Source organism: Saccostrea echinata, unplaced genomic scaffold, assembly GCF_033153115.1.
Source record: "Saccostrea echinata isolate AGI-Se365-2 ecotype Australia unplaced genomic scaffold, CSIRO_AGI_Sech_v1 ptg000054l, whole genome shotgun sequence".
Lineage (NCBI taxonomy): Eukaryota > Metazoa > Mollusca > Bivalvia > Ostreida > Ostreidae > Saccostrea > Saccostrea echinata.
Window position 1 is genome coordinate 63683918 of NW_026889803.1, and position 72089 is coordinate 63756006.

General features: G+C 33.7%; 2 protein-coding genes across 2 annotated transcripts; one reads left to right on the top strand and one right to left on the bottom strand.

The window, feature by feature from the left end:
- Positions 1-12951: 12951 nt before the first annotated feature.
- Positions 12952-22472, bottom strand: LOC133171961 (uncharacterized). The gene is made up of 8 exons (XM_061306758.1): positions 22421-22472; positions 19970-20554; positions 19655-19825; positions 18106-19428; positions 17725-17922; positions 16908-16980; positions 16391-16593; positions 12952-14944 (listed from the first exon to the last, which is right to left on the bottom strand). Exons 2-8 carry the CDS (start codon positions 20544-20546, stop codon positions 13251-13253), a joined length of 4239 nt encoding a protein of 1412 aa, XP_061162742.1. The 5' UTR covers positions 20547-20554; positions 22421-22472; the 3' UTR covers positions 12952-13250.
- Positions 22473-22787: 315 nt separating this feature from the next.
- On the top strand, positions 22788-44593 carry LOC133205281 (RNA cytosine-C(5)-methyltransferase NSUN2-like). Its single transcript, XM_061341054.1, has 21 exons — positions 22788-22904; positions 24168-24221; positions 24351-24445; positions 25007-25108; positions 25230-25335; positions 25433-25504; positions 25871-25955; positions 26080-26213; positions 30576-30706; positions 30920-31050; positions 32608-32681; positions 33287-33411; positions 37279-37385; positions 37494-37644; positions 38865-38963; positions 39580-39715; positions 39927-40007; positions 40884-41022; positions 41276-41315; positions 41815-41942; positions 43904-44593. The coding sequence occupies exons 1-21, from the start codon at positions 22842-22844 to the stop codon at positions 44149-44151; spliced, it is 2301 nt and encodes a 766-aa protein (XP_061197038.1). The 5' UTR covers positions 22788-22841; the 3' UTR covers positions 44152-44593.
- The last annotated feature ends 27496 nt before the right edge of the window (positions 44594-72089 follow it).

A 72089-nucleotide genomic window follows, 5' to 3' on the forward strand; every position in this document is an offset into this window, starting at 1 on the left:
TTTTTTTTTTAATGAATTTTTTTCTTTCCTTTTTTTTTGTCACGTTCTCTGACATTAATCAGTCAAATTTAAGTTTTGGTGTAAAAAGTTCCCAGCTGTCTAAATCTCGAAGAAAACCATCGTCGTATGACAATCAAGCTATCCATTCCTTCTTCTGATCGCGCCAATCATTTAGAATGATGATATCCCGTCCAAGACTTCCAATCGAGGGATTGTCAGGAGCCACAATTATCCACTCTCGTATTATTCACCCCAGCTATGATAATTCTTTTTTTCCTTATGATTGAAGTACAGCAATGTAGTTTGGCTATCATTTCGTCAATGGTTAATCGCAATGATTATTGCAATTTAAGTGATTATTTAGCGAGTTTGTCTGTTCCGCCATCAAGATCCGAGAATTCAACGTCATCAAAATGAAATAGACCTGTTTATCACGCGCACAAGATTATAAGTTTCAATAAAGGGTTTTGGAACTTGTCCATTAATATCCAGGAATGTCGATACTCTGTAAGTGTAAGATATGTTTCCCGAGAAATAGAAAAATACTGATCAGGGGGGTCAAATAAAGAAGATATGTTACGCTGAGGGGACCTAATTCTGCAATGCTATACAGTTAAATTTAAGATTTTAAGATTTGCTTACCTTTATTAACTTAGATAGAAATAGAAACTATCCGTTTAATTTAGCATTTTAAATTTCTAAACTAAAAACAAATAAACCGAGGATTTTTTTAAGTTGTTGTTTATATTTTTGCTTTGTTAACTTCTGCAAGGAGAACCATAATTACATTTCAGATGATCACATATGCCTTGTATATAGCACAATCTCGGCAAGTTTGTAATTCTCAAATCTCATCAAAATATAACTTTTTTTAAACCCGATCGCTAATGACTACATAAAACCTTGTTGCTTGGTTCTTGTAAATGCTTCTGCCAATAGCTCAAAAGGTCGATACTTTACCCGATTTTAATGGTGCTAAGCGGATGAGTCATTGACCCCTTGAATGGGACATCAGTCCATCGCAAGTAAACCCCCAGCGTAAGCCATTGGTGTCCTCCCGGATGGATTGCAATATTGCATATGTTTCCCTATGGGAGAAGTTCTGCTATATAGCATAGATTCCGCAAAACAGACCTTCTTACATTTACGTTATCAATACTAATTTAATGGACAAAGCAACGATTTCTTCTTTTTAAAATCACTTTCATAATGCATCATATTGAGTAACTGAATGTCAGTTGTCAATTAAAGACGCTGTGCAGATTTATTAAAACAATTCTGTGTTACGTAAACGTAGCGCTTTTTGTGCCTTATTTTCTTAAAATGACTTAGCAAATTCCATGTTACAAATAAAGTGACTGATTAAAGACACAAAGAATTGTGGAAATAACAGACGTAGATATGATTGAATTGAAACTTAAGGATGGATTCTTCTCATATTAATTGTATTTAGAGATTAATGACATTTTCACAGAACTTAGTAATGGTAAAATTAGATTAAATTTGATAATCTTTTTTAGGTTAAGGTCAGGTCAAGGTTATATTTTTCCTTGACATTCAGAATAAAAAATTACTAATGCCAATCATGTGATGCCTACTTCCAATTTTTAAAGATTATTTTTTTTCTTTTTGCAGATAAAGATGCTGCTGCATACGGTCTATCAGATTCAGAAGAGAGAAAAACACCTTTTTACTGATTTATCTGACAAATATGTTCTAAGATTAGAAGCTATCAAAAGCTGATAAGATTGTAGTTTGTTTGGAAAATCATATTTAATAGTTCTAGCAAGCCTCTCTCTTTACGCCTCACCAAAATACTTACAGCAATGAAGGAAAAACTTCAGGAGTACTGTACAACAACATATTCGAAAAATGTTGTTAATCGATAATGTGGATACTTAAAAACTTCTAAAGACTTTTAGAAAATTTTAAATCACACAATTTTACCAACATCAACAACATAAAAAATTTCGACTTTTCAACACTCTTTACAAACTTTCCCCACGATAAATCAAAGTCTAGTGTTTTTGACATCATAGTCAGCTGCTTTTTCAATAAAAATGGAACTCGTAAAATTACATACCTTGTCATTGGTAATCTTCAAAATTATTTTGTTAAAAAACATTCTATTGTAAAAAAAAAAAATACACACAAGTACTCCGAAGTTGATACTAAAAGGATGCTAGAGATTCTGATTACATTACCTATGTAGTTTTTAGAGATCAAATCTTCCAACAATCTGTTGGAATTCCCATGGGTGCTAATTGCGCCCCGTTATAAATAAACCTATTTTGTATCCATATGGAGAAGAATTAATTTTAAAGAACTCTATATGAAAAGAAGTCTTGTGGCCTTCTATTCGACATTTAGATATATTTTGACAACAACACAACATGTTGACAGCCGGGCTTGAACAGACGATCTTTGGGTTATTAGCCAAACACCAATGACCACTGAACCACGTGCTTTACCCTGAAGATGTTAATTAAGTTAAACCCTAGATAAGTAGGAAGTGAAAACTGCAGTACCATGGAGGGCTTATTGTATATCCTGTAATATTTTGAAAATCAGTAGGATTTTAGTTGAATTCTCCATTTTTTTTTTTTTTTTTTTTACTGAAACAGAGACATGTGTAGACAGGTGGCTGATGATTTTGTGCGCTGTTCTCTGTATATATATATATATATATATATATATATTTTTTTTTTTTTTTTTTTTTTTTTTTTTTTTTTTTAAAGTATTTCTGAAATTTGGATATAATCATGAAAAAGCATTTTAACATATTCGAGTGATTTGGTATAAATAAATTACCAAATCGGTCATATTGTGTAAAAACAGGTTCATTTCCAAGATGCAATCGATATTAAAAATTGTTTACAACTATTTCAACGATCCTTTCTTGTTCTCTATTCCTTTTAAGTGTGAACTCGTTCATGATTTCATTTATGTAAATACATATATTTTATGTTTGTGTGTGTTTTCCCCTTGTTCTTTGTTGTTGTTTCTTTTTTATGTTCGCTTGCCCCTTTTTTGGCATTTATTTCTTAGCCGACCCACAAAATTCAGCCCTATTCAAAATTTTAATTCCTCCTTTCATTTATATATTTTTTATACCCCTGCTCCGGAGGAGAGGGGGGGTATACTGTTTTACACTTGTGTGTCTGTCTAGCTGTGTGTCCGTGTGTCTGTCTGTAGCAAATTTTCGTCGCAGTTTTCACAGATCATCACAGATGATTGAAATTTTAACACATTCTTTGTTTAGGCATGCCGTATGGTGGGATTCGTTTTTTGTACTAATCTGATGTTATCTTCCTGTTTATCCGTGCGTCTGTCCGTACCATACATAACAAATTTTGGTCGCAATTTTCTCAGCATCTATTCGAGCATCGCAGATGTGAGAGTTTAGCACACTCTCGTTTAGGCATGTCATATGGCGGAATTTATTTTTGTAGGAATCTGATGTCAACTTCCTGTTTTAAATGAACTTGTGTATTTACATCAGAGTGGGGTATTAGTGAGCATTGGATCACAGACTTCTTGCTTAAAATTATTTTACGTCCATGTTTATTGGGTCAATTTCATGAAAAGAAATCACGTTTGAGTATAAATTGAGGTCATTCATGCCCTTTAGAGACATAAGTTGAGACTTAACAAACTAAAATACGAACAGTGCTTGACATCTTAAAGGGAAATAGAAAATTTGACATTTACAGGCCGCTTTGTTATGACGATTGTTTTAGTAAATTACAGGAATGATAAAATGATATGAAGATGTATATGATTTTTATTTAAAAAAAAATCCTACCTACTCACTGTTAAGAGGGATTCATTTGTATCTCAATTATTTTTTATGCAGAACAAAACATTACTTTTTTGCAGTCTATTTTTAGTGACAACGTATGACTAGAAAAACAAAAAAAAAATATATTTTCTTTATCTACTTTTCACATGCTTTAAGACAGTATGAAATACATGTGGTAAATATCAAACAGGAAAATTGATTTGTGGGTGCTAGAAAAGGGCAAACAAGCATTTTTTTTATTTTTGGTCTGAAATAAGTAAAATCAAAACAAATGATTTTTTTTATTAAAGTATGTACATGTTTATATGTCCATTTATTCAGCTTTTGTTCAGATACTTATATAGAATACAACAATATATGATAAACAAGTGTACTGCAAAGAGCAGCATCCCCCTTTAAGCACCACTTCATACCTAGATAGCATTTTTTTGATAAATAAATTGATATGGTGTTTGCAGCAGCATCCATGCCATCGCTTTCTTTGACCTTGACAAAGCTTGCTGTCTAGCGTCTCTTGATATGATATAGGACTGAGTTCTCTCATATTTCATACTCACCTTAACCTTCAAAAATTGACCATAAAATCGAAATATTTTTCTCTTATTGCCACAGGTCGAGCACAAGTCTGAAAGATGAAATGATATTCTTTAAATTTTGTCTAGACAGCATTGATCATCCTTTTCATTGGCCTTTTTAGTCGTTGCGTTTAACATCTCTTTAGGGCCTGCGAGAATGAGAGGTTAAAATCCTTAAATTGTGTCCACAACATTAGTTAGATTTTGCATGCACAAACACAGGTAAGGTCTAGTTTCTACAATCCCTCGAAACTTTATTGCAGAGGGGTTTTTTTTGGACAAAAAAAGGCTGTCTCCCTCTTTCCCAATTATGGCCCTTGCCATCACTATGTGTCTTTAATAACATGTTGATGTAATGGTCAAAAACTTATTTACACAATATATTTTAATAGAAGCTTCAAAGTATATAGTAATTCGTTAACAATATTTGTATCATAATTTCAACATTTCATTGTATAGGGACCCTGACACTTGAGTCGATACTTGAACACAACTTTGGGTCATCAGCATCAACTTACTGACCTATATATGCATTCAAAGCAATGGTTTGAAAGCTATGGCCTCGACACAATTTTCTCATCTAATTTTCCACCGACCTTAACCTTTGAGATATGACCTTGAGCCAAGGTCCTAACACATCTTTAGGTCATAGGCAACAAAGTTTAAGGACTTTGAGTCAAGGTCTTGACACACCTTTACGTCATAGGTAACAACATACTCCAGTTTTTAAAATCCTTTCAATCACACGTAGGGATTGTCTTTTTAAGTCACTTAATGTTCGAGGTGCCTATCAAATAAGCAAAAAACTAGCGCCATCTTGTATCCTGTATGACTGAGGGGAATAATTAAAGTTTACGTTAAACAAAAATATAGCCATTAATTAATTCAGCGTAAAATAAACTTTGCATACTTGTAATGGAAACTGCAAAGAATACTTGGTGAGAAAATGTGTTTTCATATTATACAAGTGCAATGAGTGACAAGAAAATAAATGAGAGAAACTACTTCAGGAGAAAATGAATCATTTTAATGTAGTGGCTGGGGATTAACATTGGTCATATCAGATTATACCTAAAACATTCCTTTAAAAGATGAAGACGATGAACGTCAAAAAAGCTCGTCCAATCTGGAATTGGCACCATTAATAATTCTTCTGATGCCTTAGGAGACATTTTTCATAAGACGTTTGTCGTCTGCTGGCAAAATCCGATATGGAGTGTCCCAGGCGTCCTCAGTATTATTTTCACGAGATGAAATAATTCATCATGCTTTTATCCCTATCATGTTTCAAAGATGATGGCCAGATTCAGAATGTGAATAAAGTAAAGAACTTTTTAAGCATTTATGGAACTATCTTCTTAGAGTGTTGCGAATCATTTCGCGCCAGGAAATAGGAGTCTGGGAAATGTCACGTGATCAACAATGGAATATAGAAAGATGGTTGGATTTGAATTTGATGTAGGAAAACAAGTGAGATTATTCCTAGAAATTGATTGATCTCAATCAAATCAGACGGGCGCAAATTAAAGAATGCAATAGTCATCAGAAATAAAATGGTTTTCATTCCCTTGCCAATCTTAAACTGATCTAGCTTTGGTGAGGTACGACAGAGGACAAATTCATCAATTTTCTTAGCACATATATTCATACATAGTCCAATTGACAAAATCGCTGAGGCGGTGATAAATTTACATCCTCGACGATCTTGAAAGAAAAAAATAATACAAGAAATATCAGACCTGCTTAATCTATCTGGATCAGTGTCGTAAAAAAGTATTAAATTTCAGGCAGATTGATGTAAAGTTAAGACCTAATGGCTGGAGGCTTCTGGTCTGCACTATTGGCTAATATCACAAAGCTTGGCCTGTGCACCTTCGCTTGGTTTGACTACACGCAAGTGCTCCTAGCTTCGAAACATCATCAACTGCATCTCGGTGGGACAAAGGTAAACCAAGAGACAAAAGATACACATACATTGTATTCATAAATTTACTTTTTGCAGTTTTAGAATCTATATGTTATCAAAAGTTTCATTCTCACGCAGGTGCCAGTTGCGTTCTGCAATATACGTACATGTATGTATTTCCCCTGTAATTTATAGATGTAATGAGGTTTATTTTACAGGACGTCTGTCCATGTAATTCTCCTAGTTTTTGGCCCAAATGTTTAAGTGGGACTGTGTGTAAGTATGTGCCAAATCACCTTAGGATTTTCTGGTTCAAGTAAAGTATCTCAAATAACCATTGATTTAACCAAAAAAAAAAAGGAGGTCTATTCAATAAATATTAAGACGGGTCTTGACTTCTATGCGATTTTTTTCCTCCTGTAGTTGGCAATAGTTTTCAATTTCTGGTTGTGTGATATTGCTAATTGCTAATAATTAAGACTTTGGCTAAAAGGGTTTTATTTTCAAGCAAAATTTTATTATGTGATGAATTAAATTTACCAGATTCGCTCTCTCTCTCCCTCCTTTAAACACTGTTGTTGCAATGTGATTTAGCCCTGGAATGTCTTGTTTAAATCTGAAGCTGCATTTATTCGGTATGCTTACATTTGTATATTGATTTGACTATTTAGTGCACTGATTTTCTGCAAAAGAAGTTATTTTAAGATTTTTTTATTTGTCTATGAAAAAAAAATGAATTCTCCAACACCCCCACCCCTCCACTCCTTCTGTCCAATCTTGGAAATATGAATTGAACAGACCTTGAATATGCATGCAAGGGAATACAATAATCTGGGGAAAAATTAGTTCTCATTTTCTTTTATTTGAAATTTTAGAAATGCTGTTAATTTACCCCCCCCCCCCAAAAATTGTACCTCCCCCCTCCTCGTTCACAGTCCAAAGCAGATCTACTGCCTTTCCAGGGACTCTTCTGATTTTAGACAGAAACAGCAGCCATAATCTGCTGCAAAAAATAATCTTTTTAGGTCACCAGAGTCACTCTGTATGCTTAACCACTTTATTCATTCTAATACTGTATATTTTAACCCAATGAATGATTTCAAATAAGACAATATAGAATTTAAAAGCTTCTGGCTGTTAAAACAATATATTCCATGAATCAGAATTAATGTTTTGCCTATACAGTTCAAAGGATAAATAATTTTGACTCTTAAAGATTCAATAACATAGTGAGAACAACATTGGCCAGGAAGATTATTTTCACAGAGGTAGATACTTTCATTCCTATACTCACTGAAAAAGTTTTCATTTTATGACAGAAGCTAGAGGATTCCAAGTTTAAAACAGGCATGAATATAATAGAGACTCCCATGTTTATAACATAGGCATGAATATAATAGAGACTCCCATGTTTATAACAGCAGCAAGAAACTCCCACATTTGTAACAGCAGCAGGTCTACCATGTTTATAATAGCAGCGGCCAGAGATTCCCATCATGGCCATGTTAAATAACAGAGACCATCGGCTCCTGTGTTTATATCCTAGGCCAGAGACTCCCATGTTTATAAGAGCAGCAAGAGATTCCCATGTTTCATGTTTGACAGAGGACAGAGGCTCCTGTGTTTATAGCAAAGGCAGAGACTCCCACGGTTATCACATAGGTCAGAGACTCCCATGTACATGTATATAACATAGATCAGAGACTCCCATGTACATGTATATAACATAGGCCAGAGACTCCCATGTACATGTATATAACATAGGTCAGATACTCCCATGTACATGTATATAACATAGGTCAGATACTCCCATGTACATGTATATAACATAGGCCAGAGACTCCCATGTACATGTATATAACATAGGTCAGAGACTCCCATGTATATGTATATAACATAGGCCAGAGTCTCCCATGTACATGTATATAACATAGGTCAGATACTCCCATGTACATGTATATAACATAGGTCAGAGACTCCCATGTACATGTATATAACATACCCCAGAGACTCCCATGTACATGTATATAACATAGGTCAGAGACTCCCATGTACATGTATATAACATAGGCCAGATACTCCCTTGTACATGTATATAACATAGGTCAGAGACTCCCATGTACATGTATATAACATAGGTCAGAATCTCCCATGTACATGTATATAACATAGGCCAGAGACTCCCATGTACATGTATATAACATAGGCCAGAGACTCCCATGTACATGTATATAACACAGACCAGAGACTCCCATGTACATGTATATAACATAGGTCAGAGACTCCCATGTACATGTATATAACATAGATCAGAGACTCCCATGTACATGTATATAACATAGGCCAGAGACTCCCATGTACATGTATATAACATAGGTCAGAGACTCCCATGTATATGTATATAACATAGGCCAGAGTCTCCCATGTACATGTATATAACATAGGTCAGATACTCCCATGTACATGTATATAACATAGGCCAGAGACTCCCATGTACATGTATATAACACAGGTCAGAGACTCCCATGTACATGTATATAACATAGGTCAGAGACTCCCATGTACATGTATATAACATAGATCAGAGACTCCCATGTACATGTATATAACATAGGCCAGATATTCCCTTGTACATGTATATGTTACATAAACCAGATACTCCCTTGTACATGTATATAACATACCCCAGAGACTCCCATGTACATGTATATAACATAGGCCAGAGACTCTCATGTACATGTATATAACATAGGTCAGATACTCCCATGTACATGTATATAACATAGGCCAGAGACTCCCATGTACATGTATATAACATAGGCCAGAGACTCCCATGTACATGTATGTAACACAGGTCAGAGACTCCCATGTACATGTATATAACATAGATCAGAGACTCCCATGTACATGTATATAACATAGGCCAGAGACTCCCATGTACATGTATATAACATAGGTCAGAGACTCCCATGTACATGTATATAACACAGGCCAGAGACTCCCATGTACATGTATATAACATAAACCAGAGACTCCCATGTACATGTATATAACATAAACCAGAGACTCCCATGTACATGTATATAACATAAACCAGATACTCCCATGTACATGTATATAACATAGGTCAGAGACTCCCATGTACATGTATATAACATAGGTCAGAGACTCCCATGTACATGTATATAACACAGGCCAGAGACTCCCATGTACATGTATATAACATAGGTCAGATACTCCCATGTACGTGTATATAACATAGGTCAGATACTCCCATGTACATGTATATAACATAGGTCAGAGACTCCCATGTACATGTATATAACATAGATCAGAGACTCCCATGTACATGTATATAACATAGGTCAGAGACTCCCATGTACATGTATATAACATAGGTCAGAGACTCCCATGTACATGTATATAACATAGGCGAGAGACTCCCATGTACATGTATATAACATAGGCCGGATATTCCCTTGTACATGTATATGTTACATAAACCAGATACTCCCTTGTACATGTATATAACATACCCCAGAGACTCCCATGTACATGTATATAACATAGGCCAGAGACTCTCATGTACATGTATATAACATAGGTCAGAGACTCCCATGTATATGTATATAACATAGGTCAGAGACTCCCATGTACATGTATATAACATAGGCCAGAGACTCCCATGTACATGTATATAACATAGGCCAGATATTCCCTTGTACATGTATATGTTACATAAACCAGATACTCCCTTGTACATGTATATAACATACCCCAGAGACTCCCATGTACATGTATATAACATAGGCCAGAGACTCCCATGTACATGTATATAACATACCCCAGAGACTCTCATGTACATGTATATAACATAGGTCAGAGACTCCCATGTACATGTATATAACATAGGCCAGATATTCCCTTGTACATGTATATGTTACATAAACCAGATACTCCCTTGTACATGTATATAACATACCCCAGAGACTCTCATGTACATGTATATAACATAGGTCAGAGACTCCCATGTATATGTATATAACATAGGTCAGAGACTCCCATGTACATGTATATAACATAGGCCAGAGACTCCCATGTACATGTATATAACATAGGCCAGATATTCCCTTGTACATGTATATGTTACATAAACCAGATACTCCCTTGTACATGTATATAACATAGGTCAGAGACTCCCATGTACATAACATTGGCCAGAGACTCCCATGTACATGTATTTAACATAGACTGTAAACTCCAATATTTATAAGAGCAGCATAAACTCTCATGTTTATAACAGAGGCCAGAGACTCCTGTGTTTATAACCAAGGTCAGAAACTCCCATTTATATAACAAAGGCCAGAGACTCCCATATTTATTACAGAGGCCAGAAACTGCTTTGTTTATACTGTTATAACAGAGGTTAGAAACTGTCATGTTTATACCATAGACTCCCATGTTTATAACAGAGGCCAGATACTCCCATTTCTTTCAAAGAAGCAAATATCCTCTTCCCAATATGCTTTTGGATATATAATTTAAAAAATTGGTTTTAATACATTTTAATGATGCATGCCATCTCAAAATTAATGAATATTGCACACAATGATCACAGGTTAACTATACCAGGTACATAAAGCCAACAGTCTTCAGCATACTCAGTATTTTTACAAAGATAAAAAATTATGACATTTTTTTTCAATACTAAAGGAAAGCAGGGAATCTACCATAAACGAGAGCTTAGTGGTCATTTTTCAGGACCATTTCATCCTCCTGGGAAAAAAGAGCTCTGTATAAAAATATACAAACCTGCTTTAAAATTTATAGCTGGAACATGTTGTTTTTACTTTACCAAATAATAGTTCATGACTAGGAAATCATATTTCCTATTTTAGGTGGATATGTGGGATAGTTTTTTGACCACTAAGTCTCTATAACCAGTACCTGCTCAGTTTTCTGGAGGAAACTCTGTCAATTAATGGGGGACACTTTGTAAAGTCACAGATTGTATTACATAAATAAAAAATAAGCAATCCATAATCCACATTGTGCTGTCACGAATAAAGAAAAAAGCCAAAAACAAACATAGATGCTAAACCATTGTAATGGATGTAATAAAAATATTGATTTGAAGCTTCGAGTTTTAACAATTTGGATGAAATGTTGGGATATTAAGATAACAAATACATAAAGTATGAAGAAAATGCAGTCATTATGACAGATTTGTAAGAATCATGGATCCTTTGGGGAAAATGATGTCTTCTTTTCCTAAAAATTCCTCTAGACTTAATTAGATCTTTTGGGAACATAGCACTTTATATAAAATAATTGTTTCAAAACAAGGATTCAGTCAAATTAAGTACATGTAGTGCTAAAAAATCTGTGTGATTGTAGATATAATAACTTAATCCCAAGTTAATTCTATGGAAAGAAAGATAACTGCCATCAAAAATGAATTTATGGTATTTAGCGTTGCAGAAATTTTCATGTAACTATGTCTACATGTCAAAAAGTGTATTTTCTGAACAAAAACATGGAATTAACTTGAACAATTGGATTAATAGCTCTCTATTCAAATTCAGTTCTTTTTATACATAATATACATTAATACATGAAACTTGTTTATTGAAATGCAGTGCATCTCATTTCAAGGAAAATACTACAGTATATATATATATATATATATATATATATATATATATATATATATATATATATATATATATATATATTAGGGATGTCAAATCGGTCAATTTTTGATAATCGGTTACTCGGATGTTTTTCCGATCGAGTACCCAGGTACTCGGTAAAAATGAAAATACAAGTGTGTTAATTTTCTTGAGTCCCGTTAAGCTATGTTAAACCCCAAAGCTGTTTTTATCACGTTTATAAATGTATATAAACAATCGAGTCCAAGGGAAATGATTTTTTGGTACTAAATCTATTTATAAAATAAACACAAAAGACAAAATTAATACATCAAAAATTACAAATGATTTACAGTTCTTGTTTAGGATCTATTTCACCAACGCAAAAGGAGGACAATCTGTTACGCAGTTTTGACCAGTGAAAGGGAAGGAACGGACGTTGTTGGGATCGCTTGTCTAATATTATTCCATATGTTGGTTGTTCCCCCGTATACACAAAACTTACTACGGAAACTGACTTTCAACATTTTTTTAATCTTGAGTTATTCCTAAATATTTCTTCACTTTTGAAGAGGGTAGAGACATTTCTATGCATGTCCAATTTTGCTGCCGTATATTAATTAGATGATTTAAAAATGATTTTAAGATAATAGACCATACTTAAACGATGTTCGCTGAAAACAATCATTAAAGCCATCCAAAAATTAAGGACCACAATGGGTGATAACCAGGTGAATGGTCTCTAATTACTGTATATACACAGCCATAGGTGATATCGGTTGTTTCACAGGTGTAGATGACAACACGCTATTTACCGTATGCATATTTAAGTTATTTTTTTGAAAAGTTTTTGATAAAAATATGTACTTTGAAATAAAAAAATATACACTTCCGAGTAACCGAGTACCATTTTTAGTATTCGATACTCGGACGTTCGAATGAGTACCCGGTTAACCGGGTACTCGTTGACATCCCTAATATATATATATATATATATATATATATATATCATGCTGGTGTATTGTGCATAGTAAAAAAAGGACTATGGAAGCAAATTCAATGTATAAACTACCTAATGTGAATGTCTATCATTTTCAGTTCTTATAAATTCAGTAATACATAATTCATGCATATAGCATGTGTAAGATATAAACAAATAATTTATCGGCGGCAGAAATCTATTACTAGAATTAAGACCTCACCATTATAAGATTTTATAACAGACATTTTACAGAAATAACACACATATTTATAACATAAATAAAAAGATAATACACTGTAATCACATGTAAATTTTGAATAAAGAGTAACAAAGTTCACAGATCAAGCTGCCGACCCTGTATGGTCTCCTTGGTAACCAGATCACTATCCTGAAGGTTAAAATCATAACTCGTCTCATCAAGTTCTATACTTTGTACATCAATCTGAGAGGAACTGTCCTCCTTTTCACAGGAATGTTGGCTCCTCAGGGTATCCTTGTGTTTGTATGTAGAGCTTGTAGAGGAAATGGATGATTCTGTGATGTTAGCTGTTGTGGAGCTATGGAGAGCAGTCAGTATGCTGGAGCTGGTTTGGACTTTTGTTTGATGTGATTCAAAGGACTGGGCTATGTTTCCCTGTAAAGCAAGACTTTGATTTTCAGAAGAGTGAGGAATAGAACTTGATCCCAGTGTTTCAGTTGCCTGTTTTGGGTTTTGTTGAATTACTGACTGTGGCAGGATTGAAATATATGAATTAGAATTTGGTGAAAATATCTGAACCAGTCCATCAGCAGATATATTAGAACTGGCTCCACTTTGACCAGTGGTTTCAGAAGTACCCATCAGCTGATTGACTGCTACCGGAGTCAGAGAGAAAACCTGGTCCACAGCATTCCCTACCTGCTGCATGGCCACTAACTGTCCATTGTCTAACTGAATCACAGGCACTGTAATATTCTGAATGACTTGGATATTAGGAGTCTGTACTTGTGGATCACAACTAGACATGACAGTGGTAGCCATTTCATCCTGCTGATTTTGATTGACATTGTTACTTTGTTCACCAGTCTCATTACCACTGGATCCTACTGTAGATAAAGCTTCTGAAGCCCTTGCTAGGTAGTGATTAGGTGTTTCCTGGGACTGACTACCATTTCTGTAATTCTCAAACTGACCAAACTTGCTCTGGTCCAGAATCCTTGATGTGCACAAAGCAGTGTTTGTGCTTGGTTTACACTTTTCAAAGTTTTCCAGTGTTGCTATTCCAGTGCTGTTTGGTTTCGATGGTTTCTGCCTGCGCTGTGAATCAATTCGATTGGATTTTCCATGAATTCTGTCGCTACTTCTTTTGTTTTCTGAAGATCTTTCTCCTCTCTGATTTCTAAAAGATGAGAAAATGCTACCTTCTTCTTTTTCATAGTTGTGATCATCCATCCGATTTCCAAAGGATGATGAGATATTGACCACTTCCATATCGTAGCTATGGTCCCCACTACGCGGTACTGCTGTGCTATTTATAACAGGCTGTTGTAGCTCCAGTACAGTCAGTGCCGTTGACAAGGTTAACTGAGTTCTTTCTCTGTGAAGTTTTAGATGACAGTTTAGGGAGTCCTTTCTCACAAAAGCTTCTTGACAAATTTCACATTCATAGTTCTTTTCATATTTTCTTCCCTGTGAATCATCATTTCTTGACATCCGACGTTTGTTGGACTTTTTCTGATTTGTGTTGGATTTCTTACGTAATCGGCAGTTATTGTAATGATATCTGGCTTTCGTCATACTTTTGCTGCAGAAGTTGCAGTCCTTACAAACATAAAGCTTGTAGTTATGAGCGTTAGCCATGTGAGTTTTCAGTGTTTGCTTGCTGGAACAAACATACTGACAGACCTTGCATATATTTTCTGGATCTGGTGTAGAATGAGTTTTCTGGTGTTCAAAAAATAATTTCTTGGAAGAAGTAGAAAAATCACAATGTTCACATGTTTTCTTTGAGACTGAGTGATGAACATTGTAATGGCTGACTAGGTTACCTGTCAAATGAAAATTTAATAAGATAATTATCAATTCTTTTTCATGTAAATACATCTTGACTTACAGACATTTCCATTTCTTAAATGTCACCAATCATAAGTCTGGTGATAAATGGACAGACATGGTGATTTACGTAAAACAACTGTAGTTCCTAGGGTTTGCGTGCAGTATTCATAGTGCTTAACGGTCACAAATTTCAAACATTTTGTAGAGAGATCATTATTTTTTATACATGTATTGATAAAAACAGTTTGCCTACAAGACAAGCAGGGGCAATGAAGATTTTTTGAAGATTTCACAAAAGGTTCAATGTTTTGGATATAACTCTTCAGAACGAATGAAGCTAGGACCATGAAATTCAGTTTCTGCCCCCCCCCCCCTTTTCAATAAATGCCACATACCAAAAATTGATTGAAACTGTTTTTATATTTAATTGGGGGGCTGAAAATATTCACAGGTGTGCACATTGGCATGAGAACAAAGAGGAACCGTTAGCAATAGATCACCTGAATGAAACAGATGACCTAAATATAGATAATCAAAGATTACAATGCTCACCTTGACAATTGTTATCTATAGCAGAGCAAAGTCTTACATCAAACAAATGTTCTGGTAGTGTGCATCCCTAGAATCTATACAACACCTATACAAGTTAGATCCAGGTAGAATCTCTATATACATACTTGAGAATTGACTTACTCCAAATACTTTCACTATTCAATCACCCTGAAAAGGTAGGTCAGATTCAGCTTCAAAAGCATATCTAGTAGTGTGCTTCCCCAGTAACAATGCAAGCTCAGTCAACATAGGCCTTGCAGGGAATGGCATTAACCCGTCCATTCACTTGGAAAATATAGGTCAGATCCAGCAACCAATGCAAGTCTGATAGCGTCATCCCTAAATGCATTATTAACTCAAGTTTGGTCACCATAAGACTTATAGTTACTTGGGAATGAACCTATTTCAATAAAAGTAGGTCAGATCCAGCATTCAAAGCAGTTCTCACAGTGTGCATCCCTAGATGCATCATCCATGCAAATTTCATCCAGGTAGGGCTTACAGTTACTTGAGAATGAACTTGTTCAAAAAATTTCTGTTCATTCATCCAGAAAATGAAGGTCAGATCTAGCATAAAAGCAAGTCTGGTAGTGTGCATCCTTAGATACATTATTCCTGCTGGTCGTCTTATACATGTAGGTACTTGGGATTGAGACCTGTTCCTAAAACTTGAACCAGTTTGCAAATGCCAAAGCCGGGGGTATAGCATAAGTTCATCTTTTTTTTTTCGGTAAACTAAAAATCATTTGCTTCTTTGTTATGCACAGTATATATAAAGGAACATAGTACATGTGTGCTACAGCTGAATTTTCCTTTCACATCTGTAATTAATTTTGAACACATTTCTGGCAAAGCAGCTGAATTCATATCAGTTATACTGGACTTACTTTTGGCAGAGCAGCTGAATTCACACTGTTCACATTTAAATGGTTTTTCTCCGGTGTGGGTTCGCATGTGTCGCTTCATGTCTGACTTGATTTTAAACTTTGAGTTGCAGTACAAACAAGAGAAAGGGGTGTCACCGGTGTGCTTACGGAGATGGACGACTAATTGACTGGTGGTACGACAAGCATACGGACAGGTCTGGCACCTACAATGATTACAATTCATGAGTATACAGTCTTATTTGACAAATCAATCTTTATTTATTTATATTTGGGTAATTAATTGTAAATCGCCTTTCATGAGTTTGCAAAGATGGAAAAATAATGAAAAAAAAATTGTAATCATGAACAAGGAATAAGCTCAAACATCTTGAAAATGACGACAGGTTTGGGTTCAAACATCACAGAAAAGTGTATGTAATTGCATGTATATATTCCAATGATTAAGAAAGAAAGCAGCTGCAAAGGTACACTGGTTTACAGTAATTGAATGAGAACTTGACAGAGGAATGGTGATTACTTGATAGGCTTGTCTTCACTGTGCACTGCCATGTGTTTCTTAATGCTACCATTGTCCACTGCTCTGTAGTTACCTGTAAAAAGCAGAGAAGGACTAAAATGGGTCAAGTTAATCAAAAGTAAGTCAAAAGTTAATCAAAAGTTAATCAGAAGTTAACTATCTACATCTTATTTTGATCACTATCTTGAATTATACATTCAACAAAAACTGCATGGAATGTTCAAAGAACATATACAGTGTATAAGCCATCTTGACCCCAGAAGTGACCGTGGACTCCCAACACGATTGCATTAAACTGAGCTAAGTATTTTCATGAAGATTCATGAACATGAGATATGATGCAAGATAGCCTGTTCCTCTGTATGATTCCAGACAGACAGATGCATGGCAATTGATTGCTCTGACATGAAAAATGATCAAAAATGGTCTGGTTGAGTTAATTGTCATCAAACACGAACCCTTGGTATAAAGAGAGAAAAAAGCATTTTAATTTTGAGAGAAACACTACTTCAATTGATTATTTAAATCTTACTCTGGGATGAATAAAATAATATGATCTCCAAAGTATTAACAAGGATTTCTTATTTGAAAGAAGGTTGACTAGTTTAAAATTGCAGGCCATTTCCCCATTCAGCCCCTGACACATAAATACATCATCCCCCTGTGTAGCCTTCTAACATATATTTTACAGATTTCACACTTGAATGGTTTTCCCCTGTGTTACCTCTGACATATAAGGAATATATTACTTACAGATTTCACACTTGAATGGTTTTCCCTTGTGTTACCCCTGACATGTCAGGTATATATTACTTACAGATGTCACACTTGAATGGTTTTTCCCCTGTGTGGCCCCTGACATGGAGGCGGAGCTTGTCCATTCGACTAAAACTTTTATTACAGTGTTCACAGCTGTATGGTCTCTCGCCTGTGTGGACACGCATGTGACGTTCCAAATCCTTCATGTAAGCAGACACAAAGGTGCAATTTGGGATATTACACTTGTATTTCTTCTCTGTCATTGAAAGACAAGTTATTAAATGCCTTATTTTATAAAATGTTAAGATTAATGTCATGAGCAATATATATATAATATCATGTCATTTTTTTTTGTAGGACATAAGAAAATATATAATTCAATTTGTACAACTTGACCTTGAAATACATTAAAAGAGATAAATTGACAATATGTCCTTACTACGAGAATTCTTCTGTTTATTTTCCAGTGACCTGCCTGTCTGTCTGTTATCTGTTTGTTTCTTCTCTGGTGTCCTGTCTGTCTGTTTTGTTTTGGCTAAGTGTAGTTGTTTCTCTTTGTTTTGCTGTGTTCTGAGGTAGGCCTGATGGAGCTCTTCTACTACCTGGCTCTCCTGTACCTCTTCCTCATTAATCAGGCTTACTCCACTCTCCAATATCTGACTCTCCATGTTTACTCCACCATTCATCACAGGATTCTCCATGCTTACTCCACTATCCAGTATCTGGTTCTTTAAGTTCCCTTCAGCCGTTTGTTTCCCCAGTCTTTCTCCACTTTCCACTTGCTTTTGCATGCTTACTCCTCTTTCCATCTGATTTTCCATGGTGAGTCTATTCCCTATTATGTGGTTCCCCATGTTAACTCCTCCTTCCACTGCCTGACCACTTGTGGTCACTCCACCCTCTACCATTTGACTAAGACCCACTGATTGTGGATCAAGGTGGAGAGTTTCTGTTGACTGGTTGGCTTCAGCAGGCTTGTTGGGGGTATTGAAATGCACTGAAAAGCTGTTATCTCCATTGTACACCACACTGCTCATTTCCAGGTTTTGAACTGATCCCTCAGTCAGGATTTCATTTCCTTGTCCATCAGCATCTTTCGACATGTTATCTAAATTGTGTATCCCTATACCCTCTACATTATCTGTGTTGGAATATTTACTCAAATTGCCTAGAGATGTGAGAACAGTGTTTGGTGTCAGTTGGATGTCGGAGAGCTTTTGAATATTGTGAATGTCTGTGTTGACTGCTAGTTGAGTAAAAGAATCGGTTGTTAAAGAAACTGTATTTAAACTGACTTCTGAAATTGGTATAGTCACTGAGGTAATTTCATTCAGAAGAGGTTGATTTGAAAGTCCAACAGTTGAAATCTGAACAGATTCTTGAGGCAAGTGATGCTGGGATTGGGTGGGATTATGGGAAGGATCAGACAGGATGTTAGAATTCACTTGAGAGGGAGACAACAGTGAGAATGATGCATTATGGTCTAACTGCATCTGAATGGTTGGTTGTGATGAATTCTGAATCTTTTCTGTGTTGTTCCTCACCAGCTCATGGTGAGATTTTATGACCTGTTTTGGCAATGTATTTCCAAGAATAGGATTTAAAGTTCTGTAGTTTGTTGACCCATCAGTTAAGTCTTGGGATAAGTGAGGCATGGAGTTTTGCATTGCAGTATGAAATGAAGAAAGTCCCTCTTGATTTGTAGAATGCCCTTCTTTTGTGTCACGTGTGTCCTTCTGGGGACCAGTCAGGAAAACTGTTCCTATACATTATAAAAGAAAATTCGAATTTGTATTAATGATATTAACTTAACATAAAGTCTTCTATGATTGTACCCCCGGTAGATTTAAAATTACTCTCTGTAAAAATGCATCACTGTGTATGTAGCACATCTATTTTCCTTTAATATTCACTACACCATAAAAAAAAGAAGAATTATTTGTATAATTTTATTAAAATTACAGTCTATGAAACTTAAAAATGATTACCCTGTTCACTGGAGTCCTTGATGTAATTCTGAAGCATTGTTAGGACCTCTGAGTTGTCAGCTGCAATGGGTATACAGATATCTCCCTGTCCAGTATTGGTTATTACAATATATCTCTCATTGCCTACTGAAACAATCTGGCACATTGGCTGTGAACTGTTTGTCTCATCAGCTGTTGTTGTAAAAAAAAAATATAACATTCTACTGCATTTAAAGTCATGGATTAATCAAATGACACAATATTAATATTTAAGTGATATTTTTTTCTATGACACTGATTGGTTGACAATAGACAAACCTCTGCCCTTACACTCACCCCCCTCCACAGCCTGTCTAGCATACTCATGTCCAACAGGTGTGCTCACTAGATTCCCACCACTGATTGTTTCGTGCTGCAGCTTTGCTAAGTAGTCTACATGAAGAGCACTGTCTGAATGCTGTGGCTTTTGTGCACATTGAGGCTGAAGAATGGATTCACTCGTGATATGTTGTGGAATATCAATGCTGTTGTTTCTTGATGTTGCAATATAATTTCCCCTTAAAACTGATAGACCTGATTGCACAGGTACCTGGACATTATTGACAGATGCGTGAGTCACACTTGTGGACACCTGATTTTGGTAATATGGGAATGATTCCATGGAAGGTTTTAGTAATTCATTTCCAGTTCTTTCTTGTTGTAAGCATCCTCTTGGATTTTCATTGTTACTTTCAGCAGCAAGAGTGTGTTGAATTGTTGTCTGAGTTGGTTTTATTGACAATTTTCTTTGTTTTTTAAGCTCTGCTAAAACAACACATTCCTCTTTATGCTTGATAAATTCCTCATAGTCATTAAATTCCTTTCTACAGGCCCCACAGATGTGAAGATCAAACACTACTGGCTTATACTCCATTCTCTACACTGATAAAGCAAAGTCAATTAAAAATTAAAAGTAATAAAATTAAAATTGTGATGAACTTCAAACATCTAATCTTAATTTTTTATTTCCTTACAAATTCAATTACATGAGTATTTGATTGATTTAAGGAATAATTGTCAAATTTTTTGTTTTATGATGTGATCAAGCAATTGACTTGCGTGATAATTTGCATATAAAGCCAAAGGCTTTTATGCATAAAATGATCACGCAAGCCAATTGCTTTATTATCATCATAAAGCCAAAAAATTTGACAGTTATTCCTTATATTTACATGCTCTTGATTCCTTAAATTTATGTGCTCCAAGCCCCACCTACTTCTCTCTCTCTCATGCCACGCCTATCGATGAACCAGTAACTTTATGTAGAAATCAAGTATTTTTATTATTTGTAGTTTCATCTCAGGCAAAGAAATTTAAGATGAGTGTTCATGCTAAATCTGTGTGACTTTATCACCATAAATAAAATTTAATGATTCTGTTTTTAACCTTGGAGGATTTACTTGTGTAGAATCATGTTAACTAACCAGTACAATGTGATATTGCTACTGATTGGCATTTGGATGGGACCTATTACATCACAGATGTGTTGTTACAACAAATAAAAAGTCACCAAAGGTCAACTTTAAAAATTTCAGTATAAAAAGAAGATAACTGTATAAATTCTTCTTCATGGGTAAGACAAAAGAGCATGAAACCTTAAACTGCAGCCAGGTTAATGTTTTATTATGGTCTTCCGTCTTCAGCGGAAGACTTTCTTATTATTCTGTTGTTTCTTTTTCACTATTATAAAGGTCTTCCATCTTCAGCGAAAGACCTTCTTGTTATTCTTAGGTTTCTTTTCCACAGTTTTTATTATTTTTTTTTTCTCACTGATTTTGTGCCTGCGAGTTCTCGGAAACGTCTAGCTCATTTTTCATAAAACTTTCAGGTCTGATAGAACATAAAAAACTCTAGATCTAAATCATGTGCGATTTTTTTTCAAATATACTTGCACAAATGTAATATATTATGATAATATATATATACAGTGCAGGGTTCAAAAGAATTAATACAATTCAATGAAATAAAACATAATTAGTAAGTATAGTGAGCTCTAATGACAATGCCTATGCAAAGAAAAATTCCAACTTTGCACATTGATCCAAATGATTTTTTTTACATTAGCATCTGAACCTGCAATCCTTTGCAAAATGCATCTCGCCACAAACTACGTTCTCATAGTATCAACAAAAGCTCGTCATAAAATAAACTCACCTTGACTTAATGGATATTGTAGATTAATAGTATATTAAAACATTCTTTATTAAATTTTGCAACTTTCAGAATGCAACTTACATATGACATCATGTGACGTCAGCGTCTAGACGTTCAAATGTCACATTCGAAGATACCGAAGTGTTATCTGCACTAACCCTCAATATATTGAGAAAATTAATGCTTTAACATTAAAATAGGGCAAATGGACCTAGGACGAATAAGAATTAGAATGAATGGTCACAGGACAAATGCGAACTAGGGCGTACAGTGTCAAGGGCAAACATGTTTCATGACCATGATGACAAACTGACATACATTCTGCACATTTAGCAGTAGTATTGGGTATGTGTTAGAGTTTTTCCAGTCTAACTGATGACACTTTTCCTTTTTTGATATTGTAACTTATCACCTTACCATACTGTACCAGAGACATTTATACATGTACCACCTTTGACATCCATTTTTCTCAATATGCACAGATAAAAATGAACAAAAGTACGCACCATCAAAAATTTTCAGAATCTAGTTAATATCTCATATAACTTAAGTCCTAGTACAAGATAGACAGTATGATCTTACTTAATCTTTTACCTTAACACTGTAATTGTATCTATTTCATATCACTTTGCATGTTTTGTAAGAAAATCTGTACAAATTTTCACTGGAAATACCATTCTGAATCTAAATTTAGAGTATCATGGTGCTTATATTTCCGGGAAAAAATGTAAGTCTATTTATTTCCCCCCTATTTAAACCAAAAGAAAAAGAAAAAAGAAGAAAATAAGATAGAAAAAGAAAATTAAAAGAGGCGAAAGTTCAATCATTATATTTGCGATGAACAATATTCTTGTAATTTTTTTATGTCACAATGTCCAGATACTGATACTGCCATTACCTTTAGGTTTTTGATTTTACATTGCTGTTTCCGGTAATACTCCACATGTGTTCGGACACCCGTCACACCGTTATGATGATGATTATGGTGCAGTACGCCTGATAGATTGCTTATTAGATGACAGTAATAATGGGTAGAAGGCGACCAAGACCAAATAAAAACAAACGGGAAAGAGATGGGGTAAATTAAATGTCTGTTACCGAATCCTTCATGTTCATTGTGAAATTCCCTTCTAGCTTCTTACGGAACTCTAGATCTGTATGGGGAAGGAGAGCACAACACTTCCAATAAAAAGCAAGCCCCCCCCCAAAAAAAAACAAAAAAAAAAAACAACAACAACAACCAGAGGTTTTTTATATGTCTCTGCAACAACAAAACAAAAAAATGCAAGTTTAAAAATCAGCTAATCATTTCATTAATATGTTGATGGTGCAACAGTTGGGGCAAGCGCAGTTGTATAAAGAGGATATCTATATTGTGTGATTTGATATTTGCTGTATCCAGTGAGTTGAATGGTGTATATTTGTGCAGCTTGCCGCACGAATATACACCCATTTCAATGAGTTGGATAAAGCAAATATCAAATCACACAATTATAGGTGTTCTATTTATCTCATACGATTTTTGTTTTAAACAAACTTTGAGATAATCCCAGTGAAACTATGAATGATTTCAACCCACACAGATGACGCTTAAATTGATGATGTCGCACTGTTGATGTTGACATGCCAAAAGAAAGTTATTTGTAGATCATGACTGTACAGAATATGAAATCTTGGAGTCTTTAAAAAACATGTGTGAGAATCTGTTCAGTCTATGGGAGAGTTTTTTGGATCACACAGGACATTTGGTCCTATGTAATCAATGAACACACAGGACCGAACCAAATTTTGTCAGACCGAAAAACCTAATTTAAAAAAGTGAAATAAGTGAAAATGCAGAACCAAGGAAATCTTATTACTGTAGACGGTCCATGCAGTTTTAATCACATTCATTTACGTATTTGGATTTGTGCGATATTTTTTTACTTACAACAAACATTTGAATGATGCCGCATCAAAATAATAAAGCTCAAAACCGGATGCTGAGACATTGGACATTCTGGTCCGGTGTAAAAAATGACTCATCAGACCAGAGGCACTGCACATCGGTCAGGTCCGACGGTCCGATGTCTTTCGCATAGACTGTCTGTTGGAGATCTTTAGACTTTTGACTTTTAACAAAGTTAACAGAGAGATGCATTTACATTGCATTATGGGTCTTGAGGTAACTGAGGAAAAAAAATTCATTTGGATTAATGTGTAAAGTCCAAATTTTCTCTTCACCCATGTGTTGTCATTAGAGCTCGCATTGGGAGTGTGCTTGCTTTTAAAATTTTCTGTAATATTATCAGACAAAAACAAACATGTTATGTATACATGTCTCTGTTTATTATATTTGCAGAAAGGATATCAATCAGCGGTGAGGGAAAACAAGCTGTTTGAAAAGTATTATAAAGTAAGATTTTATTTATCATTAAGTAAGATTTTATTTATTCACTCTACTGGTCATCTCCTAGAAGTGTCCATGTATTGATGAAATGTTTGTCATCTGTGTGCAAGAAATTGATATGATATCTATTAATAGGAACTTGGAATTGTACCAGAACAGGAATGGGACGCCTTTATGAATGCCCTTCGGGAGCCCCTACCAATCACCTTCAGAATCACTAGTTTTGGTGGGTGAGTGTCACATTGGAATCCTCCAAGTTAGAGATTTGTTGTCTTTTCAGCATCACAGACATTTTCCATTTAAGTTTAGTAGCATGGTCCCTTTTTTTTGCCCTTATTTTACTGGTTAAACATGAGGATATTGTATAATTTTTATTTCCATGATGTATAAAAAAGTATTTGTAATTAAAGCATTGTACATCTTTAATGAACAATTTCACATGTCAAAAAAGACAAGCTCATATTTAACACCTATTGCATATAAAAATTCCGGAACATTTTCCCAAGAACAGACTATGGTTTCTCTATTACATAGGAGTGGGTCAAGACATTTAAATAGTTACTATAAAAGGATGGAGCTCAGAAAAATCTAGTGTATAGAGATAAACAATTCAAATTATTTACAATAAATTAAAAATTTTGTACACAATCTCATGCATTTTACATATATTGTATTTTTATATACTGAGGGGAAGGGGGGTGTACTTGCTATGCAGAGGTTTTTTATTTGTTCTTTATTTTTTGTTGGATCTTTTATGGGCTTTAAATCTTTGAATTTTTATTCTATTCCAGGGAAACAGAAGAGTTGAAAAAGTTGGTAAAAACAGAGTACATTGGAAAACTTTTAGAAGAGAAGTCATCGAGCGACAAGCCAAAAGTTGTGTGTTTGCCATGGTAAAAACATGGACTAATGTATAGCATTTTATTTACTGTAACTATAGAGGTTTATTTTCAAAAATGATTAAATCAGTTTATTAGAATCTAGAATTTTTTCCCCCCCAAAATGGTAAATTAGGTATCCAGATGAACTTGGATGGCAATTAAATTCATCCAGACAGGAAGTTCGGAAAGATGCACGGTTTGAAAAATTGAAGACATTTCTTCTTCAGGAAACTGAAAGTGTAAGATCTCTTCTACTGAAATTGTTTGGTCTCTTGAGGCTTAATAAATGTATAGTTTATTGACTGACTTTCCTTTTGTGAACTTTTCATGATATAGGGCAGTATTAGCAGACAAGAAGCTGTATCAATGATACCACCAATGTTGATGGACGTAAAGCCACATCACAAGGTAGCGAGCTGTTATATGTTATAAAAAAATCAGACTAAATTTAGAAGTATCAACATCAACATGCATATAACAAGCAGGTTGCAACATGATTAATATTATAAAACTTTCGAATGATAAATAAGTATTGATACATCACAGTACCTGGTATATGGGCAAGTAAATATACTTGGTAGGTACCTCTGGATGAATAAAACGTGATAAACCATAGCCCATCACAAAAAGTCCAGTCCACCCATTTCTTGATGAAATGATAATTATTTGCTTTTATAAGTACTAGAAAAGACAAGCTGTCATACAAAGTTGTATTTAACTGTAAATATAGACTTGTTTTGAACATTCTCTAAATATGTATAATTTTGTTTCTAGGTTTTAGATATGTGTGCTGCTCCTGGTTCAAAAACAGCTCAGCTGATTGAGTATCTACACAACACTCCAGACAATGAAATGCCAGGTACACTAACGTTTCAAATTTATGTAACTTTGAATTTGAAAGACTCAATTTTTTTTCAGTAGTTAGCATTAATGAATTGTTTGTTGATGTGGAAACCAGATTGACATGGCTGCTTTGTTTTCAGAGGGTTATGTGGTTGCCAATGATGTGGACAACAAGCGATGCTACTTGATGACTCATCAGGTCAAAAGGTTAAACAGTCCCTGCTGTGCCATCATTAATCATGATGCTTCCTACCTGCCTAATCTGAGATGTGGGGTAACTCATTGCTCGTTACTGACTTTTTTTTAGAATCTTTGAATGATAGATTCTTAATTAAAATCTTAATTAGTTTAAAAAGAATTGTTTGATGGTGTCTAATTTTCAAAATGGAAAAGGAATACAATAATTTAACATTAGTGATGACTTTGATAGCTTGGTAACATTTTATACAGCCCAGCATGAAAATGCTGATGCCTCACAGTAATCATCAACCACCGAGGTGTCCTGTATTTCAATACTAATTTGACATGAGAACTTGAAAATTGACATCATATCCTTAAAATTTGGGGGTACTACTACTTGGTAGAAGGTCAAGGTCATTTCCTCCCCACGAGCACACCTTTATACAGCAAGAATAGCCAGAGTATACCTCAATGCACAGACCTCATATAGTGTCATTACACAAAAGGAAACCCAGAGATTTTCATGCTCATTTCTAGAAGGTCAAATACTGCAGGCTTCGGGGCCACCAACACATAAAAATCTCAGCTCAAATCTCAACCTCAAATCTTAGATTTCTGCCTCACCTGAGATTTTCCTAAAACACCGTGCCACCAACGTTTCTGAGATTCGTCTCACGTAAGCTGAGATTTGAGAAAAATCTTAGATTTATTTTCGTTGTTATATGCGACCTTTTTGCGAAAAATGCACTAATATGTTGATTCAATGATTGAATTTACCTTTTATTCAGTTGTTTATGCAATATTTTCGTGTATAGATCGCGATAAAAACACATCCCCCACTTCCTTCGTCTTTTATTTGCTGTTTCGGGTCATTCAACAGAAAGGATTCCATTACGACATTTGTGACAATAAATGTTCATCGAACCCAAGTAAAATAATCCCTACAGAAGAATAAGACAAAAAAATATCCAAATTTTGTAGTCTTAGCTCGTCTGTCGACATAAACACACAAAAACATACACCGAGGCGTCACTTCCGCCATTGTGACGTTACGTGTAGCAGGTAGGCGGATCACTATATTTCCCTGACCGATTAAATTAAATCATTTTGATGAAACACATTTTTCTTTCTTTTGTTATGTGTTAGATATCATGGTATATCTAGGGACTACTTGTATTTAGAATAAACCTGAGTGATTTTTTTCTAGCATGCAGATCCCAAAAAAAGTTCGATAGTCGATATAATTATATAGCCAAATTTCTCACATGCTGTAATAAATTTTGCGAGTTTTCCATAAGTGTGGATAAATGTGATAATATGAACAGCGAACATGAGCGGGTAACATATGTATACTTAGTTTTACAGGATCATTTGTCAAGAAAATTTCTCGAGGAACTGTTTAATTAATTGTCGGGGAATTTCAGTTCATCCCCCCCCCCCCCCAAAGGAAGAAAAACCCGCTAAAATTTGAACTAAGGGCATGAATAGGGAAGAGGCAAACTAACACATCGCATTTTTCTATGATCCCCTGTGACATAATGTCTCGGAAAGTCTTTATTTCTATTTTTAGATAAATAATAAACAACGAATATAACACCACTTGACAAATAATCATCGTTATATTGGAAACCCAAGTCAATCTCGCATGTGCTCATCGATAATGAGAAACTGATTAATTTCTAATATCATATTAAATAAAAGTTTCACTGCGTAATGATGTAAATTTTTTAAAAACAAAGGATCACACTTTTTGGGAGGTTTCAAAATGTAAGTTGTCAATTTAAAATATTCCCCTAATTACTGTTTGTTAAAAAAAATCATTCATGCAAGTACATTTGAATAGATGCAGTTCTTGTGAATTATGTATCTCAGAATGGACATAAAACGAATTTATTCTTATAAATACTATAAACTGTCAAGGATTTTATGTTTACGCACAATGCATAGAGAGTATTTAAATTCGATCCAAATTATCAATTAAGAATTTTATAGATTTAGTTAAGAACCAAATTAGACGGACTACTATCATCTGTAATTAATAAATTGTGATTTACAAAATGTACATATTATTTCCAAAGAACAGAAATATTTGTACATGAAATGTTAGACAGATTTCTTTTAATATTTGCGTATAATTTACACTTATAAACAGTATACACCTATTAACTGGCTATGAGGACAATAGCAAGTTTATCGTTCCCCAATACAGCATCTATTTCCCGAGGCGCAGCCGACTATACACTATACGGAGGTATAATAATAAAATATAACTACCGGGGGAAAAAAACAAAGACGGGACCGAGGAGGTTTTATATCTTATCTAGTCATATTTCCTTTACTGATATACAAGAACATTGTGAATTACATATAATAAAAATGTCATGCCACAAATAGCACATTAAAATATGAATTTAATTAATTATATTAATTCCTACATGAATGAAGATATAAATGTTATGTATAACATGCCACTGGAATAATTATATTCCTTTTACTCTTTATTTTTTATGCTTTTAGTAAAGTTTGAAGTGCTTGATTCCATACGTGGACAATATTATAGTAAGAATAGTTTACCTGTGTATAATTCAGACACCCCCTCTTCACAGGAGAATCAAGTTTTGGGAGAAATGAACATTATTTCTGTGATTGTGTGTTAATTTCGTGTATTCATGGATTAAAATGTTCACTGTCATAACATTTGTGATTATTTTACCATAAAATAATTCTGTGAGATTTTGTCTGAGACTGGTATACATCAATCTCAAAATTTTCTGAGAAATCTCAGATTTTTTTCTCAGCTGAGTCCAAAAAAACGTTGGTGGCACGCATGTTTGAGAAAAATCTCAGACTTGAGAAAAAATCTCAGATTTGAGAAAAAACTCAAAAGACTAGTCTGAGTTTGAGAAAATATTTGTTTGGTGGCACAGTTTGGTGAGAAAAACTCAAATTTTCTGAGAAATCTCAGATTTGAGAAAATCTCAGCGTTGGTGGCCCCGAAGCCAGGGCCTTTTATTACTTTTTATGTCATTGAGCAGAGCTTTAATGTCATCTAGTGAGCATCCCATCTAAATCGCTACGCAACCAAAGGTGTGACTCATTGGATGCATCCGCAAAAGAAAATAGCAATAGCAATAAATCAGTTTCTTCGAAAATGAAATTCACAATGAATACCCCGGTAATAACTTAAAAATAAAATGGCATCAATTATATCTACAATTAATTCTGTTACTAAACACTGATACTTTAATTTCACACAAGAAAACATGATAGTTGTAGCGGATGAATTTCTAAATGAAGCAGTGCATTGAATGACATGAATAACATTTCAGAAGGATAACCATGTAAAAGAAACAACCCACCACGCGGTAAAATAATCACAAAATTACAGTATTACAAATACTGGAGGACTAAAAACATTGAACTACAAATTTCAACGTTACTTTTACAATTTAATAACCAATTTTACCATTAAAATTGAAGATATCGACCTACATTACTGGATGTCTCAATTTCCACCATTTCATAGTATACACTTATCCACTTGCTGTGTGTGGGATAGCGACAGGAACTATTCCCCGAGGGCTTGCCCGAGGGGAATAGTTCCTGTCAAGGGTTTGATGAAAGAGCTATCCCACACACAGCCAGTGGATAAGTGTTTTATTGTACTGATGTATATCATAATTTCTAAGGGTTTGTATTACTTGATACTACAGTTTCATAGGCAAAACATGGAAAGAATAATTATTAAAGTTTTGAACAAGTATTTGGAATAAGATAACACTGCTAGAGTGAGCTGAAATCCTGATGACGTCACAATGCTATTGAAGTCAGGATAACATCATCTATGTAGGAAATCAAAATTGGCGGCAAAAATTGCATGAAATTTTTCCGAGGGTGGGTAGCACAAACTATACCCCAGGTATAGCTTTGCTATCCGTGGAAATTTTCAGACTATACAAGATAGTTATTTTACCTTGTTAACTTTATATAGGAAACATTTTAACAGAAGTATAATAATATACTTTATACCATGCCTAATCGTAACTTGTAGTCATAGCAGAGACATGGATGTTGTAGTTTAGGTGAAATCACTAATACAATGCTCAATACATTGATAATTAAAATAATATTATATAAATTCAATAAATCCTTCCTAGTTTTTCAACTGACTGAAGAAAGATGAGTTAAATTTCAGCATGAACATGTTTACTTTCGATGGTTTCTGGGTAATTCGAACCCTGCTCTATTTGGACCATGGCATAAGACCCCAAAAGTGTAATTGTGACATTTTGTTTAAAGTTAAAACTCTATATAAAATTCAAAAAGAAATTTTGAAATTGTTTTTCTTGTTCAGTGCCTTTGAAGGCTTTCAGGCTTTTCATTTGTTTTCTAGTTGGTCTCAAAAATGTTATAAGTGAATATATATTCATAAAAATCTTTTGTGATTGGTTGACAGGATGGCCCTCGTGAGTTTGTGAAGTACGATCGTATTTTGTGTGACGTCCCTTGTAGTGGAGACGGAACTCTGAGAAAAAATCAGGATATCTGGACGAAATGGACACCAAACCAAGGAATAAACTTACACGGGTACATTATGTATCTCCTTTCCTATTATCTCCAAAACGGAAATACTTAACAGTATTTTATGAAATAGTTTCTGCTTTTAAAAGGCAAGCTTTAGCAATAAATGTAAAGAAATTTCGTAATGTTTTTGAATTAAGTAAAAACACCTTACAAGTAACAAGGATAGTGCATTACATATTATAGTTAGTTCTATCTTCATGATTGTTGATCTTACAGAATTCAGGCCAAGATCTTGAAGCGAGGATTAGACTTGCTGGAGGTCGGAGGTCGTCTGGTGTACTCAACATGTTCTCTCAACCCGGTGGAAGACGAGGCTGTTATTGCTGGCATGTTACAAAAGTGTGAAGGTGATTTCTACCTTTGATATTGTGGATCACTAAATTTTTGCGACACCTTATTTTTGTGAGATGGCAATCTGGTACATATTTATAAGCAAGATAAAATTTTCATGAGCTATGGTTATTGTTGTATATTATCCTTAACAGTTTAAATATGCCCAAGAATAAAATTTTTGTGAGAAGACACTTTTGCCTAATGATGTGTAAATGAAAATTTCACAAATAAAAATTGATGATAGTTATTAAAAGTGTGAAGGTGATTTCTACATTTGATAGATATATTTAAAAGTTATTAAAAGTGTGAAGATATATACTCCATTCTCATTATATCGGGGGTTCCATTGTATCACAGTATTTTCCTATTTTAGCATACATAACACATATCCTTTTTTTAATGAACTGTCTGTCTTTCGTCTGATTATTGACTCGTGATAATGAAAAAAGTATGGAACGCACATTAAGAAATATTTATTCCACTAATGAGTAATTTACTGACTTCAATTCCTGTTCTTTTTTTTTTTTTAGACCATTGAATATATAAATCTAGTAAAAACCAAAATGAAGTTCATATTTTGAAAGCCTTAAGTTGTTGTTATTGTTTAGTTTTCATGTAGATTCACATGCTTAATTAAAAAATAAAAATTGCACTTCATGACAATGCCAATCTTCGTATTCCAATACTGTAATACAATGAGACTCTCCATTTTAGGAGGTAAATAAGACTTCCTGATTTAAAAAAAGACTACAAATTAAACAAAGCAAGCTTGGAAAATAATTTGCCACTAAAAATTAGTTCATTGTTAGATATATGAATAGCAATTGTTGAAAAGTGAAAGTTCAAGGTCAATGGCAGAAAAATTATTAAAAAAAAATTTCTGGGCTATATTGTTGTAATAGAGAATCTTTAGAATCATTAGAAGCTCTTACTTGGTACAGAGAATGTTCATGACCTGAGGGTGTATCTTTACCTTCAATCAAGGTCACTGACAAAAAAGTACAGAATTCCTGACCTGGCTATACCTTTGTAATGAAGAATCATTTAAAGCTCATACTTGGTACAAAAATGGTTTACTTGTGGGTGTGACTTGACTTTGACCTAAGGTCATTTTGACAAATTCAAGGTCACTGACAGAAAAAGTATAGAATTCTTTTTTGAGCTTTAACTTTGTAATTGAGAATCATTAAAAGCTCATACCTGGTACAAAAATTGTTAATGACCTGAAGGTGTGTCCTAACCTTGACCCAAGGTCACTCTGGCAAGTTCAAGGTCTCTGATATAAAAAGTATAATATTTGTGACAGGTCTAGAATTTTCTAATGGAGAAACATTTGATGTCCATATTTCACTAAAAGATTACTTATGACCAGATGATATGTCATTTTTTAACCAAGGTAATTTTGGCAAATTCAAGGTCACATTTTAATTTGAAATGACATTTTAAAAAAAAGGGGGGGGGGTCATTTTGTGAGCTCACTCAATTTAGAATTTTTAATGTTTTAGAGCTGTAGCAAAGTAAAGGTTAAGAGTAACTCCTGAGTCTAACATTTCCTTTGTTGTTTTATTCAGGTTCAGTAGAACTGGTTGACGTAAGTGAGGAAATTAAGAATCTCAAATATACACCAGGAATTTCACAGTGGAAGGTAAGTAGTGTCTACGTAAAATACTGAATCTATCAGAGGTAATTTCATATAATTATAACATAAATAATAATTGGCAAGAGATGTTGCCCTTATGTGTTTTTTGTCAGTTACACGATTATTAGTTATGATCATGGGTGATCTTTGTTTTCCTTTTTTTTTTTTTTTAAATTTATCCAGTAGGTTTGATATAGCAATTGAATTAATTCCTTACTCTTCAGCATAGAGAAGTTTTTAAGTTGATAGAAAAATTTGTATATAATCAAACATTTTATCAGATTTGAATACGGTACTCTCTGTTTACAAATGATGACTAAGGACAGCAGTCAGTTATGACTACGAGTGACTAGAGTCTGTATCTATCTACACTCATTTCCATTACAGATGATGACTAAGGATTGTAGTCAGTTTTTTTTAGTGACTACGAGTCTGTATCTATCTACACTCATTTCCATTACAGATGATGACTAAGGATTGTAGTCAGTTTTTTAGTGACACTGAGTCTGTATCTAACTACACTCATTTCCATTACAGATGTTGACTAAGGATGGTAGTCAATTTTTTGATGACACTGAGTCTGTATCTAACTACAGTCATTTCCATTACAGATGATGACTAAAGACGGTAGTCAGTTTTTTGATGATTACGAGTCTGTATCAAACTACACTCATTTCCAACCCTCCATGTTCCCACCAACAAAGGAGGAAAGTGAAAAATTAAACCTACACAGATGGTAACATTTTCTTTAAGTTGTGTCCCATTGTTTAAGTGTGCTATTCTAGTAAAAAAAATCTACCTAACCCCAGGACAGCAAAAAAAAAAATCTCTTCTGTTCATGGGGGTGCTGACGAATAAATCAATTCTATGTTGGATTGTTCAAGTGGGTAATTTACATCTGTCCATGGACATAGGATGCTTACTCCTCTTATGCACCTGATCCCACCTCTGGTATTTCCGGGGGTCCGTGTTTTATGTACTGTTAGTTATCTTGACCTTTTTTCATTAGTTGCTATTACTACCAAGGTTACTAGTTGTAATCACTACCAAAAATTTTGTAATGAATGAACTGCTTCTGTCTGAGGTCCCTGTATTAAAAAAATTAAATTCTATGCATGGTTCCATTTCAAGAAAAAAAAAATTCATTGGGTAGTACTCCCTGAAATTTTCTGGTATCCTGTGTAAGGGTAGATTTTTTTTTATTGGAATAGCCTTTAATTAAATGTGTATACACAGATTGTAATGTTTCAATTGGTAAAGTTATGTCCCTTTGCTTTCTCTGGTAGTGTTGTATACAGGAATTAGATATATGTCTGTATATTGTTCCAAAAAATTTATTTCTCTAAATGAAATAAAGGGAGATTTATGTCATTGTGTGGTCAAAATTCTTAACAATAGTCTCTCACCTGATTGTTAACCTGAGGAATATTGAAGAACTTAAAGATGTTAACTGTCATTTTCATTTTAGTGGTACATGTAACCATTTCCTTTATGGTGCACTACAAGTAGATTCTAAGACAGTTCATTGGTTTTAGAATTTGTACAGGGTGCTATATAAAACTGTGAGGTTAATCTAACCTGGAACTCAAATGAATTCTGGGTACAACTTTCACAGACATTTTAACACAAAAGATAATACTGAAATTCATTAGAAAAGGGAATATTCTGACCTATGTACTAGTAGTTCTACAGAAAGAAAGGTAATCATTAAGCATTTATCAAGAAAGACTTGTAGTAAATTTGATAATACATGTGACATCAGTGGCTATACACACAAAGATGAAATCAAATGTAAATTAAAGCATTTAATTTCCTTCAAAATAATGTGTGTGTGATTAACAACCTGTAAATACATTATGTGTATTCATAACCAACTATTCAGAAATAAAAGCAGAAAGTTGAAAACATTTGCAGCAGATAGTTGAAAATATCTGTTTCATGATTAGGTTGGGCACTTTATTATCTATTGTTGATAAAAAAGGAATTTCAGCATTTCAGTGTAATGTAACAAAATTATGATTTTTAAAAATTTTAAAAATAAGTTTGTTTGTTTGTATGTTGTTTAACGTCCCTCTCGAGAATTTTTCACTCATATGGAGACACCACCACTTGCCGGTGGAGAGCTGCAAATTTTGTCCTGTACTCGGCACTGACAGCCATTGAGCAGTGAGGGATCTTTTTCGTGCCAGCACCTACTGCGACACGGGACCTCGGTTTATACGGTCTCATCCAAAGAACCGGTCTCCACGTCCCACAGTGGGATTCGAACCCGCGACGTAAGGATCAACTCCTTACTTCTCGACTCTAGAGCAGACGCTCTAACCACTGCGCCACGCGGGCGACTTAAAAATAAGTAAAATAGATTATAAGTCAATGTAGAAGTATTTTGCCCCTGAAGTGGTTCCTATGACTTTATCTTGCATATGTACATAATTTAAGATAAGATAACCAATTCTCTGATTCTTTCTGAAGCATATTGACTAGCTGTTTGCATCAGATATTATTTTATTGCTAATTTTTTATTACCATGCACCTCAAGTAGATCCTACAACACTTGTTGGTTTCTAGGATTTGTACAAAGTGCAACATGAAATGGGGAGCTTTAACTTGACCATGAACTTTTGCAAGTTTTGGGAAAATCAGTCACTGCATCACACACAAATACTTCAACAATATCAACTGTAAATACAAAAAATATTAGTACAGTAAAACTTGTCTAATCCGGCGACCAGTGGTTCCAAAATTTTTGGCCGGATTAGGCAACATCCGGATTGGAGAAAATTGAACCGTTATAGCAAGTTAAAAATTACATAGATATAAACAAAGAGTGGTAAATAAATACTTGATCAAATGTGTCATTTTTTACGTTTCACTTGAAAAAATTGTCTATTTCCGTTTGTTTTGAACTCTGTTTGTTCTTCAGAATTTTCATTTCTGTTTAAGTTTTTTATTCAGTATCGAAATATAATATCTCTTGGTCATTTATCAAATTTGAAAATCGTTAAATGTTTTAAATACACTCAAAAACCTTACCGTAGCTGTAAATATTATTTTGTTAGGGACAGATTCCTAATTAATTTCTTTCTTTTAAAATTAATATGTTTGAATATTTAGACACTGTATTTGTTAATTTCATATGTTATACATGTAATCATGGTAATGAATATTGAACCAAAATCTTCTGTCGCTTAGGTCGTTGTAAACTAGCGACACAAAGGAAAGTAATTCGAATTGCACATCGTGCACGCAAAACGAAAGTAGAAAAGTCTCCAAGTTTTTCTACAGACATGCTACACGCAACCATAAATATCACTCATTCTTTTGCGAGTTTCCTCGCCTTACTTGAGCCATTAATAATTTTTTTTATCACGTTTGTTAAAATCTAAACTGTCGATACATTAACGGGACAATAATTACCCCACATCTCTAATGACCAGCGGGCACAGGTATAAATAAGTGGCCGGATTAGAGGTGATAATTTGTACTAATTATGAGCAGTAAGTTCTTTAAATAGCGGCCGGTTTACAGAATAGGCAAGATCCGGACTGCACAACATTTATTAAACATAAATTATAAAGAAAATTCCAGGGACTAAAATATTACGCCGGACTGAACAACATGCCGGAATGCACAACATCCGGATTCAACAAGTTTTGCTGTATTTCAGTGACTCAGTAAAGTGTCTTGAAATGAAGACTTGTATCTAAATGAATTACAGGAGCATGTAAACTGTAAATGGTTTACAATAAAGTTGCACTCAAAGTAGATCCTAAAACTTTATATGGCTTTAGGATTAGTTACCAGTGCTAAAGAAAAAAGACTTGATAAACTTATCATGTTTTGTCAGCACAGGCAAAATGTCATTTTTATCAAGAACATTAAAAACAGAACAGCCAAATAAAACAATACAAGAAGAACTATAGCATTACATCCTTCTTGTCTGTTTCAGTATGAGAGTGTTACCCTTCTGTCTGTTTCAGTATGAGAGTGTTACCACATCTGTCTGTTTCAGTATGAGGGTGTTACCACATCTTCTGTCTGTTTCAGTATGAGAGTGTCACCACATCATCTGTCTGTTTCAGTATGAGGGTGTTACCACTTCTATCTCTTTCAGTATGAGGGTGTTACCACATCTGTCTGTTTCAGTATGAGAGTGTCACCACATCTGTCTGTTTCAGTATGAGGGTGTTACCACTTCTGTCTGTTTCAGTATGAGGGTGTTACCACATCTGTCTGTTTCAGTATGAGGGTGTTACCACTTCTGTCTGTTTCAGTATAAGAGTGTTACCACATCTATTGTCTGTTTCAGTATGAGAGTGTTACCACATCTTTTGTCTGTTTCAGTATGAGGGTGTTACCACATCTTTTGTCTGTTACAGTATAATTTCACATCTTTTGTTTGTTTCAGTATGAGAGTGTTACCATCTTCTGTTTTAGTATAAGAGTGTTACCACGTCTTTTGTCTGTTTCAGTATGAGAGTGTTACCACATCTGTCTGTTTCAGTATGAGAGTGTTCCCACATCTTTTGTCTGTTTCAGTATGAGGGTGTTACCACATCGTTTGTCTGTTACAGTATAATTTCACATCTTTTGTTTGTTTCAGTATGAGAGTGTTACCACATCAACAGGATACAGGAGGGTTCTTTATTGCAGTCCTGAGGAAAAACTCTACAGTACCATGGCAACAGAAGAAAACACCAGCAAACACAGGTAATAGGAAACATCTTTTTTCCCATTAATTTGTAAAAAGGGTAAGAGAAATAGCCATAACAATGTGTATATCAGGTAGAAATATAAGAGCTTATTCCATTTTCACAGAACAGAAAGAACAAAACAAAACAGTGGAGACGAGTACCACAAATGGAGGAGAGGCAAAGGAGGGTAAGGCCGAGGACAGCAATCCTCCATTGAAGGACCCAGAAGATGGGAGAACAAAAAAGAGACCAGCAGAGGAGGAGGAAGATTTGAAGTAATTCATGTTAGCACCCCTCATTGATCGATGTTTTCTTAAGCTTTTTACCTGCTACTGTATTAATTCTCCCATATCAATAGATGATGTATGTTTAATTGTATTTACTCTAAATTAACTATTCTACTATTGTTATTCCCGAGATCAAAGTAATGTCGCGACCATTATTCTCCTATAAATCATAAACATCATCAAAAGATTATCAGATTAGAAACATATTTAAAACTTGTAACGGAGAATTAAAATATGATCTTAGAATGAATACTTATTTAAACTATGTTGTCTTGTCCTCTACAATCTACATGTTGTGTATTGCCTTAAACAGCGGACAAACATCTATTTTATAGCTGTTCATGGACCTCCCCATAACATTTACACTCCATGAATTTTTAATCAATGAAATTGACAAGATTTGCTATTTTATACATATAATCATAAAAATTTATGTTTGTTGCAAACAAAGTTATAAATGATAAAAGGATTTTTGTAATCCAACAAAAGTTTTAATCATCTGCATTGCTTTGCAGTTGATACACATGTAAACAAACGAGGCTGGTGTTACATGGAACAGCCAAATCAAGACATGGTGACCTAATTTGTGTCTTTATAGAGAAAACGATCAGCAGTATTTTAGAGCTGTTAGTAAATGAAATACAGTCATACCTCATTATCTGGAACTCCATGGGACCAAGAAAAAACTTAGAGATATCCGATGATTCAAGATATCCAGGGTAAAATACGTAAATAAGTAGTGGGGACTTCCAAATAACTTTGACATATCCATGGTATTTGAGATATCAGTGTTCGAGATACCGAAGTTCAACTGTAACAGCTTTTACATTTCAAACAACATTTTTCGACCTCGAAGGTTACCCTGCAATAACCAGGAAAATGCGACCTTTATTTCAACTATCCCAGTGATTGGCAATCTGTGTTATTACAATTGCATTGTTAAGTCATCCCTCAGTGTCAGAGGATTTGACTGTGGCTTGTACCATTTTGCATTTAGCTTATTTAAAAAGGAAGCATTGAATGTATGTTCATCAAACTACATACGTTGCATCATTGCAGATACATATAAATATTTTGGAGATCATTTCAACTGCAAGAAGTTTATGACGATTCTTTCCTTGACCTTGACATTAACTTTCCTTTTAATGTTATCTGAAATATGGTAATTCTTTCATTAAAATAAATCAATCTCCTCCTTCTATTTACAGCCCCAAACCATCTAAGCAGGTGTCCAGGCGACTGCATGGTTACAAAGAGGATCCATACATCTTCTTGGAGGACGATGACCCCATGTGGGGCCCCATCAAGTGAGTGTTAGTCTCTGGACACTAGTATGCTTTTTGTTCTAAATGAATTCCTCCATGTAAATGATTTGTGAATGAGATAATGGCTTTTCTATGTTTAATGTCCAATCTAAGTAGAATTAGCCCTTTCAACTTGCTTTTCATTTATTTATTTGTTGATTGGGAAAAGATCTAATTCTTCAATTAACTTTAAGAGAAAACCTGCAGAGGCAGTATGTATTAGACAGACTGTAGACTTTTTTGAGGTGTTGAGGATGCAACATTTTGGTTGGCTATTCAGAATACCCTGGAATGCTTTAGTATTATTTGTTATGCAAATATATGCAAAAATCCACAGAGGACTTTAGAAGGAATTAGCTGATTGGTTGGCACAAAGGTCACCAAAACATGACCTGAATGGGGATGTTTAAAATATTTTACGAGTGACAAAATAAATAAAGGAATAATAATTTTTATTACATGGTGGTCAAACATGTGGCTCCTTAACCTTGAATCGTTCAAATAGATGTCAATAAGACACGACAGAAAGAACTGTAATATAATCTGTAAACTTGTTAAATTATTATGTTGTGATTTAGATTTATATTTTGGAAAATTATGACTTTTTCTCTGTTTTCAGGAATTTTTACGGGATTCCTGATGATTTCCCGAGAAATCAGATTATGTACAGGGCTGAGAACAGTCAGAGGAGAACGCTGTATTACGTGTCATCAGCCATCAGAGATCTGGTACGCAGGAACAACGAAAGAATCAAAGTAAGAATATACTATACTACTACAACAACAAATTTTCTTAATGAAGAACAATTTATATATTTATATATTTTTGACTTGATTATATGATGTTCTTTGATATTTATATCTATATTAAGTTTTGAGTGTGATTAGCAGGTCATAGTTTAAACATTTTTATATGTTAGCAGACAAACAAAGTACATATATAACACAAAATTTTTTATTTTTCTAGTTCATCAACCTAGGGGTGAAAGTCTTTGGTCGGAGTAAGTCCCCGCTTGTTCCAGACTGTGATTATAGAATTGCTCAAGAGGTAATTAGTCCTAATTAACATTTTATAATTAACATGATGATTAACATCATTCTGATGAAGTATATGAATGAAAGCAAAAAAATTCTGATGATAAAAATTTGAGATCTGGAAATTGGGAGTACTGTAAAATTTGTCTAATACCACTGGTTCCATAGAAATAAGGGAGATCAGACAACATTCTGGATTAGACACAATTGATATTACTGCAAAGGACTGAAAGTTTGCACCTTATAGGCAAGATTTTGGAATACACAACATCCAGGTTAGACAAGTTTTACTGTACTTTCAGATATCTGGGGGTTGAGGTTTTTATTTCAGATAAGAACCTTGACTTGCTTTGAAGTTTCCCTGATTTTTTGAAATATTTTTAGTATTCAACATATTTGTTGATAATCTACATATCTAGTGTTTTACTTTATAATGTACATATTTTCTTGATAATCTACATATTTTCTTGATAATCTAAATATTTTCCTGATAATCTAAATATTTTCCTGATAATCTAAATATTTTTCTGATAATCTACATATTTTTCTGATAATCTACATATTTTCCTGATAATCTCATATTTTCTTGATTATCTCATATTTTCCAGATAATCTATATATTTTCCTGATGATCTACATATTTTCCTGATAATCTCATACTTTCCTGATAAACTACATATTTTCCTGATATCTACATATTTTTCTGATAATCTGCATATTTTCCTGATAATCTACATATTTTCCTAATAATCTACATATTTACCTGATAATCTTCTTATCTAGTGATGTAGATACTAATGATCAGCTGTAAGTTAAAGATTTAAAGAATACATTTTATTTGAGGCTTCTGAATACCTAATGATTCAACTGAAAATCTTCTGTTCGTCAGGGCTTAGTGACAATGAGGAGCTTGCTTACGAAGAGATCAGTTATCCTGACGAGGGATGATTTCATTCTGGCTATGACCAAGGAAAACCCCCTGTTCAAAGACTTCTCAGTAGATGGCAGCCAGAAGTTCCACAATATGGGTAAAATGGAACAAAATAGCTGACCATAGAATTTTAAGAATTATAGAATAAAAAAGAAAATACCTGAATGTTGAACATGGGATATGAAACATGCTTGGTAGAGCTAAAGAAATGAGATTACTAAGAATTAAGTAAATTTATTGAGAAATTTATAACATCTTTTCTTAAATGGAAAACAAATGGATCAAAATGAATCCCATGGAAGACAATGAAAAAGAGTATAGAATCTAACAATGTTGTTTTCTGTTATCAGATACTGGAAGCATAGTACTTCTGTACAAAGGATCAAATAGGTAAGTATACATATCAATTATATGCTATATGTCAGTTAGCAATGAATGATATTAATTATTGTGTTGTGCTTACACTTCAAGCATATAATCTAATTTAATGATGATATGAATTTTGATATTCTGTGTGAACACAGTGGCAGTAAGATAAAGAAATTCTGTAATTTCCAGAAAAGAAATGTTAAAGACCCAAATCTCATATTAATTACCTGGTTCAACATTCTGTGCAGTATACCCTGTAGAAACTTTGATTTGTGACCACTTGTATAATCTCTTAAGGGATTCAGTCTAACGTTGATCTATTGACAGTGAGACAGGGCCGCTTTATATTCAGTCTAACGTTGATCTATTGACAGTGAGACAGGGCCGCTTTATATTCAGTCTAACGTTGATCTATTGACAGTGAGACAGGGCCGCTTTATATTCAGTCTAACGTTGATCTATTGACAGTGAGACAGGGCCGCTTTATATTCAGTCTAACATTGTTGTGTTCTGTTGACAGTGAGATGCGGCCGGCCTGTGATCTGGTGATTTGTGGCTGGCGAGGGAAGACTTCTGTAAGAGCCTTCATCAACAGTGGGCTCAGGTTCCATTACTTAAGGCTGTTCAGTGAAAAACTGGCAGAGGATTGTAAGTTCATGTGATGCTATAATAATGTAGGCAATATGCTTGAGATATCAAGGTGAGGCAAGATATGGGGCTATATAATAACAAAGTTTTGTCTGAGCTTAATTTTTGTACTATTTGACTAATTTGTATTGGAATTTAGCCATTGAATTTTGATACAGTTACCTGTGAAGACTTCTTTTTATAAGCCTGTATGTTTTGGGACTGAAGTTTGGTGTAAAATTGTGAAACTGTCTAGTTTTCTTTAAAGGAATTATGGCCCTTGAATTTTGAAAACATGCACAAAGTCATTATTGAAAAATATAGATTGTTACAGTATTATGGTGAAAGACAGAGGGAATTTGTGTTTCCTTCTAATAATGGACTCTGAAGAATCTCATGCTTTAAATTTACGTTGATAGACCTTTTCTGTGTCATGTATATTGATTTCTAAATATATGTAGTTGATTGTATGATAATATGTTGTGGCTGGTCTATGTATACCAGATTTATCAGCCTTACATTTTAAACAGAACAGAAATGCAGTACAATTTTTATCGCAAAACTTGCTTGAAAGTATACACTACAACCAAAATAGTGATGCGTTGAGTGACGACACTTTTTAATCTGACTGAAATACAATTGAATCTGACTGACATAACATTGCGAAATCCAACAAAGAATCTGATTGGTGCATTTTTTATAGGTCCGCCCACATTCTCAAATGTGTTGCCGAAAACGTGGAACGTTTCCAAGAAAGATAGAAAATGGGCAAAAGAGCTTGGGCAGTATTTTCTTTTGGTGATTAAGTGGGACTATGCAATACCTTTATTAAATGATTGTGAGTGTTGGAAAACTGTAAAATGGTCTTGAAAATAAAATCTGTGCCAGGACTGGCAGGAGTTAACTTCATACATCTGTACATGTACCCCGGGCATATTTCTGCGATTGAAAAACACGGCCGTTTTCCCCCGTTTTCTTCTTCAATACATTAATAAAATCAGGGAACTGATAAAATTCAGCGTACTTAGATTTGGTTAATATATTTTTTTTAATTATTTATTTTTAACATGCAAGTATATATGATACATGTATCTATTATTTTATAATTAATATACAAATAATATTCACCGTTACAGAAAAAAAAATGCACTGAAAAAAAAGCACAAGGATTTGGAATTTTCTGGTCGCTTGTTTATTGCCATGACAGCCGTTAAAATGGGTATGCAGTAGCACACACACATTTGAAACATGGTATTTTTGACAGTTGTGGCAATAAAACAGTAAACTTTTGAATAATTCCGATGATTCATGTGTGTTTTACCAGCTATGGATATATACATTATGTACTAGTTAGTATTTTTTTCAATAACAAGTGCTCTGGTATCAGCTAGGTATGCTAAATACAATAATACCCAAGTTTTCAATTTGCTTGGGTTTGCCTACCCAGTGTACATAGTTCACTTGTTTAGTCACTGGAGACTAAAACATAGAGAAAAAGATTTTTAGTGCGCCGAAAAGTCGCACAGACTATTCAATTTAACGAACACCGAAAATGGAAAATGCCGTCAATTTATTGCAGAGGAAATCGGCAGATACATGTAGGATTAAACAGTTTTTGTCATTGAACAATATACATGTACCGTATGTGAAAGGAATATCACATGCTGAAATATGATTTTACGGTTTGTTTCTTTTTTTTTTGTAGTTCAAAAAGTCATATTCAGATTACGACCATCAAACAGGGTTATATTGGCTTGGCTGTTGGACGCATTCCAAATATATGTAGGCAAAGATACCACACGAGAGTGGGCCGGTCCTAATCAACCAATTAAAACGCATGTTTTATAAAATGTAACCCGTGATTCAAATTGTTCAATAGTCAAATCCAATAGTGTCATCACCCAACGCAACACTATTTCGGTCGAAATGTATACTTTCAAGCGAGATTTGCGATAATTATAGATTTGTATTTTTTTTAAAAGTGGCAATCCAGTTATTGGCAAAGAAGCAGCAGAAAAAAGATAAAGAAAAGGCAACAGAAGATGAGGAACACATAGATACAGATCAAACAGGAAAGCAGGAGGGGGATCTAAGGGAGGTGGATTCAGAAGTGACCAAAGCTGATGAGATGGATGATAGTGAAGAAGTAGGCAATGATAATGTAGAGGGTTGTGACAATGACGATGATATTGGGTCTACAGACAATCCGATTGATGAATGTGGGACCTGAGCATCAGAATGCAGATTGGAAATAGTGTTTTGATGAATATTATTTGGAAGAATGAGAACTGAAGATAAAGAATCATGTATTCTTAGAAATGTGTAATGAGAGAATAGTCAAAGTGATTTGTCTCATACTGTAACACAGTGTGATGCTTTTGTTTCCCATCACCTGTGTGAAGACTGTCCTTTAGTGTAACATATATACATATACAATGACATTTAAGATTTGAGTCCAAGTACTGATATACAATAAGAAATTTGATATCTTGCAAAAATATTATTAATAGGAGAGGTATTCAACACATTTATGAAATTAACGTGACAGGTATTTCCGCTTGCTTAAGCAATTTATATCAAATTCAAAATTGAGTATTCTAAAATGTGTGAAAAGATTACCTCACATTAAATCTCGGAACAATTTTATTTGGGTTTGTCATCTGTACAGACATTTTTAAGCTATCATATCAGGTATATAGTCCACTCCTCTGTAAAACAAGATGGCTCTTTGTCATTCAATACAGACCAGGCTTTGTATGAAGTACTTCTTTTTTCACTTTTGTCGGATCTAAGCAGAGAAATTGTATATATGTCATTCTGTTTAGTTTTGTCACATGTCAGATGTGGTATACTCATCCATATATTACATAATTTGAGAGTCAATAGGGTGACATTTAGTGAGATTTGACAAGCTTCAATTACACACGTTTGCATAGTTAAGTGAGTGTACCTATTGAAGACTTGTTTTCCCTCCAAAATATTAGTTTCAAGTTGAATGTGGATTCAGAGGTTGCAGAGTGTTTTGTTTACTATTTAAATTGAGAAAGTTCATTTTTATATCCGCTTTAGAATTGGTGCAATATCTGATAACTATTAAAAAATATTAATTTTCATCCCATTGTATACTCTACTTTTCTACTTTTTTTTGTATATTATAGATACCTAAAAAAAAATTTCAAAACAAATACTTTGTTTTGTTATATTAAGTCTTGTAGCTTTTTTGATACACTGAGAAAGAAGTTTAATACAAGACTCACTTAGAGAAGTAGTTGGTTAATAGATTAATACTTAAATGATTATACTCCTGCAAAGGAAATATGGAGGTTATGTAGGAATCACCTTGTATATCTGTCTGTCCATCTTTCTGTAAAATCATGCAATGGAGAAGCATTGGGAGTTTATACTTGACCAAAAGGGGGGAGGGGGTTCATGACCTTGAATCAATTTCATTAGAGCAAGTTCAAGGTCACTGGCAAAAGTTTACAAATTTTATCTGATTCATAAATTTCTGACAAACAGTTGAAGTTAATACTGGAAACAAAGATTGCTTATGCCCTTAGAATGTGTCATGATTTTGACCTAAGGTCATTTATCGACAAGTTTGAGGCCAGTGGCCAAAATATTGTACTAGTCATTTCCATTTTATACCTTTCTAATGGAGAGATATTGGAAGATCTTGATAGACACAAAGATTAGTTATGACCTTAGGGTGAGTCATGACCTTGACCAAAGGTCATTAGGGCAAGTTCAAGGTCACTGGCAAAAAAAAAATACAGTATCTATAATTCCTGTCTTGGCCTTATCTTGTAGTTGAGAAACATTGGAAGTTCATACTGACACAAAGATTAGTTATGACAGAAGTATGTGTTGTAACCTTGACCAAAGATTGTTTGGGCTAGTTTTAGGTAAAAAGAAAAATGTAAAATTTTGTCTAGTCCATAACTTGCTAATGGAGAAACATTGGAAGTTTTTACTTGACTCAAAAATTGCTTATGACCCGAGGATGTGTTTTGACCTTGACCCATTGTCATTTGGGCAAGTTCAAAGTCACTGGCAGATAAAAAGTAGTAAAAGGCAAACATTTGGTGCAACAATTTAAAAAAAAAATGCCAAGAGGGGATATCAGTTTGTGAGCTTACTCTAGTACCTCTGTTGATTGATGACAGAATGAGTTAGTATGATTATGAATTGGAGTATTAAAAAACTTCCTGAAAATGTGAATTGTAACCAGAGACTGTAAGTACTTAGAAATAAGTAACAGGGAATTTTATACCCTATGTGTAAATGAGAACCTAAGATAACAACAGGAGTCATTATTATAATTTGGTATTTTCTGAAGAACATTTAAGAAGGGCAATTTATGTGCTATGTGTAACATTCTTTTATAGCAGTTGAATGATATAAAAATGCATGTTAAGTCTACAAGTGATTAGTGTGGCGGGGTATGGAATTCCAAACGTTTTCTCCTGACAATCTTCCAGTGACAGGGGTATGACCTATAGAGATCTGAGAGTTAGGGATAAGAGGAGAGGGGTGTTTTATGACCTACAGAGGTTTTGAGAGTTAGGGATAAGAGGGAAGGTGTGTTGGGGGCTGGATGTGGGGCTACTTTTGTCATTTGATGAGGGGATGTTATTGCTGTAAGGTATACTATTTGAGGGACATTTGATTGAGGGTTACCTACCAATTGTCAAGTGATAGTCGTATTGAGCTACGTGTGAGAGATGTAGTACGATAGGGAGTTTTAGTGACAGTAATTTATTTGCACTCTGTGCTGGGGTTTCGTGGTCTTAAGGGTTATTGATATGTGAAAGTTGAACTTTCTGAAGAAAAGGTACCAGAAATTTGCTGATTAATAAAAAAAATGCAAGGAATATATTCTTGTCTTCTTACTTTATTAGAATTAGAGACTTTACTATCAACAGTATAGAGGTTAATGGTGTGAAACTATTATTAAGTAATGGAATATCCCCAATTTTAAGACCTACAAAGGGTTAAAAATTCTCTATTTATTTCTTAATTTAAATGCACAGAAAGGGAGCATATCATTTCATTTCTCTGTTATTGGGTAACCAGGTTACACAATATTGAAAAGTTCATTACATTTATTATAAAGCCTTCTTTATAGGTGATCCAGCACACACATTATATGATTACAATGAGTAGAAGTCCTCTACCAGAATTTTGACATTTATGTCCCTTGAGTCCAGAAAATCTCTTTCAGCAAACATATTATTTTCATGATTTATAATGAGCAGCTAGTCCTCTATTCAAACTGTGGAATTCCTGTCAGCTGCATCTGTGCCCAAAGTGGAACTAATTTTGATATATACATTAAAAACTATACAGTGTAACTTTGAAATTCTTATTTATTTCTGAGCATTTAGCAAGCATTAGTTGTAAACTTTTGAACATTTTCAACTTCTTGTCTTAATCCACTGTGCCAATTTCAACCAATTCTGGCATATAGCATTAAAGGGTTAAGGAGTACAAAAATTATGAATGTCATGGTCTCTGCCCCCTTGGAGCATGAGGGGTGAGACTAAAACTATCAAAATCAGTGCTAATTTTAAAAATAATCTTCTTTACTCCTGGACATCAAGCATTGAGCCCTCTACCAAAATTGTGAAATTTATGGACCCAGGGTCAAGGGGTTCTGGAGTAGGGCAGGGCTCTAATGATCATGTTGTGAAAATGCATATAATTCTATAAAAATCTTCTTCTTGGCCCCTTGGTATTTAGCAGACAACTTATTGCATTTTATGATGAGCAAGAGTGCCTCTTCCAAAGTTTTAAAATTTGTGGTCCCAGGGTCAGGAGTTCTAGTGTTGGGGGGGGGGGGGGTCTATTGATTATAAAGTGAAAATGCATTATTTCTTTGAAAATCTTCTGCACTTCTTGTGAGTACAAAAAATATTAAGGAAACAAACAAAGTGCAAAATTATGATGAACAAGTGTGCCTTTTCCAAAATTTTGAACTTCATGGCCCCTAAGTGCATTAATTCTTTGAAAGTCTTCTCTGCACCTGGGTATTTAGCAGATAAGTGCATGGTTATGATGAGAAATGGTGCTTCTCCCAAAATGGTGAATTTCATGGCCCTTGGGTGAGGCTTCTTTGTTAGGGCAGGACTCTATAGATCAGATACTGAAAAACCATCCATCAGCTTCTCTAAATATCTTCTTGTCTTCCCCAGGGTATTCAGCAGACAAACTAATCATGTGGTTTTGATGAGCAAGGATGCCTCTTAAAAAATTATGAAATTTCAGAGCCCCTGGGTCAGGAGTTTTGATTTTTGTTGTTGTTGTTTGATGTCTTCCAAGACCATGCAAGAGAGGCCAATGTAAGAGAGAATGAGTGGTACAATAGTACTCAAGCAATATTGTTTTTTTTAGTCTAAGTTTGTCATAACCCAAGAAACTCATGATACTCTGGTGATGTTTATATTCCGAAGAATGTCCTGTGTGGTCTATTTTTTGTTCATTATTTATTTAGGAATCTCAATGAAATCTTTTTCACCACCCGATATATGACACTGATTTGTGATTCCTCTTATTTCAGTGAAAATTGGTCACGTTTGCTCATTACTGGAACAAACATGATGTGCAGATGATTTTCACATGGGTTCACCTTTGTTCAATGGGTAAGTAAGGGTAATACATGCCTCTGAAATTACCACCATTAATTAGAAAACATTCAAGAGCTACTTGTAGAAATTGGGTAAACATGACCTTTGTGTACTCATGTTGACCTTTGCATACTTGTTATATTTTTATACAATGGCCTTTTGGTATCTTGTTCAATATAAGTATCTTTCAAAAAGATAGAAAAAATATGTGTGGAATATTCTCTGCTTTCAATGTGAATTTTAAGTAAGTTTCTGAAAAATGGATATGTGAACTACTTGAGCCTTGTATATTTATTGCTTTTCAGATACATCTGGATCCATGATTGATAGGTGAATAAGACGTGCCTGAAGGAGGTAAGGAAGAGAGAATCTATGGGTGTGTGATTCATTGTTGGTCCCATTGGGGAGGTGACAACGCTAGCACTTATTGAGAGGCTATTATGTCATCAATGTTGGGTTTCAAATGTCACTTTCTGTTTGTCTCATTTCCAGTTATGGTCTGTGGAAGATGATAAAAAAGCAATAAAAACCATATATTGTGTTCTGAAGTGGCACAGCTGTCTTGTCAGTAGAAATTTGGGTGAATTATTATGTTTTTTAAATATATGTATGACTCCTTTAATTATGTCAGTCAATAGCTGCTGATTTAGTGATGGAAAATGGTACCCAGAACTTGTATGTTGAAATTACCTTACGGGAAATAGTTAAACCACAGATATTTCCATTTAATTGACACACATCGATGAGTAATTCTAGTTAGAAGAGCTAGATTGCATATTATCTGAAAAAGTAACTTGAGCAATGCTTAAAAAGGGATAAGCCACCCTAGTAGATTTATTCTTTGTTGCTTTTCAGATGTAATCTAAATAACCAGATGATGGTCAAACAAGTTCACATAAGAATTCAAACAAAGAACATTTGACTCCTTTTCTGATTTTTTTCTGTTTTCTTTCTGCTGTCCTTGGTATAACATAGTCTCTAGGATGAGCAACATTGCAAATCTTCCACCATTAAGGTTATTAGTTTTCTATCCAGGTGCACACATCTGTTTATGGTTGTACAATTAAAGTAAGATTTTAATGGAAATTTAAATTCTGACTTTAATCTTGATAGTTTCTTAACGTACGATGTTTTGGTGAATTTCCTTAATTCAGTGAATTTCAGACTTGAATATTAAAAGTGAGAGCTAGATTTTCAACCATGAAATAATAAGTTATAAACTGTTTGATTTTATGTTGTTGCTTTTTATAATATTCAATATTTTTACATCTTGGTGATTGTACTTATACTGGATATAGGATCTGGAATGCCACTGGCTAGGGTAGCATCTAGTGGATACCATTTCATTTTTGATGCGATAAAGATATAAGAAAGCTGATAAGACCTTGTTGCACTTTTAAGCAACGAAGAGTGTAAATTATCTTATAAAATGTACACATCTTCAGTACCAAGGTTAAATTGTTCTGTGACACTCAATCTGAAAATTATATGGTTGCATGAATGAATTGCTGGCTGGGTATTCTGATTTAGCAATTATGGCATTTCATTGTGTTTCATTTGTGTAAGAAATGTGTAGAGAAGTGTCGTTTGGTTTAAGTTTCACTGGTGTACACTTTAAGAGTGCCAAAAGACCTTTCCTAAGCGTCCTTTTAACACCAGAGTATTGGATGAAGCCACATTGTCTGTGGTAAAAGTCAGCAGGGAGTTTTAATATGTTTTTTTCTTGCAAAACTTGAAGGATATCTGAAATTCAAGGTCATAGTACCCTAGCATAAAACATAAGTGTGCTATCTCTTTTAATAGCTTTTAATATACAGTTACAAGTGTGAATCAGATAATTGTATGTAACAATTAGATAATGTTTGTGTGATCTTCTCCCCCCGTTGTGCCAAGGTCCTCTAAAATTTCTTTTTTTTCCCTTAAATTAGGATAGAACTTAAATGGAAATTCATTCTTATTTAAATGGCAATGTCTTTGTCAGTTCTCGTCTTTTTTTGTAAGAAAGAACATGGTATATTGTTAAGAATACATAAAGACTACAAAAAAAAAATATTTTGAAAATTTCTTTCCTAAGTTTTGCCCTTGGTGACCAGACAAGATCTGTGTACTTTATAATTGACTTACGATGTCTCATTGTGTCTGCACATCAAACAAGCTCTTGTTCTATCTGCACTGGTTAACGTTTTGATTCTGTCACTTTGGTTTTTTTGTAGCAGACGTACTTGTGCTTCGAGGACCACTGACAAGTGTTTGGTGTTTCTCTTCATGTTCTCTCAGCCAAAACCCATACCAGACCCCTCCCTACTCATTCTTTGGCCGGGAGAAAATTATATATGGCAAGTTTTTAAAATTTAACCTATTAGGCATTGAAACGGGCATTTTACAAATGAACTGTTTAGTAAATTGGTTCCATTGAATGGTTATAGGTGGTCCATATTCATTTGTTACTCATACAATCGGTCTTATATCAGAAGATACTGTGAAAATGTAGCGGTTATATGTCAATAATACTTAAGGACAGTGCTTTTTGTGTTCACTATAATCTCATTACACTGACATTTTACAACCAACTCCCTCACATTTCACATCAAAACAAACATTAAAGAAGTTTTGTGTAAGGCAGTGTGTAAGAAGTTGTCTGTAAATACTCTCACTGTATAGTATAGTGAGGATGATAATGTAGGAAACACTGTCTTGTCTGTCACATGTCTTGTCTGTAATCTTTTTTTTTGTCTTAAAGGAGCACCTGAGTCCAAAACAATGTTTAAGCAGTTATCAGTCAAGCATTTTTTTAAAAAAACAATAAGGTGTCATTTAGCATTAGAAAAATTCACACAGACTTTTTATGTGTTTCCCCAAGAGGATGATTTATAAAAAGAAATTTACTCATCAAGAACATATTTTTCCACAAAATAACAAATTGAAAAACTAGATGAACATGGTAATTATAGTCCTGCTGAAAGCATTTCTGTCAATCTTGATCAGAGTTAAGGCCCATTATTCACTAAATTATGAACATTGTGTTGTCCAGATTTTTGATAGACTGATGTATACAGTAGAACTTGAGTTTCTTGGGGTTTTGCATTGATCATATATATTATCCTTTATTTAAAAAAAATCAAAAATAAATAAATGAAAAGTGTGCTTTTATGAGTTTTTTAGTTCTACTGGTCATTTGAAAAATGTTTGTTGACGTTATGGTGCACGGAAGAGCATTTCAGTTATATGTTGATTGAGTAATGACACCTTAAGAGACTTTAAATGATAACAGAATATAGGAAAATATAAAAATATCACTAATACATTAGAATACAAAAATGGGTATTTTATAAGTTGAGAGTTTTTTGATCAAGTCCCCAGGTAGATCAAAACATACAGACAATCAGCTATTGGCAATAATGAAAGACACCATCATTAAAGACTGTTGAAAAAAAAGACTGTATATCTAGTTCAGTGAAAGTGAGAATACCTTCCATAACTTACTAATACAAGTTTTCATAATGTCCCATGTGTGTGCGAGATTGGTCCCTCAACTGTTTATGGATGAATCAAGTGGAACTAGAGAGTGTGCATCAGTAAAATTCCCGGAATTTAAGTGGGGCTTATGCAATTTTTCAAAGCAAAGATGAAACATGACGTTGCTTCAGACATTTTGATGTTTTCCTTTCTGCGCCGTAAGCCGATACCACACATTACATAAAATCCCATATTTTGTTTATTCAGGCATATATCTCTTTGAAATTTGCTATGTATATTGACGAAAAATGAACTAAAGAATAGGGAAAATTTTAGAATGCAATGTTCATTATTTTTCACACTAGACTACTTGTCCACGATTTTACCAGACAACCCTCGTATATGCACACAAACATCAAAATTAAGAATCACATACATAGTATTTTTAAAAATATTTTGCACTTCTAGTCTGAAGTGCTGTCATGTCTGAGTTGTTATTATGACATATCTTCTGTGAGTACAACGATGAGTATTACTAGATTTGTTTATTATGAATTCACTAAAGTTCTCCGCGTTTAATTTTCAAAATCTTCAGCATAATTCAAATTGATTGAAAGCTATGGAAAACATCCATTTTGGGTAGGCAGGTCTGTATTTGTTAGAGTGCCCCCCCCCTCCCCCTATCCCACCCCTGAAATAGTCCTGGATCTATTGTCTATACCAAGCAGTCTCAGTAGTATTTCCATGACACCGAGTGTTAGACAAATAATGGGTAGATAAATTAAATTCATAAAATTTTCAATATGAACAAACATGAAATTTTTTTTAAATGTTTGATAAGATGCTTATTAAAACAGCAATTTGTTTAAGATTTATAAATATCGATCATTTTAATTATCTCGCTTTTTATATTGATACAAAGAATAATATGATAATTTACACAAGTAGTCAATTGAGTCATGTGACCATATGTGTCATTGTAAACATTGAACAAATAAAATCTTATCAAAACTAATTTAAAAATCATTTTAGATACTTAAATGCCATTTATTTAGTTTTGTGTACAAATGAATATGCTTTTTTCTTTGTTTTTTTTTTTTTAAAACAATTTAAAGTGCATGCTTCTGCAGCAAAGTTTAATTACGGGATATTAAGAAAGCATCTCTCTGTACAACCTCGCTATATAATCAGAAAATCTTCTACATCCTTAAAAATTAATGTAGCTAGTGTTACAGATGCAAACATTGATTAAGAAAATGATGTCTTCTCTCCAAATAGGTTCAAACTTCACTAGAAAACAAGCTGTGATGAATTATGTTTGAAGTAATTACGAAGCAACTTGCATTAGCTCACCAGACCTCAATTAAGACTGTGCAATTTATATGTAATATGCTTTCATTGAAAACCTTCCCCACAGAGTAATTTTGTTTAGGAACTAGTTATCTGATGATGTATTGAATCAGTAGGAACATGTAATAATCAAGTCATTTTGCTTGAGTTTTTTTTTTTGTTTTGTTTGTTTGTTTTTTTTTTATTTTGGGCTTTTAATTCGTGATAATTTTTTCTTTTTATCATTTGGTAATTTAATGTACTTCATTTTTATAAGTAACATGTACCAGTATTGGATAAATATCTCTTTTTTGTTTAATCATGCAAGGATCGGGTAAAAATGTTAAGTGTAAAGAATAGCTATCTGTTTTTTTATGATGATGATCATCAAACAGTTTGCTCACTTGATATAATTGACATTGAAGTCTCATTTTTGCCTTGTCCATTTCAACTTAATTGAATATCTTGAGTTATTCATAATTATTATGCTTCCTGTAAATTTCTCTATTTAATCAATACCCAACTATTTTCACATAAGTGTTCTATTAGGATTTATATAGTGTAAGCATAATATGCAAAATAGAGCATGGCTTCCTTTTCTGAAGAAAATCCAACAGCACCCACGTCGGGGATTGAACTCACGACCCCGAGATCTTCAGTCTGTCACGCACTACCGATTATGCCACAGAAGTCTTTACTTTATAGAGTTTATTTTAATATATATAAACATAGTTTCATGTATTTGACACTTAAAGGAAAAATTAACAAAAGTATTTTTTTTAAAAATTGTGCTTCTGAACCTTTTTTCCGTTTACTCTGGTGAAATTCTTTGAAACTATCTGTATATTATGCATAACTGCATGAAACACACACAAAAAAATATGATGTAGCACAACATGACATCATAACAGAAGTGTATAACAGGTTTAAGAACCAAAAAAAAAGAATCACTTAAGGTTGATGAAACAGTGGTAATGAAAAAAAATTCAAACAATTTCTTTCTTCTTATTATTACAGTTTACCAAACATTACACAAACATGAATCCAAGGAATAATGAAAACGCTTGTTTGTACAATGCTTAATTGAGGAATGTACAGAAAAATTATCTATGAGATTTGACGTCTGCACACAGAAATTTATTTGAATTGTCGTTTTCATACAACAGTCAGCATAATAATAACAAAAGTGTTGAGCTTTGCATGTACTATGCCTGAATAGAAGTCAGGGTTTGACACATAGTGCACTCAATCCGACTCATGCACCATGTGTCAAACCCTGACTACCATTTAGGCATAGTACATGGAGAGTACAGCGCTATTTTATGAATGTTGATTTCATTCATCTTTTTTATAAATTTAATGCTTTTCAGAACTGATGTGGTTAATAGATGTAAGAGCAAATGAATATTGTAAGAGAAAAAATTGACAAATTAATTTTAAACAATTTTTAGCTCACCTGAGCTGAAAGCTCAAGTGAGCTTTTCTGATCACCCAGTGTCTGTCTGTCCATCCACTCATTCCTCTCAAGAACTACTGGGCCAATTTTAACCAAAATTGGTACAAAGCATTCCTGGGTGAAGGAGATTCTAAATTGTCTAAATGAAGGGCAAAGTCTCCTTCCAAGGGGATATAATCAAGAAAAGGCAAAAAATAGGATGGGGTCATTAAAAAATCTTCTTCTCAAGAATAACTGAACCAGAAAAGCTGAAACTTATGTGGAAGCTTTCTGGGGTAGTGTAGATTCTAAATTGTTCAAATCATGGCCCCCAGGAGTAGGGTGGGGCCACAATCGGAATAAAAGTTTTACATTGAAATATATTGAAAAAATCTGTAAAATCTTCTTCTCAAGAACCACTGGACCAGAAAAGCTGAAACTAGCTTCCTGAGGTAGTGTAGATTCTAAATTGTTCAAATCATGGCCCCTGATGGTTGGGTGGGGCCACAATAAAGAATCAGTTTTACATTGAAATACATAGAATTTTTTAAAAAAAATCTTCTCAAGAACCACTGGACTAGAAAAAGCTGAAACTTATTCGGAAGTTTCGTGTAGATTCTAAATTGTTCAATTCATGGCTCCTGGGGGTCAGGCAGGACCTCAATTGTGATAATATAGGGAAAAAATCTTTAAAATTCCTTAAGAGTAAATCCACTATGAATCATATTAATTTAGAAGCATCCTCTGGTATTTTAGATCTGTTTTTGTTCAAATCATGGCTCTTGTATATAGGGTTGGCCCACAAAAGGCAATCAAAAATACAGAAAAATACATGAATTTTGGGGAAAATTTTTGATCCAGAACAGCAGGACCAAAGTGACTCAGGTGAGCATTGTGGCCCATGGGTCTCTTGTTATGTTTTTACTACAATTTAATGGGGTAATTATTTTTAATTGAACTGAGCCAAAACAGTCTACATTTTTGTGTTCCTAGTGTTTTTAAATCTCATATAGTACCTATTGGGTATTCTTTGGTGCTGTGACATGTTATAGGGCATGTCACAGAGCAAACTGATCATATCATAGAACCAAAAATTAGATAGATATTCCTTAATAAGTTGTCGCCATTACTATAAATAGAATGCCATCTTATTGCTGCTTTCTCTACAGTTTGTGTCTGATTAGAATGAAAGGTACTTTAAGTGACATCACAATGATATATTTTAAAATTACAGTCAAACATTTTTAGCTCACCTGAGCCAAAGGCTCAAGTGAGCTTTTCTGATCAAAATTTGTCCGTTGTCTGTCGTTGTCATTGTCGGTGTTGTCTTCATTGTTAACTTTTCACATTTTCATCTTCTCAAGAACCACTGGGCCAATTTCAACCAAACTTGCCACAAAGTATCCTTGGGTAAAGAGGATTCAAGTTTGTTCAAATGAAAGGCCACGCCTTCTTCCAAGGGGAGATAATTATGATTTTGTGAAAAATTAATGGCATCATTTAAAAATCTTCTTCTCAAGAACCACTGTGCTTGAAAACATGAAACTTATGTGGAATCATTGTGAGGTAGTGTAAATTTAAATTTGTTCTAATCATGACCCCCAGGGGTAGGGTGAGGCCACAATGGGCAATCAAAGTTTTACATGGGAATACATAAGAAAAATCTTTAAAGATCTTCTTCTCAAGAACAACAAAGCCATGATTGGTCATTATAATATTAAAGCATCCTCAAGTAATATAGATTTATATTTGTTAAAATCATGACAACCCCCCCCCCCCCCACCCGAGAACAGAGGGGATATAACAGGGGGATCATAGTTATATGAAGGAATATAAAGGATATATCGATAAAAATTTTCATCTTAAGAACAGCAAAGCCATAATGTGTCATATTAATTCAAAAAGCATCCTTAGGAAGTGTAGATTCAAGTGATCATATCCCCCTTTTATAGATAATCTTTTCAATACTAAACTGATTTCTGCTTTTTCCTTGCCAAAGTGCTCAGGTGAGCGATGTGGCCCCTGGGCCTCTTGTTACTGTATACAGTGTTATTTTCGCCCCATGTAATTTCGCCCTTTGATCCTTGCAAAATATTTTGCCCTGTTTTTAATTCACTCATTCTCAGTTTTGTGTAAGAAAATATTTTGTTTTCTTTGAATTCGCTCCATTTTAAATTCACCCACACGTTAGTAGGACGAAAGAGGCGAAAATAAAACGGGGGCAAAAATTTCCCTGTGTACAGTATATCAAACTTGAAGAAACCAATATTTCTCTTTGAGACATCAAAAAAATCCAGATAACAGGCCTTAAAAACATTAAGAAAAAGTGGTTGGGACTGCCAACTGATATCCTTGATATTCGAAATATTGGTGTTCAAGATAATGAAGTTCAACTGTATTTCAAACTGCAGTGAAATAACTATTGCATCAGTCTGATCTTTGCTAACTGATTGGATTGAAGAATTACTAGTTCTTCACATACAAAAATTCCAAATCACCAGTATATGCTGACATGGAAGGGCTTGTCTTTGATCTTGGCCAATGATTGTTGTGTTAATTTGAGGTAGGTTGATATTGACCCAATCCTGAAAGGTCCCAAACAAAATAACTAGCGATCAATTAATGCATGGTTCTTTGTGCATGTGAATTCAGTTGAATGTATATAATTCAAATATTTGTCACAAGATTATTATGTGAAATAAGTCAAGGAGTGCTTGTTGGAAGTTGGGAATTATATAGTTGTTAAGGAAATTAAAAAAAGGCTGAGAAAGTCTTAATTCTTTCTTTCAGACTTGTGAATTGAAATATTTAAATGTTTTTGCCTCATAAACTTCAACAAGAGTGTCTTATGTATGAATCATAACACCTCAATTGCTCTGAAAAGAATGGTCATGAAAAAATATTTTCTAAGGTTGGTCAGTATTTCACCCTAAAGGTGTTAGAAAAATATTTGAAATGAACTTTCATAAGTACACATTTTAAAGATTAGCTACAGAGAATTAAGACTTAATTTGGAAGAGGTTGGAACAACAATAATTTTTTAGGTCTGTGATTGACCAACTTCTTGCAGTGGTCTCTTTAATATTCAACAGGGGTATAGAAGACCCTTTAACACACCATGCTTGCATGTATCCTCATAATCCCAAAAATTGTATTTTATATTGCAAAATAAAATTTTTGTGCACAATATTATGTGGTAGGTTTTACAACTTCACAAACTTTTGTTATCCGAGATCAAAAAAGTACTGATTTAAATATGGACATTTTTTAATATAATAAGTCTTGGTTTAAAACTTTATGACCTGTGATCTAAGTGAGTCTTAAACAGATTTCAAGTCAATATTTTGTGAGAGGTTATGAATTTTTCAATATTTGCATAAACATACATTGGTATGAAATATAAGAAGGTTGAAGCTGTTTGTGAGGGGAATTTCTGATGACCAGTCTTGTCCTAAACTGTAGAGTTTCAACTCCTGTTGAAAGAAAAAGCAATATATTTTTTTATGAAGAACATGAATATTTTTGCAGGTAACATGAGATTCATTTACTGCGTCTCGCCATGACAGAGGTCGTACTTGAAGGAGAATGGAGTTAAAAGTTGATAGGAGGTCATGGAAGGTCACCAGAGACCCTATAAATGTCCATCTAATAAGGTAAAGTCATCTTCAGGTGTAAAAACATGGCACCTAATCACTCAGCCATTTTATTCATTCATGGATACGCATTGATTCATCACTGCTACAGTAGTAAATCGGTCACACGGTGCTGCTATTTCCCGCCACAAAAAGACATGTTAACCACTTGATATTTTATTTTGTTATTTTATATGCCTTATTAAATTACATCATAAACCAAGTTTTCAGAAATTTATGTTAAATATTGACTTTATAAAACTTTCTATATGGGTTAAATACTTTATTCCTCATATTTTGTCTTCATATACACCTGCTATGTCTCTCTGAAATAAGTTGTCATTCTGTGATGAATTCTTTTATCAAGATCACCTAGATAAATACAGTAGGAAGAACCTATTATTGAGGTCACACAAATAATCGTTTTTTATGTATTGGGGAATGAAGATGATAAACTCAGATTATTCTTCAAACTCACTGATATCAAAAATTCAGAGGACAATACAGTAAAACTTGTTTAGTATGACACAGATATAGAGAATTCATGGATTCATATACAAGGATAGCAAAGTTTTTTGGGATCCCAGCAAAATTCTTAACAATTCCTTGTAAAATTTAACAGTTATAACAAACTCTGATTTATAATGAATTTACGTATATACCAAACTCATTTTGTATCCTGTAGAGGTTAAACATAATGATATTTACCCGGTACATCTTCTAAAATGAAACTTAAAAGATCTCAAAGTTTAAACTATTGAACAGACACTATTTTTCTTAGTATTTATATTTATAATTCAATTCATCAGAAAATTTAGTTATCCAGGGCAAGTTTTGTATATGATACTTACCTGGACATATTTGGTAATCATTCTTATAAGTAAACATGTGTACTGTGAATTTGCTGTAGATGCTTCAATGAATTCATTTTATGGGTATAACGAATTATGGATATTACAAAGTAAATTCACAGATTCCCAGGACTTTGCTGTAACTCATTTTTATGTTTTACATGTACTCATCATACACTCAGAGATCATTATATTATTTGGACCTGCAGGCTCTTGCTGACAGGATCACAGATTTTTTTTTCACCTGAAAAAGTGCTCAAATTTACTATTTGCTAAAGTTGAATTTAATTTTCACTTTTAGAATGTTCTTGGATGATGACGTTTTTTTTTTTCAATCTTTCAAATTTTAAAAAAAAATTAAGTACATGGTAATTTTACTTACTTAAGTAGGCAATTGGTAAGAAAGAAAGTGACAAAATTTCACTGTAAATGGTCAGTTGTGTGAAACATTTCACATGGGTGGGGTCATCATCCAGGAAGTGTTTAGTCTAAGAATTTGTCAAGATTAAGATGAATGTAAAATACCCAAATAGGTAGATGAATGAATTTGATGCCAGGTGTCCAAACACTTGTTCAATTAACATGCAGAAAGATTGAAATATTTTAGAAATATTTAAGGTTGTTTTGAAAAAGATATTACCAGTAAATACTTGTATTTAGAATATCAAAGAGAAGGCATTCTTAGTTTATATGTGTAACCCTAATGGGCTGATGAACTTGCCACTTGATGTGTTAACACCTAATTACCTTAATGTCTTTTCCACTTGCTTTTCTGATGCACTTATTGCACTGAGCCCACCCTATTGCAAGAATTAAGCAATTGTTTCTTTGAGATTACAAGGTCTCAATCTATAAGCAGGTGTCCTGTGGCACCATAACCCAAGTCTACTGTGGACAAAAGGAATTCTAGTTCTGTTCAACAGTATTTATTCATTAATATTATAAAAAGAAAAACATTGAGGGGTAGGTTAACAATAACTTCATATCATTCATAATTTTAATATTTCAAGGTCATGCTTTATTTAACTATATGATAATGTAAATAATATAAGTTAGATAATACTATTTAAAATCATATTGTTCTTTTTAGCAGTTAGTAAATCAAAGTATTGTAATAATGTAACATCTCTAGCATATATTATTTGTACATAATACATATTTGTCAAATACTATGCTCATTTAATGAGTAAATCTTATAGTATCACTGCAATGTGACATCTTTACTGTATATAATTCTAGTTTTATTCCTGTAAAAATAAAATGAAAGTAGCATATCTTATGTATTTTAATGTCACATGGGATGTGTATTATTAACATACATGCATACATCATACATTTCTGGACCTGTTAATTGATCTTGTTAAGGGGAGGGTCAGCAAAAACGTCAAGGTCATTAAAAATTGATTTTTGTTGATTTTTTGGCTCAAAATTGGAAATATTTCCATTTTTAAACAAACTCTTTGAAGAAAAACTGTAAAAAATGTAGTACAGGGGTGAAAATATGCTTTGGTTAAGATTTGTTTCAAGCAACACTGGTTTTATGTGCAGTAAATTATATATGTTACAGTTTTGCTGCATGCATGACTCTCTTGTCAACTGAATTGAAAAGTCTTTAAGGTAGATGATCAAAAAATTACAGGTGTTTCTGTTATGAGGAACTCATTGAGGATCACTCACAACTTATTTTTCCTTCAATTTTTATCCCAATAATGATCATGTCTTGCTTAAATTAAAGATTGTAGTTTGCTTGAAACTTCAAATAAACTGTGCACCTGCTCTTAACATGGAAAAGGTAGGCAGTTCAACCCCCTGTACAAATTGTAAGGAATAGGAAATCAGGTGCAAGATTGCTGATGAAAAGATAACTTTGATTCTATGTTTTAGGAAAATTTTTCACTAATTATTACCAAACTTAATTCATAAAGTGGGTGTCTTCAAGGACATTTGATCTTTTGTGTAACCAACCATTTTATGTGTACATAATGAAGAACGAAATGCTGTCAGATATGAAATACATTATGGCAGAGTCGATGAGATAAATAACTGGTTTTTGAAAGTTACCTAAAAAATATGACACTTGAAACTGTTACTATCAGTGTAATTATATAGGGGGTGGTATTTTCCGACAGTTAAATGTGTGGTAATAATGAAGTAACTAATGAAAACCTTGACATTCATAAAGTTAAGCAAACATATCATAGAAGCAAAGTTTTTGATCTAAAAAAAATAAAATTGATGCAAGAAATTATTAATATAGATAAACTCAGTATTTTTATGGTAAGTGTTTCTCATTCAATTTTGCGTACTGTAAAATTTTCATATCTCATAATAAATGAGGAGGGATGTTATTTTTTGGGTATGGTCTGTTGTCACTACGTTTGCTGTTTTGTTATTGTATGGTCACTACATCTGCTGTTTTGCTATTGTTTGGTATGGTCACTACATCTGCTGCTTTGCTATTGTTTGGTATGGTCTAGTCGCTTTGTTTGCTGTTTTGCTATTGTTTGCTATGGTCTATAGTCACTATGGTTGCTGTTTTGCTATTATTTGGTATGGTCTAGTCACTTCGTTTGCTGTTTTCCTATTGTTTGGTATGGTCTAAAGTCACTATGATTGCTGTTTTGCTGTTATATGGTATGGTCTAGTCACTTTGTTTGCTGCTTTGCTATTGTTTGGTATGGTCTAGTCACTTTGTTCGCTGTTTTGCTATTGTTTGGTATGGTCTATAGTCACTATGTTTGCTATTTTGCTTTTTTTTTTGGTATGGTATATAGTCACTATGTTTGCTATTTTGCTTTTGTTTGATATGGTCTATAGTCACTCTGTTGGCTGTTTTGCTATTATTTGGTATGGTCTATAGTCACTTTGCTGTTTTGCTATTATTTGGTATGGTCTATAGTCACTATGTTTGCTGTTTTGCTATTGTTTGCCTGATCACTACTCATCATTGCTATTATTTATTGAACTTTTTTTAACATTACCATACTTGATTTTGATGATCCAGCACGCCTTGGTAATGCTGGTGATGACTGTCAACACACTTAATGGGCTGGTATTGCACACGCATCAAGCCGGGTGACTCGATTGAGCCGGAAATAGGCTCAGGCTGGTTCAACATGGCATCCTTGGAGATTTAAGTGTCAAAAGTGGTTTATTCTATGATGTTAATTAGCATTTGATTGATATACTCTGTCAAATTGAACAATATTGTAAGTGTAGTCCTTTTCTATGTTAGGCAACATTTAACAAAAGAAATACAGTATTTTCATTATTGTACATTTGCTGGGTCTTTTGATTCTAAGCTTGTAGCCTGGTTAAACTGGCTCAGTTTGGCTCAGCCAAATTTTATCAGAATCAAGTATGCTACTTTGAGGTGAAGGTCAAGGTTTCTTACCAGTTGAAGGTCAGATGAAATGGTCAAAGTTCAAAGTGGAATTTGTGGCTGTAAATTTGGTAGTTAGTTATACAAAAGCCTGTTGTGGGATGAGGGCTTCCAGTCTGTGTGTCTGGCATTTTGAGAAGGCAAACCATTTATTACATATTCTTGATAACGTAATTAGGTTCTCACAATTGAAGGAAATTATGAGGTAAATTGTCACACTTAATAATGAAACTATGTAATAAAAATCTTCAGTGGTGTATTCTTCAGCTGAAAGTTTGGGAAAAGGAATAGAATTTGATTCAAAATATCACAATTATTTACTAAATGGGTTTCATGAGTGCGTAATCACTTCTTTAATTATGGAACTCATATCTCAGTTTGCGAAGTATTTCAAAAACTGCATTTATGACATATTTTTATTATGCAGTCGTGAGAGAAGTTTTCAACAGATACACCTTTTCCCCCTAAAATGATTCATAAAACTGTACACTCTTGTCTTCTGTGGTTATGAAGAGAGGAACTAAGAAAAAGCAATAGACTAGTCTAAGAATAAAGCTATAGTAAGGTAACACCCAATAATTACTGAACAAGTCTGCAGATCAATGGGTGTGCTCATAAACTTGCTCACAGTGCAGTTTTTGCATTGAGTGTTACGTCTTATACAGGTGCAAAAACTTCAGGTACATGTATTTCAGAGAGCAGTGATTGTTGTGTTATACCTCCACTGGCCCTTTAACATAATTTTTGACACTGTTATCAAATTTCTGCCGTGTAAGCTACCTGTTGTTATCTACTCTCTGATTGGCTGAATGTTCTGACAGACTTTACAATATTGCACACTTTATGTATAGTATAGAATAGTTACATTTTGGACTACTTAAACTCTCTATTTGTTGTTGATATATTAAATCTTTGATGGACCTCTGATAGTGATAATTAACTGGAATTTAACTTTTTTATATACATATATTTGTTACAAGTTACTGAAGTGTAATAATTTAATTTTGTTTATTCCTTTATTGAAGAAGATGCACTTTTAAATGAAGGGATGCTTGTTTGATTGATGACAGAGAGAATTTGGAATAGTGGTTAAAATGCTACAGTGATAGAAAAGTGAAAGAGATGTATTGCTAAACCCCAGGTTACGACAAAGTTCAGGAAATCTGAAGAAAGTTTTCAGAATTGCAGAGATTAAAAGTTGTCATTTTTTGAATGGATGAAATATTCTAAGCTCTCTATCTGGCAGCGGCTATGATAAACATTGCATGGATACATCCTGATAAATATATATGTATGTCCTAAAGTAAATGTAGCCTAACACTTTATACTGACAAAAATGTATTTCATTTATATCATGAGCAATTAATTGTAAATCAAGGTATGATATGAGAAACATTTGCAAAAACTTAGTATTGAAAGAGAAAAAACTGAAACAGAAAAAACATCTCATAGACAGTTCATAAAGCCTAGAGCAGAAAATATGAAGAGAGGATGATACGTTATGAATGGATTATATGAAACCTGATTGTAACGATGATCATTGCAAGTGTGTGGAGCATCTGTTATGTAAGTAAGAAGTCTTTTTATCCCATATCCTAGTGTTAAATATTTAACATTAGCAACTGTGCATTTTCAGTAGATAAAATTGCATGTTTTGTGTGGTATTAAAGTTGTTAAGTATCTCTTAAATGTGCCACCTGATTTTAAGGTTCTGTGAACTGTAGCAAATCTCTTTTACGGATTTAATAAAAAGATTTAATTGTTTTGCATCACCAGTATACTAAAACTTTCGTCTCCATTAAGGAGGGCAGATAGTTCAGTTACTTTCTCTGTGTGCAGGTAACACCAGAATGACAGGTTTGTTTTAAAATATGTTCATTAAATTTTGTGCAAGATCCTACCAGAGTTGTATGTTTTTATCCTGTGATAAGATGAGATAGGCCTTAATCCTTTGATCCAAGGTCTCCAATCTTTGGATGTTATGGACGTATAATTGTAAAGATAAGTAGTAGTTTAAGGTCAATGGGTTGTTAATTTGAATGTGATTATTTGATAGCTTTGATCCACAGACTTTTTAATGCTGGATTTGATTATCCTTACACAGGAGTTAATTGGTTTTCACAATTGAGTTCTCTACTGAAGCAGGTCTGGTGAGAATTGTTGTATGGAAAATAAAAGTTTTACATTTTTTTTTTACATCGTTGTTGGTGTAAAAACAATTTATAATTCAGGGTCAAATGTCATTTATCATTGGGTATGACAATAAAGTCTGTCCAAGTTACCAGAGTTCATAGCTGGAACAAAAGTACATTGTGCTGTGGCAGTTACAAATTTGGATACATAGACAAATTAGGTTTTGTTATTTGACTTTTGTCCTGTTGTGGAGTTTTTTTGTCAGACATTAAATATCTAGTAATTTTTAGCACACAAGCAAGCTTGTGTAGTATATTTTATGATAATCGTGAAATTGTCAGCTTCTGTAGCAAAAATCCTCTCGTAGTCTTCCCTTGTTCAGCTGGCAAACATTTCAATTCAAATACTTCATTTTCCATCAATTAAGTTGATGATTTTTTTTCTTCTACAAATGAAGAAATAATGGAATAATTATGAGGCAAAATTTCTGCTTCATCTGACTGCTTAAGGTTTATAAACAGAGGTATTCCTTTGGTATATTTCCATCTTAGTCGTCAGTAAGGTATCTAAGACTGGAGACAAACTGGATTAAGAAGAGATAATTCTGGAGAAGCCAGCAATATGACCGTGGCACGGTGTCTCTTTTATTATTAGAACTGCCGATTATTAGGGTCACCCAGATCACTCTCTCGTATAGAATAAATGTGTGTGTTGCAAGATTTTAATCGGGAGACTGTTAACACAATAGTAATTCTGTCTATATATTCACAAGAAAAACATAATTGTCAATACACACAATTTAATTCCCTGTGGACTTAGTCAATAAAGGGTCTGAAGTACCCTCCAATACAGAGGACATGGGTCGTACAAACTCTGGGACATTTAATGGGAAGATTAGGCTGTCAATGAATTACAAGGGGAACTTAAATATTAGGTAATTCAATGATTTATGTCTTAAAATTTTTACCTGTAAAGCATTGTCAGGATTATGAAAAACCAGCTGAGAAGTTAACGGAAAAGCATCTGTCTAACTCTGTCTAGAACTCCAGTCACATTGTGTGATTTCTCTGTATGACGTGTGGAGACCAGTATCATAATGCTGAAGTATTCAATAGAATGGTCTTCAAGTTACAGCTACCTTATTGAATAATGAAGTTACCACTAAACTGAAAAATGAATTTAACCAGTACTGTTATGTAGTCCTGAATGCAGGAAATTGTATTTATACCTACGGGTTATTGTAGGTGTTGTATAGACTGAATTATACCGACCATGTATTATTTTTAATATAGAGATTGAATGTATCACAATGTATTGTTTTTTACAGATAGATTGAATGATAATCTTAATCTATTGTCCATGTGTAGACATTGAATTATACTCACAAGCTATTGTCTGTAATGTAGACATTGAATAATATTCAAAAGCTATTGTCTGTATTGTAGACATTGAATAATATTCAAAAGCTCTTGTCTGTAATGTAACAATTGAATTATACTCACAAGCTATTGTCTGTAATGTAACCATTGAATTATATTCACAAACTATTGTCTGTAATGTAACCATTGAATTATATTCACAAACTATTGTCTGTAATGTAACCATTGAATTATGCTCACAAGCTATTGTCTGTAATGTAGAGATTGAATTATGCTCACAAGCTATTGTCTGTAATGCAGTGATTGAATTATACTCACAAGCTATTGTGTGTAATGTAGAGATTGAATTATACTCACAAGCCATTGTCTGTAATATAGAGATTGAATTATACTCACAAGCTATTGCCTGTAATGTAGGGATTGAATAATATTCACAAGCTATTGCCTGTAATGTAGAGATTGAATTATACTCACAAACTATTGTCTTAATGTAGAGATTGAATTATACTCACAAGCTATTGTCTGTAATGTAGAGATTGAATTATACACACAAGCTATTGTTAGTAATATAGGCATTGAATTATACTCACAAGCTATTGCCTGTAATGTAGAGATTGAATTATACTCACAAGCTATTGTCTGTAATGTAGAGATTGAATTATACTCACAAGCTATTGTCTGTAATGTAGAGATTGAATTATACTCACAAGCTATATTGTCTGTAATGTAGAGATTGAATTATACTCACAAGCTATTGTCTGTAATGTAGAGATTGAATTATACTCACAAGCTATATTGTCTGTAATGTAGAGATTGAATTATACTCACAAGCTATTGTCTTAATGTAGAGATTGAATTATACTCACAAGCTATTGTCTGTAATGTAGAGATTGAATTATACTCACAAGCTATTTATTGTGTGTAATGTAAAGATTGAATTATACTCACAAGCTATTGTCTGTAATGTAGAGATTGAATTGTACTTACAAGCTATTGTGTGTAATGTAGAGGGTGAATTATACTCACAAGCTATTGTCTGTAATATAGAGATTGACTTATACTCACAAGCTATTGTGTGTAATGTAGAGATTGAATTATACTCACAAGCTATATTGTCTGTAATGTAGACATTGAATTATACTCACAAGCTATTGTCTGTAATGTAGAGATTGAATTATACTCACAAGCTATTGTCTGTAATGTAGAGATTGAATTATACTCACAAGCTATATTGTCTGTAATGTAGAGATTGAATTATACTCACAAGCTATTGTCTTAATGTAGAGATTGAATTATACTCACAAGCTATTGTCTGTAATGTAGAGATTGAATTATACTCACAAGCTATTTATTGTGTGTAATGTAAAGATTGAATTATACTCACAAGCTATTGTCTGTAATGTAGAGATTGAATTGTACTCACAAGCTATTGTGTGTAATGTAGAGGGTGAATTATACTCACAAGCTATTGTGTGTAATGAAGAGATTGAATTATATTTACAAGCTATTGTCTGTAATGTAGTGATTGAATTATACTCACAAGCTATTGTCTTAATGTAGAGATTGAATTATACTCACAAGCTATTGTCTGTAATGTAGAGATTGAATTAAACTCACAAGCTATTGTCTGTAATGTAGAGATTGAATTATACTCACAAGCCATTGTCTGTAATGTAGAGATTGAATTATACTCACAAGCCATTGTCTGTAATGTAAAGATTGAATTATACTCACAAGCTATTGTGTGTAATGTAGAGATTGAATTATACTCACAAGCTATATTGTCTGTAATGTAGAGATTGAATTATACTCACAAGCTATTGTCTTTAATATAGAGATTGACTTATACTCACAAGCTATTGTGTGATATGTAGAGATTGAATTATACTCACAAGCTATATTGTCTGTAATGTAGAGATTGAATTATACTCACAAGCTATTGTCTGTAATATAGAGATTGAATTATACTCACAAGCTATTGTGTGTAATGTGGATTTGAATTATACTCACAAGCTATTGTGTGTAATGTAGAGATTGAATTATACTCACAAGCTATTGCCTGTAATGTAGAGATTGAATTATATTCACAAGCTATTGCCTGTAATGTAGACATTGAATTATACTTACAAGCCATTGTCTGTAATGTAGGCATTGAATTATACTCTCAAGCCATTGTCTGTAATGTAGAGATTTAATTATACTCACAAGCTATTGTCTGTAATGTACAGTGAATTATACTTACAAGCTATTGCCTGTAATGTAGATTTGAATTATACTCACAAGCTATTGTCTGTAATGTAGAGATTGAATTATATTCACAAGCTATTGCCTGTAATGTAGAGATTGAATTATATTCACAAGCTATTGCCTGTAATGTAGAGATTGAATTATACTCACAAACTATTGTCTGTAGTGTAGAGATTGAATTATACTCACAAGCTATTGTCTGTGATGTAGAGATTGAATTTTCCTCACACAAGCTATTTTTATAGTATTTCTTGTAGAGATTGTATTATATCATTAACAATTGTGTTTGATGTTAAGATAGTATTATTCACACCAGCTACCTTGTAAAATTTAGAGATTGTTAAATCTAATCAACCAGCTATTGAATAGAATGTAGAGATTATAAGCTATTGGATGGAATGTGGAGATTGTAAGCTATTTGATAGAATGTAGACATTGTAGCATATTCCCCAGCTATTGAAAAAAGTAGAGATTGTAATATACTAAACAGCTATTGAAATGTAGAGATTGTACTAATTCACTAGCTTTTGAATAGAATGTAGAGATTATAAGAGATTGTATTATGCTCACTTCTATAGTCTATGAAGAAGAGACTGTATTTTGTATTTATAGATATTCAACACATAGTTTGCTCATTTGGTGAATTTGTTACTTTGCATCCTGTATTTTTTTTCCTACACATTTGAAGCCCCTTACAAAGTTCAAACATTATTTGAAGGATTTACGAAGCATGAAAAGGCACTCTTCTGAAATAGGGAGAGCATGACTATTTACAGTGTATTGTGACTTTTATATTCACAGTGTATGTGTACATCAAATTGACACGAGATTATTTTGTAAAATTGAAGAGATTGTATCAGTGCTCAACAGTAATTTTATAAACTTTCTTCACAAAGTATTTGGTAGTCCATAAATGTCAGTTTTTGAATTTTGTGAGCTGTTCCTTACATTGGCACTTCATCACATGACCTCTTCATTACCAGATCATTGTCCAAACACTCCCATCAGTTTGGGGGATCTCGGAAACAATACACAGGCAGGCAGTGGCCAGGTGGTATTATTTCATAGGGAATTCCTTGGTGTGGTTTAGTCTTTCTGCAGATTTATTTACATCTTTAGGATAACAATGACCCGAGACAACAATAAGGTTGCCTGCAATGTTCCTCAGTTTTGGCAACTTGTCGAATTTGTTGGAGGTAAATTTCAGGACTTTGTTTTTCTTTGAAGGAAAAGTTTGCTGTGATGAATGAAGTTTTAACTGTATAATTTTGCTGGAGTGAGGTGTAGTTGCTAATAACTCTCCTGTGCATTTTGTATTCATAACTGTAGATTCCTAAATTTACATGGGAAATTAATTATCAAGTAATTGGCGAGAAACACCACTCACAAAGTAATTTTTTTTTTACATGTATATGGCTGAAAATTGAATGTAAAAACTCTTACATCAACAGTCCACTCACGATAACATTTTTGTGATTTGACGTCTACGAGTCATCTCACAGTGTTGAGTACTTGTGTAAAATAAGGAATCTACAGTATTAATGGAATTTGAAATAGCATTATATTAGCAAATGTGTTCTTAGTTCATTTATATATACTATAATAAGTATGGCAAGTGTTATATAATATAGATTAAGCCTTAGCATTGACCAGTCCTTACTTTATTTAGATCTTGTGGTTTAGAGAAAGTGAGAGGCACAGGATGTTCAGATGGCATCTTAAAAATTGTTTTCCAAGATGGCTTGAAGGTCAACACAACATACATGTATATAACTTACAACTTACGTTTACAGATCTACTGTTAATTTTTCAAGATATTCTTGATGAAAGTCGTAGTACCATCAGACGTTCATAGACAAAATATCAGCATTCATTACCAGGGGTTTTGAACAGATATCAAATGATAAAAATCCTTGTGTTATTCAAAGAAAAAAAGTTTTAGCTGGTATTTCCTCAAAATTTGATTTAAAGATAAAAGATGTGTACAGCATCATTAAGCATTATAGAAGTCACACAAAAGGTCTTTTGGTTATTGGAACTTTAAGATGATACAGGGAATGGGCTAATAAAGTTCAACACTATGTTGTATATGTCCTTAACAAACTATTAAACTGCATACTTTGTAGACTTTTTTAAGTTGGCTACCATTCTGATTTTAACACTTAGCACTGTAAGTTGCCCACTTGGTGCAGTTGTTAGAGTGTTTGCTCTAGAGTCAGAGAGTAAGGAGTTGATCCTTACGTCGCGGGTTTGAATCCACTGTGTGACGCAGACACCCGTCCTTCAGAAGAGACTGTATAAACCAAGGTCACATGTCACAGTAGGACTGCTTACAAGAAAAAGATCCCTCACTGCTCAAAGGTCGTAAGTGCCGAGTACGTCTAAATTTGCAGCCCTCCAACTGCAAGTGGTGGTGTCTCTATATATGATTGCACCCAATGTGGTTTCTGCAAAACAAAGCAATGGTTATATTTATTCTGTTTAGAGCTTTATTTTGTATTGTCCTCCCCATCAACAATGTCTAGGATGTGGATTTTATGATACCGGTATTGCACTTTGACATCTTTACTACTTGAATAGCTAGGGAATCAAGACATCTCTTTATTTTGCTGATATAAATCCTAATTTGAATGTGTTAAGTTGGTGCACATTTCAAAAGTATTTTAATGTTTTGAATGTTATTAAAATGTTGAATTTGAAACCTTAATTTGTAATAGGTGTTTGACAAATTAAAGCGGGATGTTTATATGATGTTTTTTACAGGCTGCACCTTAGAATAAACAAATGCTGAGGTGTGGTGAATCAGAATAGGATATTTTACCAGAGATATTTTTATGATTTATGACATACAGTAATCCAGTGGTTTTTGTTACCACAATTTGAATAATTCTCAAACTTTAAGTTTTTTAGCAAGTGTAGTAGATAAATTATTTTATTGCAGAAAAGTTTTGATTTCAGTAAATGCCTCTTTTATTCCTTTACGCCAGTGGAGGTGTACCTAGCCATATCTGCCTTGTTAGAGAGCTAAACTTGTCTAATGATGTGGTGAGCATTTCTATCTTATCACACAAGTTGCAGTAGCAGGCATGATCAGTACTTGGTTTGGTAATGCCTTCATCTAACAATATCTGTGGAAATACAGTGACATATTGCTGGGTCTTCTGAAGAGTTGTCTGAGAATATCTGTCATTATACAAACTTTGTGTTCAACAACTGCCTTTGTGGTGATAAATGCCAAATGCAATAGAGTTTAATATGTGGTAGGGTCTAGAAAATGCACTAGGTATATATCTACATCTATGCTAACTTTTGGGTGTAAAGTCGGATATTTTGCTTTGAGATGGAGAGCTATCTTTTCTGTGGGGTACCTGGTATCTAATGTCCTGTTTCAGTCACATAAAAGTCCTTACTTGAGCAGATGACCATGGTGTCTTATATAAGGGCAATTAATAGAGATTAATAGGTGAAGGTCATTACATGGACCATTTTAACACTTTTGTGTTTAACCCCCCCCCCCCTTTTTTTTGGTTTTTAGCCAAACAGTTAAAATATGGCAAAATGATAAATGTAACATGTATAATACCTTTCTTAAATTGTGTACTGAATCAGAGACTTGTAAAACAATACCTGTAAGATTTTAGGGGTGGCCCATTACACTTTTGATTCTTTTATCTTTGTGAAACATGTCTACCACCCAG

Excerpts from the sequence above, each read along its gene's own strand:
- LOC133171961 (XM_061306758.1), bottom strand. The coding sequence starts at position 20,546 with ATGGAGTATAAGCCAGTAGTGTTTGATCTTCACATCTGTGGGGCCTGT. Across the intron at positions 17,923-18,105 it reads TAAACAGAAGAATTCTCGTA|AGAAGAAATACAAGTGTAAT; the intron begins GTAAGGACATAT and ends TTTCAATGACAG. Across the intron at positions 14,945-16,390 it reads ATTCAGCTGCTCTGCCAAAA|GTAACCTAGTCAGCCATTAC; the intron begins GTAAGTCCAGTA and ends TTCATTTGACAG.
- LOC133205281 (XM_061341054.1), top strand. The coding sequence starts at position 22,842 with ATGACAGTAATAATGGGTAGAAGGCGACCAAGACCAAATAAAAACAAA. Across the intron at positions 25,336-25,432 it reads TTCTTCAGGAAACTGAAAGT|GGCAGTATTAGCAGACAAGA; the intron begins GTAAGATCTCTT and ends TTCATGATATAG. Across the intron at positions 41,316-41,814 it reads CTGTACAAAGGATCAAATAG|TGAGATGCGGCCGGCCTGTG; the intron begins GTAAGTATACAT and ends TTCTGTTGACAG.